Source organism: Schistosoma haematobium, chromosome 1 (assembly GCF_000699445.3).
Source record: "Schistosoma haematobium chromosome 1, whole genome shotgun sequence".
In the NCBI taxonomy this organism is placed as follows: Eukaryota; Metazoa; Platyhelminthes; class Trematoda; order Strigeidida; family Schistosomatidae; genus Schistosoma; species Schistosoma haematobium.
Window position 1 is genome coordinate 83,372,170 of NC_067196.1, and position 72,089 is coordinate 83,444,258.

Sequence of the window (72,089 nt, forward strand, 5' to 3'; positions counted from 1 at the left end):
AGAGAACACATTACGCCGAGAAATGGAGACAGATATGAGAAAAATGAACAAAAATTGGACAGAACTGTAAAGGAAGGCTCATGATAGAGTGGGTTGGAGAATGCTGGTCGGCGGCCTATGCTCTATTGGGAGTAACAGGCGTAAGTAAGATGGTTATTTGGTGGCTTATGTTAATCATGTGACATCAATTATACAAATCCGTATGGATAATCATAATACAGTTCAAACCATGACTATACCAAAGTATTCAACAACGGATATCCTAAATCTAATGAGGTATTTTGAGAAACAAAGTACATTTTCCAATTTAAAAGTAAAAGGAACACTATAGTACTTTACGCTACATTTTTTCCTCATGCATTTGAGCACATAGTAATTTAATTGGTCTGGGACATTTCTGAATCTAACCACTAAGGTTTCTTTTCTTCTGCATTGACCCCGGCAATTGATTATGAATATAAGTAGGCAACCATCCCGCAGATCGTATAATATACAGCTCGGTTGCATTAAGTTTAACTCATCTAAAACATATACCCAACCATTTCATTCCTAATTTTATGAAATTAAGACCATTTATCCCTGCATTTTATAGAGATGATCGTTTAGTGGATAAAACGTATTATGCAGAAACTGTCGACATTTGTAAATTCCAGCCATTTATACAATCTATCAATCATTTGTTTTGAAATCAGGATATCTCATAAAGCTTCATGAAATGAAATCGTTCTAATCTATGTGTAAATATTGCTACGACCTATGTCCGGCATGACATAAAATTAAATTCTGAGTTCTATTCTTTTTGAGCAAAGTAGTTGTCAACGGATAGGCTGGGGGGTTTGTAGTTCTCATTCTTTATGAATAGGCCAATTAAGAAGTTTACAATCAAATTGATTTTTTCAATACACGAAGAGTATAAATGCAAAATGAAGTTGTAAAGTGGTGGTAAGAGACAGTCGGCAGGAAACTCTAGACCCAGGTTTCGTGTTATTTGGGACTCGACAACAATATGTACTTGTAAACTTCAGGGAAATAATGCTCCCCGGCGGATTCGGTCTTCACACTTATGTTACTACTAAGTTATCTGAGCTTCCAACCACCACCTTAAATCTCAACATTGTGCACGCGATGTCGGGTCACCTAGACTAGTGGCCATATTGCAATATAATCGATGGAATTCGATGTGCACTAAGAAGGATATGAGATACTGGGCACTACCCACCGATCGATCGTTTGTAAACAAGAAGTTTTAAGTACGTCCGGATTTTAGCTCGCACAGGAATACGAGATGTGTTTCTTTTTATTTGGGACTCTATAAAATCGTCCAAGCGTTATTACTCATGGTGAGGATCCCAAATGAGGCAAAATAGACACTCTAATTGGGCTCTTTACACCCATTAGTCCGGTCTAAGCGTCAGACGTTCGCTCCTCATTCTCGTAAACAAAACTCTTGCTACGTGAAGACAATGAGTAGGACTTCCTTGGCAGAGGTTATGGAAGTAGGACCATTTAAGAGGATTTCAAGAGGGAGTGATGACTGTTTAAACCCTCAGTTGTATCAGAGCATTTAGCAACATGGTAGTACAACCTTCTTCCTAATGGCTTGAATAAACTCACCCGAAATGTTAAACATTCCAATATATGGGGATTACTTACTTTATATTTGAATTCATAAGACTTTATTTTGCTGTTATTATGGAGTTTCTTAACTTGAATTGATGCCTTGTGTCAAATCCCATAATCTGTTTGTCAGCCAGTAAGCAAACGCGTTCAATAAAAAAACATACTAGTTCATTAAAAGATTTATTCATATTGAATCTTATACAAAAGAAAATCAATTCTGATAAAGAGACCCAGAGCAAAGACAATAAACGCATATTTAGAATTTGTACACAGACCAATCGAGTAAACCAATAAACGCGATAGTTATTATAAAAAAGAAAATAATTTTTTCATTCTTAATCTAGTAAAGGTATAAATCTTACTGAAATAAACAGGCGAATTCGGAATTGACAAGAAATAATATGTTATTGGGTGTTTTGTATTGTTTGAGCTAGAGAACTTAATTGCGGAGCTTTCATTGCCGTCTCATATGGAGTAGGCGCTGATGTTGTCCATAGCAACAATGAAAGCATCCACCTGAGCTGCAACGCTCATCCATCATTTCACAGTCATATATGTCACTAAATGTAGTTGGAAAAACATGGTTTGTGAAAAAATAATGTATCATATAACTAATAAGAAACTGAACGTTAGATTCACCAGGAATCCTGGTTAGAAAAGAATATACCTAGATAAAAGGGTTTATCAAAAGTGTAAATAACATGTCACTTTTGCTCTACACAACCTGTACACCAGAGATTTCTGTTTGTATTCATTAAAGACTGCAGTGTATTTCGTAGCAAACGTAATTCAGTAAGAGTTGTAGGTAACAGTTTTACATCTTCTGTTAATTTCTTCATTATCTGAAGGCGTGATGCACAATTAGATGATGATAAACACGACGATACTGAATTATCGAATAATAAATTATTCGAAATAAAATTGTCATAAGGAAAAGCCAATAAGAAACTGGTTGTTAATAAGCAAAATCTTAGCCCAGGATCGGATAAGACTGTGAAAGGGCAATCATTAGTGGGTCTAGTCCAAGAATCTGGAGTTGAGATAGACAAACGGAAAGTACCATCGGAAGTCAACCACGTTAAGTATTCCTTGTTTATTTTTGACATGAAATCAGTAACTATATGACCCAGTGTTGATCCAACAAGATCACGTAATGTATCATGCGTAGAAAAGTTTACAAACTGATTATCAGTGTTGTTTAGTTGAGCATTTGATAATGAAGTCGTGAAAGGATGAATCACAAAAAAGAAACTAGTTGGTCTTAATTGGTCGATCTCATCAAACAGAAATGTCAGAGTTTCATACCAAAAGTGTGTTGAAAGTTCACTTGGAACTTCTGAAGCACATCTTAACCAATTAATCCATCGATCTACCAATAATTTCAACTTGTAACCAGTAGAATTTGGATCACGTAAGACAGATGGAGACGAATAAGCCTTTGGAAGAAAAATAAAGCAGGATAAAAATGCTGAAATATGTTAGTATTTTAAAACAACTTAACAATTATATGAATGAAGAATTTTTTGAACCAATGCTATCCCCCAAGTGTATTTGTTTCGAGAACTCGCTGTTTAACATGTAATATCTTATAACAAAAAGGAATACATTCTTAATAATCCTTGCAAGCGTGAAATTTGTTAGGAAGTCATAAAACCACCAATTTTGACAATGAAAAATATATTTTACTGAATATTATTATGATAATATAATAGATATATAGTATTAAGTCTATGGTTTTCACTCATTATATACACATGCATACCAATGAAACTTGTCCATTGCATTAGTTATATAAACACGGTTGTGAAGCTTTTGATAATGAAATCGTTCAAAAGAAAAGTCCTTGCTGGAATAATTGCTTTATTTCCGTTGACTAAGTATTTTTCAGTTCATACTAATATTTGCATAATTACTTCTCTACCTTTTCTCTCTTGGTGATTTATTTCTTCGAGCTTATTACGTCGGATAGGGAAATGCCCGACCGTTGTTGCTACCTTGACCTAGTGGTCGGGCTTACCTATCATGATGAACCAATCGAGCTATACTGGCTGGGACAATCGTTCCTCAGGATCCTACCATGCCAGACAGGTTGGTTGAAGAGCGATGAGACTAAAAGCAGCAAACCCAAGGTCCGACAGCAAAGTCGTACTGCTGACTGTACAGGGGTATGACGGCAGTAAGGTGTTTCCTTCAGACAACCAGCATAAAAGTGATGCTGCTTTCCCACAAGGAGGGGTGGGGTTAGAAAAGGTGGACCCTAAAAATGCACACCTCGTCTTATCTCACAGATATCCGTTTCCGACGGTAAGGTCTTAACAAGTACGGAGCTAAAGCGAAAGTTACTCATAAAAAAGTTGTGTTTGACCGGCCTCAAGCAGTTGTCTCTTGAGCACTACGGTCACGCTCTCAAGTCACTAAGACCACCTTTAATCCAATTTCCTTTTCAGGTACCTCCAGAAGAACCGGGAAGTGGTAACCGTCCTCATACCTCTAACAGCACTCAAGACCACTGTATTCATAATCAACCTCCCTCTTCAATTCTTAATATTCCTCCCATATCGACTTTCAACACTAAACCTCCTTCTCAAGTGTCACCATAGCCAATGATTCTAGTGCACAAAACACTGTCCCAGGTCTACTGAAACCTCGCTCCAAACTACACATTGGAGCCTTCAACGTACACACACTATGTCAAATCGGCCAGCAGGGTCTCTTTGGCTAAAACCTTAGAATCTCGTACCATTGATGTATGCTGTGTCTCCAAAACATGCATACAGCATCATAGTGTGGTCATTCACTTGACCTCACCTCGCCAAAACGGAGCTGACGAGATACACCCTTGGTGTATTTGGCGACCCGATGGCTAGTTCTCATAGACTGACAGATGTAGACATAGCACAAGGTACAAGGGCAGAGCAAGTACTTAGAGTGGATTCCCGTTAACAGTCGTCTATGTGCTGTTAGGCTAAACGGCTCCGTAAGAATAGGATAGGGACACACGTTGTTGCTTTTCGTCGTTTCTGCCTACGCTCCAAACGACTACAATCACAATCACTGATTGTTCCAATATATAAGAAAGGGTCAAAATCATTCTGTGATAACCACAGAGGGATTAGTTTGACTAATATAGCATCTAAAATACTAGCCTCAATAATTATCAGACGCTTAACTAAGACTCGTGAACTGCAAACACTAGAAAATCAGGCTGGCTGCAGACCTGGTCGCTGCTATATCGGACACATATTCACCATTCGTCAGGTTCTAGAACGCATGCATACTTATCGGCGTCCGACAATGGTGGTCTTTCTTGACTTAAAAGCAGCACTTGACTCTGTTGACCGAGAGGTTCTGTGGCAGTGTCTGTCATTCAAAGGTATACCTCAGAAGTACATAAACCTTATGAAGGCTCTTTACTCGAACACTACTAGTCGAGTCAGGGCTTATGGCGAACTGTCATCTACTTTTGCAGCCTCAAGTGGTGTCCGTCAAGGCTGTCCACTATCTCCATTTTTTTAAACTTCATCATAGACCTACTGATTGAAATAACATTCTCGTCGACTGAATTCTCGGGCATTGATCTCCTTCCAGGAAGTTTACTTATCGACTTAGAATACGCAGATGACATAGTCCTGTTTGATGAAGACGTCGATAAAATCCAGTCTTTTGATAGCACTGAGCAACAATTCCAGAATGTTTGGGATGCGCTTCTCCCCCTCTAAATGCAAGTTTTTGCTTCAGGACTGGTCTGCGTCAACACCTGAACTAAGGATAGGGAGTGAAGTAGTCAAATGCGTTGACAAATTTGCTTATCTTGGAAGTCTGAACAGCCCTAATAAGTTGATGTCTGATGAAATCTCTACACGGATTCAGAAAGCTCATTTCCTTTTTTCCAACTTTCGTCACCTATGGTGAAGTCGAGATATCCGTCTATCAATTAAGGGACGAGTATACTGCACATTAGTTCGTTCTGTTTTACTTTACGGCTGCGAAACGTGACCATTAAGAGTAGAAGATATCCGTGAGCTACTAGTATTTGAGCACAGATGCCTTAGAAATATTGTTCTCATCTGCTGGGATCACCGGGTAAGTAATAGTGAGGTTAGACGCAGGGTATTAGGGAATGAAGATGGTAAATCAGTTGATGAGGTTGTGAATCTTCATCGACTGAGGTGGTTGGGCCACGTGTTACGTATGCCTGAACACCGTTTACCACGACACGCAATGCTGACTAGTGTTGGGTATGGTTGGAAGAAAGATTAAAATCGCTTTATATCTTTCTTTTTTCTTGTACTATGTCCTTATATGCAATCTTTCTTTTATACATTACTACCAGCGAAGTAACTACTGCTATGAATCCAGTGTTCATCTTGTTGTGCTAATGAGGTATGACAACTTGGACCGATGCATATATGTTCCTAATCGTACGTTGTAGCTGACTGACTCAATGGGGAAATAGGAATTTATACCAGTATACTAGGGCAAAAGTTGATCATTCTATATCAGAGCTTAATTTTATTGACGTTTCAGCGACCCACAAAATCCTTATCTTCGAATTGCTTATACTTCAAATGACATTTAACAAAGCTTGTTTTAGTAACTAATATATAGTGTACACCACTATTTCACTGTAAAAAAAACTATAAAAACTTATTGTCATCTTATTTTATTAGTCCGGTCTCAAGACCAATTATCATTTGACCATATTGTATCAGTAAGCCCCATTAACCGATCGAGTTTGTTCATCCATCAAGTCCTAAACCAAAACATGCACATAAACACTTCTGTTCTACGTCGTTTTTGTGTATCAAGGTAACTGGAACTAGATTTATCTAGATTTTTACAGTGAACGATACAAGGTGTAAAAAGTTAAGAGATAAAATTGTGTGAGATCTAACGACAGACACTTGAAAAACATGAAAGCTTGTTTGATTATTTAATGGATGTATTCCATATAACTAACTAGAAATAGACAATGCAAGTTAACAAAAAGACAACTTTAGGCAACTAGACGTACTTGGTAAGCACTGTCAGAAATTCCAAATAAGCATAAACCAGATCCATTAACTAACTGATCTTCATGGTCATCATTTGTATCTTTGCTAAAACTTAGACGAAGTTCCTTTTGAGCTTTAACCAGCTGTTCTGTGGAAACTGGGATTGCGGCCTTCCGAAGGACAACAAAACCTCGGGGTAGTTGTGTGTCAGGATCCACCTGGTTCATGCTAAACCAAAGTTTTGTTAGAGAAACCCAATGAGGCGGGTATTTGAAACGAGCTGTATCAAATAAAAAGACAAGTTCTCTATCAGGATGATAACCACCTACTGGGGCGAAATGACCTGTACCCGTCTGGCCTAAAGCGCTGCGGCTATAGCAGACAACAAGATAACCTTCAGAGGACCCTGAAGTCATTTTGGTCACCACATCTCGAAAATAAGACAGTGAAGTATCAGGAGAAACGCGATGTAAATCCACCTAATTATAAGAATAAAAAGTAGAAGAATTTAGTCAGTACAATTCTAAATACGCCAAAGCTTCTCGATAACATGAAGGAAACCGACAAACACCATAAAAACTTGGGGCGAGACTATAATTTATGGACGAACCAATCAATTACGAGGTAAAAGGTCTTGGATTTTGCCGCGAAATTCATTTATCCATTTGGCTAAATAGGGTTTTGGCATTTCAGCCGATTTCAGTTCGTGATGAAAACTAAATCGAACTTCGAACTTCAACTGCCTATTTTAAATCATAATTCTAATTCCTTACATTGGTTTATGACCCTCATTTAGTCCTAGTTAGTAGATGGACATTCTGAAGGTCATTTTAGGATCGCTCAAAGGTCGTCCATAAATTATAGCCTCACCGAATTTCCTTACAAAACTAACTGGATACATAGGCCATGGTTTTATGTAGTGTATGACAATGGTACTACAACACAAACGATGCAGCCAAATTACCGATCACAATTTATTTGAAGGAATTGAGAGGTTTTTACCGGAGTTTATCTAAATCATCGGTAACAAAGTAACGTAAACAAGTTGGTCTGTTACACTTGGTAATATCCGAACCATCTAATTGTAAGTCCCATGATATAATTATGCTTAAGTTTGAATTAAATAATTATTGACTGAATACCATATATTCAAGCGTTAAGTTACTAAAAACCACTTACTTCATATTAGCTCACAAAACATTTGAGATTCGTCGACATACATCGACCAAACAAATGCTGGTTGTGTACACCACTAACTTTTTCAGATAGGTAAAACGCAATTGGAATGAAACTACTTATTATGGAAAATAGCTTTCAAGATATCTATATGAAAAAAGCATTTAGCCAAACAGATGGACTATGGTGGGCGACTTCGTTAAGTCAAATGACACACATTGAAAAAATCTGCTCAATTTTCCTGTACTTTCTTAACTATATTACTAATGATATTCATAAAGTTCCAGCGGTGAACAACAGATATTCAGGAAAAATTTTTGACATTGAATATGCTATCGATAAATCATCGTTCCGAGACATAAAAACTAACTAAATCTTTTGAAAACAACAGACTATCGCTCACAAGTACAATTTTTTTCATAAACTGTATGAAGTGTGCTCGATTGGCAAACTCCTTATTTATCCATGCAGTTCGTCACAATCGAATCTTGGAAACATCTAGGTAGTTTTATACTCACTTGAGTGGATATAAGGGACGAGACTAATCTTGAAAAAATCCAAGAGGTGCATGTGATACTTTCATGCCCCAAAGGCCACAATAAATTGCATCTGTCAATATACGAAATTGTGTTTACAGAGCTTTGATGTGCACTGAACTGCCATGCACCTGTAGCTTAATTTCTTACGTCTGTTACCCTTCGTGAAAAAGCATAGGCCACCCACCGGGATTTCTCATCGAACTGTCTTGGGCAATCCTTTCCAGTTGGTTCCACTTGCTATACATCCTTTTCATGTCTGCTTTCAATTCCCAACGCAGTGTGTTCTTTGGCCATCCTTTTTTCCGTTCCCCTACAGGATCCCATGTTAGCGCTTGCCTCGTGATGCAGTCTGATGATTTCCTTAATGTATGTCCTGTCCATCCCCAATGTCTCTTCCTAATTTTCTCCTCAGCTGGAACCTGGTTTATCCCCTCCCACAGTAGGTTGTTGCTGATGGCATTTGGCCAACGGACATTGAGTATCTTGAGTGGACAACTGTTTATAAATACTTGTACCTTATTGATGATGGCTATCGTAGCTCTACAAGTTCCAGCTCTGTACAGTAGAACTGAACTGGTGTTCGTATTGAAGATCCTCACTTTGATATTGGTTGACAGTTGTTTTGAGTTCCGTGCAGTTCTTCAACTGCAGGACTGCCGCCCTTACAGCAGTCTTTTCTGAGTCCGGTCCTCACTTTGAATGCGTCTGTGGTCTGTTGTCCGTGCACGACATTGCACTGTAGTCCGGCGTATATTACTGTTTCTCCAGTTGTCCTGTGCTTCTTAGCTTCAGTTTCATCTTGACAACCATTAGGTAGTGATTTGAATCTATGTCAGCTCTTCTCCTATTACTCACGTCTTGCATTGACCCACTGAATATTTTACTGATGCAAATATGTTCGATCTGGTTCCGCGTAGTGTGATCCAGTGAAACTCATATAGCTTTGTGTACGCTTGTGTGTGGGAATGTTGTGCCGCCTATGACCCTTTTGTTGAAAGCACATAAATTTGCAAAACTGTCACCATTCTTGTTGCTGAAAGTCGTTTCTAGTTCCATATTTTCCTCGATTATAGAAATGCTGCTCTTGCGTTGCCAATCCTTGCTTTCACATCTGCATTCGATCCTCCTTGTTCATCGATGATGCTGACCAGGTACGTGAAAGTTTCCACCTGTTCCACAGCTTCTTCATCAAGTGTGACTGGGCTGGTTTTTTCAGTACTGTACTTGAGGATCTTGCTTTTACCGTTGTGTAAACTGAGGTATACTGCTGCAGAGGATGACGCTACACTAGCTGTCTTCAACTGCAAAGTCCAAGTTGTCTAGTTTAATCCAAGCTGTTTATTGTAATGAACCTGTAAAATATCACCTTTTTCAACGTGAAGATGACAATCTGGTCGATGTACTTGTTTACTATTGAGCTAAAGCTGATTGCATACTATGGGGATTTTGAGTGAGTAGTGCTTTAGTCTAGTTGAGAGTATTTAAGTATAGACTATCATTAAATTCTCTACTCGTCATACAAGACAGATTTCAGTTGCTCACATACACATAAAGTACAGTGTCTGTAGTACTTATACCTTATATTGTTTATTGGGGAGAAAATTGACTGCGAAAAGTAAAAAATTAATGGAGTTATGATAAACTAGGGACGACGAAAGCTTCATTACATGAAATTGTTTTTGTATAATTACATTAGGTCTAATTTTTCTTTCATTTATTTCGCTATTATTTATTACTATTTTTATTTAAACACATAAACATTGGTACTAGGGAGGCACCAAACATATATGCATCACATAAATCATTCGGTTTGTGTAAGGGCTGGGATACTGCCCGGGAGCCCAGACCGAAGCGAGTGATCTTCTTAAAGAGCCACACCCCGAGCCCTTGACCTAGAGGTCTGATCCACAAGACAGTGGAGTAACGTAAGTAAATGCAGTCCCATGGTAGCCAGTGACCAACAATAGGTTCATACGCCATTTGTCTCATTAGGGCATTCGCTTTTCGTCCTCTCAATTTTATAAACGACACCCCCACTGCGATAAGGCAGTGAGTAGGACTTTCCTGGCAGCGGTTGTATGCCATGCGAGAGCATTTCGAGAGGGAGAGCTGACTCTTCCCACTCTCGGCCGTACCAGGGCACTTGGTTTACGTATTTCTGCATGTTATGATAACCAGTAATTTCAAAAAAAATGGATACACTTAAGTAGATAAAAATAAATTAAGCCAAACTGTATAAACATTTACTTACGTCTAAACCGTAACAACGAGCAATTTTAACAAAATCATCTAGGGTAATTCCTTTAGTCAGTACATCCCGTGGAAGACAACACGTTAGCATACTCTCGTGATACCAACGCCAAGGTCCTTTCCATACACGTCCAGGATCTAGTCCTAAGGCATTCAGAATCATAACTAAACTGGCTAGTCCACAGTAAGAAGGTTCTTCCTATTAATGGTAAAATGGGAGAGAAATACCATAGATCAAAACGTAAAATGTTGTATATGTTTGTGTGGAGAAACAATCACGTTTTTCAGTTAATGAGTATTGTTTTTTTACAGCCTTCTTGGAGAATACACGATTAGGTAGTGTATTCTGTAATAATCTAACTGTTAGCTTCTTTTCCATACTACTATAAACAAGGCATTTTTTCCATCTCTTTTTAGCAATAAGGTACAAAGTTTTGAAATTATTTCATTATGAAAATCACAAAGGTAGATTAGTTTAGACCTCTGAGTAGTATAAACGTGGTTTATAAAGTGTTTTGCTACACACGCTTAAAGTGATAAATATTGTTATGAATACAAATTAACGCATAATACATTCAACTGGAAAATACCTGCAATTAAACCCATACCTAAAACTAATGCTTAACGTATCAGGCACATAAATCAGTTGTTAAAATGTCAATTATTGATGGGTGAGTGGAAAGCACTGTGCATTCAATTATCAAAATACTACTGAGTCACAATCTGAACACTATTCACAAGTTACTAAATCTGAATCAATAATAGTTGAGATAATGGATTTTAATGAAGAATCAATACAGTGGTTCCTAGGCTATAATAGGACAAATTCAATGAAGTATCTTGAACTTATTAGAGATTTAAATTCAGCCATAACATGTGTCGGAATTTCGATAAAACTCGCCGGTTTTATGTCTAGGATGCTTATTTTTGGGTTGTGAACAACCAGCCAAGTGTACAGCACGCACACAGCTAATCAGCTTTAATATGCTACTCATCAAGCAAGTTCATGAAGAGTACTAATGCTCTGTCTTACAACACAAAAACATTTTGGCCGCTCGTATATCTACAGATTGTGTTGGGGATGCAGAATCCCCAAATACTATATTTATGGAAAATTAATTTTAGGATCCACACACTGAATTACAGTGGGCTTCGTTCAGTACGAAGTTCATTATTTTATTTATAGTCTAACTTCATAGTATTAATTAGTGCACGGTGATTTGAACTTGGTGACAATTACTTCGTTATTAGATGATATTCATTTTATTCGATATATAACTGATCAACTTTCCTTTCTGCCCCGAAATATATTTACTTTTTTCTCCAAGTCAATTGAAGTAGTGTCCAAGAATACTAGGCCATAAAAGACAATATGAAGTCATGTGGTGAGTGTTCAGGCTAAAGAAAAGAGAGGAAGTGAATGGAAAAGTTTATGGTGCCTTGAGAATCGGGTAATGATGGATAAGTGTCTTGCAACCTGAAGACGTAAGAGAACTGTTTCCCGAGAAAACTGAATATAGGGATTGAAAGTACTATAGTCTTACAAGTGTTATCACAAAAGCATCTCACATTGTTTCTTAAGGGAGGCGGTATGAGGGAGAAAGAATTAAGTCTTATAGTTAAACATTAATTTCAGTGTAGGGTGAATGAAACAATTTCATATCCTCTAGTCGTTTGCTTGTTAAAAGTCCTAATAATTTTTATTCATGTTCAAGGTTTTGTCAAAAAAACTCCAACATAGCGATTGTTTTGTCTGCTGATATTAATTCATTGAGGGCTTATGCCAATAATTCGGTCGTGTTTAGTCATTATTTGGCCACATAATATTATCGAATATTACAGTCGATTGGCACCGTATCCATCAATCTAACAATCCCTAAACGTTTTTTCGTTGCAAATCAACAAGCCCAATTCATAACAACCTAATAAATCGAACATGAAATCTAGCGATGATTACACTTATATAAAGACTGGTTTAACTTGCTGAATATTAGAATTTTTGAGAGATAAATATTGGAAGGCATATAACCTTGTCTAGTTAATCGTCACTGATTTTCAGGAAAATGAACCTGGAATTTCAAAGACTTATTGATTATATTAGGCTTGCATACAAAGTCATTTTTAAAGAAGTCTGTACCTATTAAGTTATGTGGCTTTTTAACATTTTTAAGGATCGGAAGATAATTAGGAATGAACATTATGTTAGCCAACAGATTCTCTTGATGAAGCGCACGCAAACCACGTACCCGTGAAATAAATGTCTATTGCAAAACGACACTATGAACCAAACGGTAGAAAAATAAAATCCTGAAGCGTGAAAGCCAAATATCAATACAAGAATAGTGAAATATAACTTGAAGTCCGTGATTCTATTAATTTACATATACTTATCGAATACTGTTATTCTAATGAAGATTAAGAGAACTTTATATGACCAAACTTATCTTGGCAGAACTAGTTTAGTATTGTTCAGAGCGTACTAAGCATTTAGGGATACACAACTACATATCTGGGACAAATGTGAAGGGGTTCAAACCATAACATCATCCAACTTTTAAATTCTCTAACCAACAATAAAATATTGGAATTTAACAAAGATGATAAGTGAAGGTGCTCAAATGCTTCAGATAATAGTGACTACTTTCCAATTAAACTTCTTTAAATACGTCCACATTTTTAACTATGAAAAATCAAGGTATAAAGTATAATGCAGAACTGAGTTGAACGATAGAAACGTTATTACTTGGTGAATATTCAGCTGACTGCGTGATTGAAGCAGTTAAAAAAGTTAAATATCAGTTAACCTCACATCTCCAGTACTAATTGAATCTTTTAACAGTTGCCCTCCTCGCTCATTAGATTCCTCATCATTCATATCACAAACACTTCCTTTCTAGCTTTATCTTTTTCTGCAAACGAAACTAGTTTCTTGAAAGTGCTCTCCTAACTACTGACTAGATCATTCACTGTATCGACCTTAAATGATGTTAGCTTTATTGACTAATATTCCAGATTTTTGTGGGGTAAATGTATGTTGTCAGAGTCCACAGATAGAACAAGAACGTGGTTACTTGCCTGACTCTGCCTAATCACTGAGAAAATCAAAACCATGAACGCGACGCCAAATAACATACTGGTGGCCACAGAACAAATCGATCTGTAAAGTCCGAATAGCGTTAATAATTAGAAAAACATGGCATTGGTTAGTACTTAATGATTAATTAGTGTATCTACACATAATCTATACATTAGCTGTAGGCTAATTACTACATAACCAGAGGAATACTGAAATCTAATCTACATTACGGTCCAAATCTACATGTGAAAAACTGTGTAATTAGGTTTATCTTACTTGTGTGCAAAATTGGGAAGCCAATGAGAAGTAGGCTTCCATTTGTCCAGACAATAAAGCCTCGCGAAATATGTGTTTTCCTTCAGGGGAACTAAAAGGAATACAATGACGAGGTAATGGTCGGCGGTAGAACTCTTGAACCTTTGGCATGACATTGGTCTGAAACTTGGGAGCATCACATACTGCAGACATACTTTGGGTTGAATTGCGCAAAAAAAAGTTGGTATTCCTTATTAATGAAAGCGAATTCCAGACCGAGTAGCTTTTACGGTGCAGTAGTTTGAAGGAACCAAAAACCTGTGGTTTTAGAAAAAACCCACACCTCGGCGAGAAAGTTTTAAGTGTTAGTGGTTTGGCCCATTCAGAAAGCGATAGTGTAGCATTCATGCATAGTAGCTACTACTGAATACGTGGATGAACGTGATTAAGTTCAGGTATAATAAGGACTGTATTCTGAAAAAAAATTAGGGTTAGGACATTAATCTAAATAATACAACGCAATTCAAGAAACATTCCATCGTGGCTCAAAAAAAGCCACGTTCATAAAAAAGAAACGGTGTAGGAGGAAATTAAGTTACTTAAAGAATCAGAAACAGTTGCGTCTTAACTCCAGGAAGATTCAAAAGTTAGCATGAAGCAAGGGATATTAGCGATTATAGAATGCCTGAAACCTTCGCTTCCGTACATGAACCGGACAGAGTGTTGTATTTTGGAAAGTCGTTATAACCAAAACAGAGTTCAGATTACCCCCAAAACTAGATGATGATGATGATCGTATATCATCGGTGGTGGACAATGTTACAATTTCTCTCATTACGACCCAGCTATTCCTATTGCTTAGTCTTCTTGGACACCAATTCACTCGACAAGTCCCCAAATCAGAACACGATTAAACAGGAACGAAATAATATTCCGAATGAAAATGGTAGATGGAAGTAGGAATTACAATAAGAAAAACGTTAGTATATTTATAGTCTTTACACGAGAAGAGTTTATGGTCTTCTGTAAGCATCCGCTAGCGCTGATTGGTTAAGAAATAGCCAACCAGCGTGCCTCAGCATAATCCTGCACGGGACGTGCTTTAATCAAATGTATACTCCGCTAACAGACAATGACTCAAAAAACGAGGTACTCTATAACGACCTTACTAAAGTACATTTAGCAGAGATGCCTTCCTTGAAGCGAGTCAAACTATAGTAGTCAAAACCTGAATACATTAACTATTTGACAATTCGTCTTTGGTCTACTAAGTGAACTTAATGTAGGGAAACTAACGAGACGAGTCAAAATGCATCCTAGAAAGCTTAAGGAATCCGCACCTTTTGTGGAAGAAACCATTGAAAGTTCTCTATTCAAAACAAGCACTCAGTATGCTCGTGAAAATTACTGTCCAGTCAAGGCAACAAGCGAAGCTTTTAAGCCCTTAAAGAATATTATTCGCAAAGAACCACCAAACTATCTGGATGAAAAATTGATGTCCATCGGCAAGTATTAGGCTTTAAAACAAATTAGTGGCACAGGAAAGCTGATGTTATCTGGACAACTACGAGGTACCTACAGATGAAGCCGTCAAAAGCAACAAGCTTTCTGACAAAGTCCTACACATAGCATTGTCGAAGTTGAGTGACATTGGAATCAAGGATAGTTGATTTTTGGTTAGACCTAAACGAAATGTACGAATCAACCTGAAGTTGTAGGAGGAAATAGTGTTTAGAGAAATCTCCTAAGGTAATCTTTGGACAACTATTATTACTATTAATAGCTTTATTCAACATTATATTTTGGTACAATATAGGATTCTCAGCACAGGGTATTTCAACAAGTTACTTACGCAAAAAACAGTAACAAATACAAAAAAAGGTTGAAAAAATCCCGAAAAACTGCTAATGGACCTGCAAGGTTTTTCGGGTCTACTGTTGTCAGTCTTGCTTTATGCCAATGATAGGTACAAAACGGAGAGGGCAGTGCAAAGCTTCAAGAAGAAGAATTAACTACTAGGATATGATGAATACTGAACAAGTCACAAATAAATACTAGTGAATAATGTTAAGGTACCCCTTGATCAGACAGTGATTTAGGGACCATTATCCACCAAGATTCGAACAGCTCTTGTATAATGTCCGGCAGAAGCTACTAAGAGTTTCGGAACCCTTTGGGAAAAACGTAAAGCTTTTAGGTACATAGATATCAGGACATTTATGGCATCTTGTATGTCAATCATTTAACCGAACCCCGAGGACTCGATACGATGAGCTACCTTTTATTTAAAGAAGTCAGATGTTGAAAAAAGTTCAAAATACTCCAACTCAGTTGATCATTTGAACCCCAAAGCTGTGGCATGCCTAAACCATACCTACTCTCTTTCAAATACGGAAGGACTGAAGGTGACTAGATCAGTCTTCAAATTGCCAGATAACTTTGGATTTGGCATGCCTTCACTTTTAATGTCTTTTAGAAGGGAATTTACTATAAAATAAATCACTAGCGGACAAACAAACACTTTTTGGTTGACTAATGACTTTATTAAACTGACAACCACTTCAACACTTGGTTGCACACACTATCAAATGAAAGACTCTTCATAGACAGGATTTACACAGGTCTTCCGCTCCCTGACTTTCCCAAACTAAAAGCTGAATATATTCCGGTCGGAAAATAATCCGCAATGTACTTAAACTGGTTATATCAATAAATGAGTAACCATAAGAATGAAACGTCCCATTTATACAGCTGTTAGCTGGTTATGATGTCATTTTCTGTAGATGCTTGCATTGTATATTCAAAGTATAAACAATACGGAGGGAAATGAATAATTATCCTAATACAATAGAGGCACTATCAGTTTTACTACACCTTAAGAAACTGTACACGCTTATATGATTAAGAATTGCACGTGAACACTATGTAGAGACTGAAAGAGCAAGTCATGAATATGACCATAATGAAACACAGCACTTTCGTAGATAAGTACTTAATTACATTGTATAATAACTCATGTTCCAAACTGACCTTTATTATGCGTAAAAAATTTATGTGGTCTCGGTGGAACTGAGCAGTTTGGATGTCAGACGATCTCAGTATGCACTGGTACAAACTACTGAAGTACTAGTCACGGTAATGGATTAACTTTGACATGAGCGCTAATGTCAAACAGCTGCTGAGTAGCTCATGCGTCAGTTTAAAAAGCACATACTTTTCAATAATCAACACGTTCAAATGGTTCAAATGGTTGTGGACGGAATAGACGAAGCTTTCGCTTAACAGGCTTCCGTGTCTAGTAGCAGGGGATCACCAAAACTTCCAGGCAGGAATCTAGGTATGTTAACAATAAAAGAGGAAAAGAAATTAGTAAATCATAGTGTGATACTATCCTTAGTCCTTAAGAATAGATCAAGTTGCCTCTTAAAGGACTCCTGAGAAGTCGCTTGGACTATTCGGCCGGCAGCGAACTCGAGCATTTGACAACTCTTAAGGAGTGGAAGTTGTGTCTACAGTCCGTTCTGTTATGTTGTGTCTGCAGTTTTTGGGTGTTACCCCTTAGGTTAGTGTTGGAACTAAGCTTAAGCAGGTGTTTGAGATGATGTCCAGAAGTGTTAAGGATACTGTAAGCCATCAGAAGGTCACCTCTAAGACGTCTATACTCTAATGGGTAGAGGGTAAGTGATTGGAGGCGCTTTTCGAACGGGAAGTTTAGTCCTAACGTGATTTGCATTTATCAAACTTTTGCTGTGTTCTTACACAACAAAAGTACCATTTCTGACCAAAAGAATCTATCCTGAGCTAAACCTTCGGTAGATTACTTTTTTTAGTTTCACCTAATTTAATAGTTAACTGTGGTTTTGCCTCAGTTTACTATTCGGTTTTTTTCACTTTTTCACGTAAAGACTAGTTCAGTTTATCTAATCCATTTTATCCATTTCTGTTCGTTTTCAGTGTGTTTTTTAGTGTATTTTTTACGGTCTTAGGCTTTTGCTAGCATCTACAACACAGTTTATGTCAATACAGTCATGAAAAATTCATGCAAACGACCTGGATGCCGTTTTGCTGCTACATCTGGCATGCAGTGCGACAACTGCAAAGGTTGGTTCCACGAAGCGTGCACAGATCTCACAGCAACTGCTTACAACGGACTCAGTAAGTTGGATCATAAGTGGGAATGTGTTACGTGCAGCACGGATGCTGCAGTCTTGCTGAGTAATATCATTGTCCTACTGACAGGTCTGCAGAGTAAGTTGTCTGCAAACTTGGGAAAAGACAGTCAAAAAATGGGTAGACAAACGAGAGAGCCCATTGAAAACGAGAACTGGAATGTCGACAGGTCTACCAACGACGGAGCATGCAACAGCTTTAATGATGACACGCTGAAACTTAGCATCATGAGTACGACGACAGTACTCGACTCCATCAGCAAACTTGGGTCTCACAGCTCAAGGTCCTTGAACGCGACAGTGGTTCCCAAAAAGTCTGTAGGTGATTGGACCCATGTCAAAAGAGCTAAAAAAGGCCAGGCGTCACAGTCTAAGTTGAACATCCCAGCTGTTGAACGGAAGTCAACTGGTGATCTGGTCGCACAGTCTACCCCCAAGATTGTCTGTCCGGTCATCAAAGAGCCAAGGATTCATAAACGTGCTTCGACCCCCAAACAACGAGGTGCTAAACCTGAACGCACCGGAAAACCTGGGACGACAATAACGGTTCGTGATGACTCTCTTATAGTCATGAACTTCAAAGACAACCCTGACCTTCCTCTCAGTTTGCAGGACAAAAATGATAGGATGCTCTGGGGAGAATTGAACGAGAAACTTGGACTTCCAATAATAGAGCCTTTGACAGTCACACGGCTCACTCGGGGAAAGGAATCTAAGCATCAAAATCAACCAAGGCTACTTCGTGTAACACTTAAGAATGCTACCGACATAAAGGATGTCTTACCAGCGAGTCGTTTACTGAAATCAGATGGGAATGTAAGAATACTGCCTGACATACCGTATTCTGAGCTCAATCTCATCCGGGACATCCCCAAAGAAACTCGCGATCAGTTTTTCCGCAGGAGGAATATAATTGAGCAAGGTGTACCGGAAAATACGGACCCTAATCAATCAAACTCTGACCTCAGGGAATGGAAATTCATCAAACAGTCCTTGAGGCTCAAACACATACTGACTCAGCATGTGACGAGACTAGCCAAGAAGGATGGTGATCCTAGAACCCGTCTAATGGAGATAACCTTCCCATCATCCCACATGGAGGCTGCAACTCTGAAAGCATTTCGTGCAGACAGACGTCGATTGCCACCTGGAATCCACATACACCCGGATAGGCCATACGAAGCTAGGACCAAACACAAAGGCAAGTTGGAGCTGATTATTCCACTTGTGGACTGTCTAGACGATAAAAAAACGTGCAAAGGACAGGGCCTACCACCTCGGCAAACTTCATATAGGTGGGCTACCTGTCCATTCACGTAAGGCTCATACAGACAAACAGGAAGAAGCTCACGTGTTCCGAATTGAAGGCATAAACTGCTTATATATAAACGCCGCAAGTCTACCAAACAAATTGGATGAATTACGTGAACTTAGCAATGCTAATAAGGCCCATCTGATAAGAATATCTGAAACCTGGATATCTTCTCAGTTCACGGACCATGAGTAAGCATTACCTGGGATGTCTTTGTTCCGCAATGACAGAAAATCAGGATTTGGGGGCGGAGTAGCTGTTTACATACGTTCTTGCTTGGAGGTGCATCAAGTCCATAACCTCGAGTTTAACAATCATGAGGAATCTATATGGTGCTCTGTAAGATTGTCTAGTACTTCGAGGTGTCTAGTCGGAGTCATTTACAGGAAGCCAACTGCCGACATCGAGTACGATAGTCGTATGCTGGAAGGACTATCCCACTCTACTCGTCTCGGTTTCACACACATCCTGATTCTAGGGGACTTTAATCTCCCTAGAGTCAACTTCGCGGGACACACGTATACTGGAGGCGACAACTCAATTGAAGCTCGGCTCTTCAACCTCATCGATGACGTGGAATTGTACGAACATGTGAGGTCGGCAACTCGTTGGAGAAACAGTCATATACCATCGCGCTTGAGCTGTGTATTCACAAACGAAGAATTTCTAGTTGACAACCTCTCAATCCTGGCTCCCCTGGGAAAAAGCGATCATGCCACCATAGCCTTCAGTTTTGTCAGCAAAACTAAGCTAATACACTCCACCAATAACTTGCGTTGGAATTTTAAACGGTTGAATGTGCCAGCTCTACACGACTATCTACAACAAGTAGATTGGGATGTTAACCCCAACTCGATGTGGACGGTCATTGGGACTTCTCACTGCACACGCTCTTATGTGCTACAAACCATTCAGTTCCTAAAACGGTTCCCAAAAGCTCCGGGGTGTCGTTATCCTTTTGGAGTGAGGGAGGAATTACTATGTTTCCGTACTCTAAATGGGACGAATAAAAGTATTGAAGATTATATGGAAAGTTCTTCCGTCAAACTGGCCAAAAATGCGCTTCAATGTTACAAGTGCAAGGTTTGCTCGGAAGGCATTTTTGTCACAGTTAGCGCAAGACTTTAAATCGTAGGGCACCAGGACTCCTAAATATTTTTCGACTTGGTATATTACTAGAGAGGAGTTACCTAAGTTATAGCTGTAGTCTGCGACATGTCGCAGATGGACTACTTTACACTTTGAAGTGTTGAAGGTAAGCCCATTATCGTCTGCCCAACTTCGAAGTCGAGTCAGATCCTCCTGAAGTGCCTGTATATCGTCTTGGTTGTGTATCTCTCTCCTAAGTTTCACGTCGTCGGCAAAAAGTAATAAGTCTGATGTTACCTGTTGAGGAAGATCATTTATGTAGATCAAGAAGAGAAGACGTCCTAGTACTGAGCCCTGGGGGATCCCACTAGGACATTCCATAGCCTGAGATAAAGTGAAATTAACCCTAACCTTAAAATGTCGATTTTTCAGGTATGAAGTGAGCCAATCGATTAGAGGTGGTCTGATACGCAATCGTTTGAGCTTATTGATAAGACATGTATGGTTAACTTTATCAAAAGCTTTTGAGAAATCTAGGTAGATAATATCAACCTTCTCCTTGTGATCGAGGATCCTTGTCCATCTGTCCACCGCAGTCAGCAGGTTGGTTATACAAGAGTAACATTTCCTGAAACCATGCTATTGGAGTGAGAAGAAATTTAAGGACAGTAAATAGTCATTTATACCATCGCATATCAGGGACTCCATGATTTTTGAAGGTATTGAGAGAAGAGCCACAGGCCGGTAACTTGAAGGTTCACTGCTTCGACCTCTTTGAAAATTAGTGTGATGTGAGCGAGCTTCCAATTTTCCAGTGGTTTACCTCAGCTTAGTGAGTGTGAGAACATCACGCTAAGCGGCGTTGCCAAGGTTGAGGCTGCTTCCCTCAGTATGGCGGAATGGACCACGTCTGGGCCAGGAGAAGTGTCTAATCTTAAGTGCTGCAGTTTCTGGAACACCAAGTCAGCGCTCAGGTTCACTTCGGAAAGTCCTTTGGAGTCGCAGATGAAGCTTTCGTCAGTATAGTTTATGTGGGTCGGTTGAAATGTCCGAGAGTATTGTCCAGCCAAAAGGTTAGCCGCGTCGCCGTCGTAGTTGGTCGGGCTGTTAAGACCTACCAGTTGGGAAACTCCAGTTTTCGCTTGACGAAGAGAGGCTGCATAACGGAATAAACTTTCCGAATTAGAGACAAATTTGTCCATAAGCTTTGTCTGGTACTGAAGCCTGTCATCTCTTATAGCCTTTGTGCATATGTTCCTTATATGTTTATATTGCTTGTATGCTCCATTGTTGTCAGTCCGTTTGTACTCTGCCCAACAGTGCCATTTGCAGTAGTTGTTGCAGTCATGTTGAGATCCTTCTAGTTTAGTACTGATTTGTAGCACTATTCAAACACTAAAAAAGAGTAAATAAACCCCGAGTAATTTTTTAAAGAAGTGTCAGACAGTTTCGATTCAATCGCTTTCTGCAGTAAATTACACAAGTAATACCTCAAGCTTCGAACCGTCTGAATGTATTTTGACCCTTTATTTGATATTCTCTCCTAAGCAGGTGCAATGACAGTAACGATAACGAACTTATAAAATCAATCGTAGAACAGTGAGGAATCAAAATATTAGGAACTAATTACTTAATCATGAAAATCCTAATGACCCAAAAGCAATATTCTGTTCAAAAAGATAAAGATTATCATCTATCAGGTGAATTGAAAGTGAATAATCATTATTATTGTTATTATTATTCACGAACATCTTATGGGTACATAACTGTTATGAAGAAATTATTTTGGGTTTCTTCAAAAATGCAATAATACACAAGTTTCAATAATGTTAGCATTATATCTGTCATATTTGAAAAAGAGAGTAATAATAATAGAACAATAATTATAAATCAGGTTCTGCGTAATTGAGAAGAAGGGAAGGAAGAAAATAAGGGAATAGAAATGTGTTTTCGGAGCTTCAGGCTTAACGTTAAGTCGGGATCGAAAAGAGAAGTGGTATAGGCGTATTTTTATTTCTAATGGCAAAATAGAACTTAAATCCCGAAAAAGCACTTTGTCTGATGAATGAGTGGAACTTGTCTTTCTAACGCCTATGGAGATCTTTATCTTTACTAGCACTTTGGAGAGTTGTGATTTACAGTAGAAACAGGGGATATTTAAATTTTTCGAACCACAGTAGGTATAATTATAGCAGATCTGTGCACCCGAATGCGAAATGAAGAGCTCGGTATCGGATCTGAGGTAGGCCTGGAAACTGAAGTATAGAAATTTTATATGGATGACCAGAACACACAAATGTATCAGTCTAGTGGTTTCAGGCTTTCAATGGTGGTTTAGCATTAATCGGTTCATGATTTCAACGAAGGTGAAAAATTTACACAACCCTATACTGAAAATTTTCATGCGCTCACTAATTGCTAGATTCAAGAGGAAATTTCCGGATTTCCAATGAGAAGCCGTGACTAGTAGAGTTCAAGCCCTACAGAATGTGAGATAGTTACCCACCCAAGATAATGAGATACGGTTACAGAACATTATAAATGGATTAAGGCTAGACATCAACACTGTCGGATGCCAACTCAGTGGTCAAGAGTTTAAATCCTTCCTTCCGATCCCAGTTGCAAAGAAGTGGATGCGTACTGTCAAGAAGTGTCATACTATTGCAAAACGGCAGTCCAGTGATTCCAGATATATAATATTGGTTTAAAATTGCCCGGTGGTTGATTTCAGTGAAAACATATGAAAACTAATAGTGGTGCAAACTGGATGTGGTGTACTTTAGAGTTGATTGAAGTTATACTTATTGAGAGGATTTAAAAGCTCACACACCAGTTATTTCTAATATAATGTTTAAACATCTAAGTTCCAAAGATACATCTCAAGATAATATTTGGAGACTAGACTGTGGAAGTGACTGTAAAAAATAAGCACTTCAAAAATCCCTCACATGTGTCTTAATAATAATATATTTCTGTATGAGCAGGTACACGCCATTTTTACAGACATGATCTATAAATTACAAGATTTGTTGGCGCACAGCATGCTTCCCAACTTATTAAGTTTATAGTTTTTATGAAGTAGACTCGTAGAGCGTTTGGTGTAAACCATGACCTTGAGGAGACGTGTTTGTTCCAGACGTCAGAAGTCCCATAGCTGTGCCCTCAGAGCAAGATTCTGAAGAAAAAAAGAAAGAAAAACAGAAGAGCAGCGAGGCACTTGGATATGAACGCCAAACGTTGCTTAACATTGTGTAGTAGAACAGACAGAGGTATAGTAAATTAGATTAAATTCACATTATCTCTTGTTAGAGTAAAATGAAGTCAGAAACTCCGTATAAGAGAATGTAGTAATAAAGAACAATGAGTTGTGATGTTTAACAAGCTCGATTAAGCTCACATGAAGGAAGGGAAGTCAAGCTTGGTACAAGAAAAGAGGTTTATCAGAAGGGAGTGTGCATATAGAGGGTGAAGTGTTAAGAATACTAACGACTATGTCTCTTATTACCTAATTTTTTCTTTGTTTTCTTTTTTTTGTCCATCCGACGCCAGCCGCAAAATCCTAGTGTAAAAGTCCGAGTTAGCATGTTATAGGTTGTCTTAGTGGAATAGCTAATCCAGCATAAAATTGGAAGCATAAGTTTGAGTTGTGATCGTAGGAAGACAATCTATATCACGGACTGATTGAATCGTTCCCAGTCATAAAGAGCCTGATACATACCAAATGTTCTGCCCCCACAAACACGGGCGGATTGAAGTCATTGTTCTCACCATCAATGCTTGCTGGTCAGCAACTCCACCTTCCCTTCTTTTGTGATTTTAGGCTCATTTAAGCTTATTTTTGGATACATGTCATACCTCACATAATCCTCTGTGTTTCACATCCTGTTGGAAAACACTGTTTCTATAAGTACCACTTTACAAGCTTATCAGGCAGTTACAAGTTATGGACTGAGGGTGAGGCATCGATTCAGTGCTTTAATTGACTATAGTATAAAGTATAGTTTGCCAATTTGAGTATAAGTATTGAGAAGGGTATAATGTAGGATAGTTCATAGCGACTCACGTGCAACTGAGTTTATCCTCATTTAGCTCAGTCAAGGTCTTTTGTTAATCTATTTAATGGAAAATTCATCCATGCTATAACAACTTGTTGTACTGTTATTATTATTGCGCCTGTATGAAATACGTATGCTTGAACATTGTTTAGCGCCTACGCATATATTCATTCCGCTAGCTTCATTGTTAGCTGCTTAATCTATTCGATGACTCATCCATTTATATATATATATATACATTTACACTACTACTACTACTGCTACTGCTACAATCGTAGTTCGCTTGCTTATCCATTTTGCCTCTCTGCTGTCTGGTCCGAATTATCTGCTAAATAAACTGTAGTATCTGCTTCTTTTTGCCTTCTGATTTCAAACACCGTCGAAGATTATATGGTAACGGTACGAGGGTGATTAGTTATCAAAGCGCAACCACTACAAGTTGTTTATTAAAGCAAGCGGAAAAGTATAGAACTATATATTGTAGATAAGGTAAGGAATGGAGAAATAACATTAATTGCTAGTCAACACAGTGTACGCAAGAGTAAAAAGTTAATAAAGAATAAACAGGAAGAAACTCACATTAACTTAGTGCTGATGTTATTTTATGTTGTCCTAACCAGTTGATGGGTAACAGGCTCCATAAATGCAAGACCATTGGTAGTAGGCAGTCGATTGCACAGTTCTCTTGACTTTTTAGGGTGATAGGGAGTGTCCCTTAGCGGCAGGTTAGGGTGGAAAAAGTAACTAATACAACGGCAAAGTAGGACCAATAAGGCAGCTGCCTATTGATTCTTATTTCTACTTAGCATATGCTAATCTTTATTCTGGACTTATGTAGCCATACTTTGTGTTTCCTAGTCGTTTTATAACAGACATTTATTATCTCATCTCGCCATTGCATGATTCCAGACCGTCGACAGCAAGGTCTAGTTTGAATGAATTCAAGGCTACAGCGTACAGTGGTTGATTATTAATGCTATTTGACTATCTGCTGTTAGCAAACTTTTTTGTTTTTATCGATTTTCTCATGCACACGTTTTATGCAACGTTAGAGCGGAATTTTCCTATTGATTCCCAGATACTTAGCTGTTATGACCAGCGATCATTTTTCACTGCATAGCATGTCATTTTATGATAATAGTAAATTCTTAAAGAACAATATGTCATGTGAGGCATGCCGGTTTACAGGCAAGGTCAAATTGTCACAAATGTTATAGACTTTACTGTAACAATTGTTTTCAAATTGGTTGATATGTTTTAAGACACACTGGTCATGGAAACAAGGGATAACTTTTCATACATTAGAATATTAATGCTGGTAAATAAATAAATAACTCAACAGATAAAAGTTGGCGCGCTTTGTGGAGGTTGCATCGTGGCAAGCAATCGGCGTTCGAGTAAAGTCCACAGCTGTTTATAACAAAAACAGTGCATTAGTTAAAACGTCAACTTTTGAGTATTATTTTTGCATCTTGATAGCGTTTTACGATAAATATTGGAGATATTAATAACGGTATGAAACGAAGTCTTATGTTCCATAAGTTTAGTCATTTATCATAGAATGATTGAGGTAAGACTACTTGGACTTGTTCTTTTTTGTTTGGTACGTTTTTAAGCAAGTATATTCCAACAGATTATGGCGTTGAATGTACAGAGGATTGTATAAATGGAAGTGGTTCAAAAAAGTTGGGAGGTCAGGATCATGTGTATTTTTTAGACTTGAGTAGGGAAAACAGTATCCGGATACAAAAAAGGCTTTTTTCGTCGACATTATTATTATTACTTACGCCTGTTACTCCTTGAGGAGGAGCATAAACCGCCCACCAGCATTCTTCATTCAACCCTGTCCTGGGCAATCCCTTTCAGCTCTTATCAGCTGTTATTCATCCTTTTCATATTTGCTTCTATTTCCCAACGTAATGTGTTTTTTGGCCTTATTCTTTTCCGTCCTATCCACTTAAAGCGTCTCTTCTCAATTTCCTCATCAGCTGGAAGTTGGTTCGTTCCCTCCCACAGTAGGCTGTTGCTGATGGTATCCGATCAGTGAATGTTGATTATCTTGAGTAGATAACTATATGTAAATACTTGTATCTTCTTGACGATACTCGTGATAGTTCTCCAACTTTCAGCTTCGTACAATAGAACTGACTGTCTCAGCGTTCGTATTAAACACTCTGAATTTGGTGTCGGCTTGCAGACAATTGTTCTGAGTCGCATATTTTGTTCAACTGCAGGAATTCTGCCCTTACTCTTCCGACCCTTGCCTTTACGTCTGCATCAGGTACGTGAAAGATTCCGCTCGTTTCAGGGTTTCTCCGACAAGTGTGATTGTGTTAGTGTTCTCCGTGTTATATTTGAGGATGTTGGTTTTCCCTTGCGTATGTTGAGGTCTACTGCTTCAGAGGCTGCTACTTCACTAGTCGTCTTCATCTATATTTGTTCGTGTGCATGGAATAGGAGGGCTAGGTCATCTGTGAAGTCCTAATAGTCTAATTGGTTCTGAGCTGTCCACGGTATTCTGTGTTTTCCCTCAGATCTGGAGTTTTCAATAATCCAGTCAACCACCATAAGAAAATGGACGGGGGAAAGTAAACAGTCTTATCTGACTCCGGTTCTTACTTGGAGTGCGTCTGTCAACTATCCTATGTACATGATTTGCATTGTGGTCCGTCGCATGAGTTCCAGATAATGTTAACAGTCTTCTAAGAAACTCCATAATGTCGAATAATGTTCCATAATGTTCTACCTTTCATATTATCAAACGCCTTATCATAGTCAATGAAGTTGATGTATAGTGACGAGCTCCACTCAACTGATGGCTCAATGATGACTTGTGGTGTCACGATTCGTTCTATGCGCGACTAATCCCTAAGGAATCCGATCTGTTGATCTCGAAGTTGCGCGTCTATAGAATCTTTAATCAGGTTCAGCAACACTGTTGGAAACTTTTCATAATATCGTTAGTAGTGTGATGCATCTGTAGTTACCACATTTTCTCAGATATCCCTTCTTTGGTATCTTAATGTGATATCCTTCTTCCCAATCTGTCGGCACTTGTTCTTCCTTCCAAATCTTCCTGAATAGTGTGGAGCGTATTTGCAGTTACTTCTATGTCTGAAGTTATTGCTTCGGCTGACATGTCAAACCGTTCTGCTTTCCCACAATTGATTTTTATGATTTCCGTCATGATTTTTTCGATCGTTGGTGGAGTGACATCTATAGGAAAGTCTGTATGTGCTGCTTCGATGTCTGGTGGATTCAGTGGAGCTTGTCTATTCGGGAGTTCCTTGAAGTACTCTACCATCAGTTCCAACGTTGTTGAGTTTCAGTGATTGGCCGGCCTTCTTTGTCCTTGACTCGTCTCTCTGGTTTACTATATTTCCCCACTGGTTTCTTTGTTGTGTCATATATCTGTCTCATATTTCCTTCTTTTGAAGCTTTTGCCACTGTCGCTACTACGTGTTCCACGTATTTCTGCTTGTCAGTTCTAACGTTCCTCCTCACTCTCTTGTTTGACTCTGTGTATTCAGCTTTTGCCTTGACCTTACCTGTTCTAGTTCGATTGTTGTTAATTGCTGTCTTCTTGTTCTTGCCTTCTTCAATTCAAAACAGGGTTTCGAGAGAGATCCATTCCTTATGATAATGCTTGTTGCCGCATCCTGGCACCTACTGACACGTTGAAGTTAGTGCATGTTTGTTCATTTTCCAATTCTACTTCATAGTAGTTTTCTCTTCTTTGAGTAGATCTGGTAAGGCTTGTCACCTGTTGTTGAGAGTTCTGTTGAATTGGTTGAGTTTGTGAGTACGTGGAAGGAAGGTTTTATTAAATCTTTGTAATCCTGTTTGTTCAGTTGTTCAGTGTTTCTCCGAATTCAGTTGTATCTTTGCAACAATCAGATAGATGGTGATCTCAAGATATGTATGCCCTTTTTCTGGCTGTCACGTCTTTAATTGACCTTATGAATATTTTACTGATGCAAATATGATCGATCTGACTCTGTGTAGTGCGATACGGTGAGATACATCCATGTAGTTTTGTGTATGTATTCGTGTGGAAATAGTGTGTCGTCTATAAACATTTTGTTGAATGCATATCCATTTGCAAATCTGTCACCATTCTCATTCCTTTCTCTCAGTCACTTCACATCTTCCCATGATATCTTCATATCCGGTGATGTCCAACTTGACTTCGGCGTTTAGGTCTCTCATCAGAATGTTGAAATACTTTCTTGAACCCCCCGCGATGATCGATTGCAGCCTCTCAAAGGGCTGATGTCTATCGTCGTCGTTGCTATCATTCGTGGGTGCACAACATTGGATAAAATTTATTGTGATTCCTTTTTTCATTGTTTTCAAGGATGCTTTGATGACGATTGTGGATCCATAAGATTTTCGTCGAATAAGTGATTTGAATGCCTCCTAAGACGGCATTCGAAAAAATTCCTGGGTGTGGAGAGAATTTTCTTCTTTATGGCCAGTGTACAGCAGCACCTCACCCGTACCTAACCTTTGCTGTCCAGCTTGGGTCCTATGGGTTTCTCTGGTTCCGAGAATGCCATGTTGTATCTCCTCATTTACGCGGCTATTTGACTGATCCTCTCGCTCGCCTACATTGCGCAGACATTCCGTGCGCCTGTATTTATTGTTGATCTGGTTGTTAGAAGGAGCATTGGCCTTGTGACTTTTGAAGGATCTTGGCTTTTCTCATGAGATATCACAATTCTTCTAAATGAAGATCCTTCAAGCCGGGGGACAGAGTTTATATGAAACAAACCGTTTAATCTGGTAATCCCAACCCTCCTTACTTACCCGGGCTTGAAACCTGCAGTAATCCCAGAAGAGCTACATGAGTTGTTGCTTTTTAATAATTGGTGTTAAATAAACAAAATTGATGAAAATAAAAGGCAGTGCATTCTTGCATATGCACCAGTGAATTGAAAATTGTGCTTATACGTTGGTGCTATACACTGAGTACTGTTTTTTCATCCGTTTCAAAAATTGCATCACATCCATGTTGTGACCTCATGAAACACACAGCAAGTCCATACTTTATATTTGTGTGTTAGAATTGTGGCGATTCTAAGTATTTATGCAGCACAACTTTTTAGGAAGTTTGTGGTTGTTATGAAGTAAGTGTGGAGGGCGCTTGGTATGAGCTGTGACTTTAAAAGATGCGTAAGAAGCTCCATGGCTGTACACTGAAAGCGTGGTGCTGAAAAAAGAGGAGCAAAGGAACAGCATTGTGTCTGAATGTAAACCCTCAACAATGCTTAATAGTTTGCGGTGGAATAAATTAAGGTAAGTTAAATAAGATGAAACTCTTACTACCTGCTGTTACTAGAATAAAATATGGATAGTCTTCAAATAATATAGTACAGCAATAAAGAAGATTGAGTTGTGATGTGTAGCAACGTGGCATGGGTTCAAATGATGAAAGGGTAGTCGAAGTTAACATCAGGAAGACTGCTCATTAGGGTCGAAATCACAACTAAAGATCCCTAAAATTGGATTGGTTATCTGTGCTATTTGTGCTAACTTATGATTCTTTTGTACTTGATTGCATGCTAATTACGACTTCCAAATATAATACCTTCAGTTGTGCTCCTTTAGTTTCGCCTGCCTTGAATTGCACTATTCCGGGAACTCTAAGCTGGAAAATCAGTTTAAACACTTCTAATTATCATATTATCTCTTTCATATTCATTCTCACACGTTATGTTGGGGTGATAATTTTTGAGATGATTGAGTGACCGAGAATCGTGTTCTGTACCATCACAGATGCTCAAAGTATCCTAAACATATTTGGGGTGGTGTGTTGTGTTCTGGATTTCGTATTTTAGTCCTACGTTAGCCATAAAGATATTGGCAGTGATAGACCCTAATGGCGATCCCTTAGTTTCCTCTAATGGTATGCTCGTAAATAATTTATTCACATCAAAGTATATTATAAAGTTGTTTGGTATACTCCACTCATCTATTTATTTGTAAGACTGAAATCAGTATTTCACGCAATTGGCCTCCAGTTTTCCATAAATTGGTCCTGATAATTGCTCTAACCACCGAGCCGACTGATGACATGATGAATTGACCACAGACATTGTAGGTTTTAAAGAGCTGCTGGATATTTGAACTTTAGGGTGACCATATACAAATGGCAGTCGTGATACTTTTGCATTCAGACTGTTGTAAGTTGAATAATTAAGGAGTTCCTTCCTCGTAAGTTCCATAAGATGTTTACTGACCGTATTCTTGATTGTTAACATGGTACCTTTCTTAGATTTACCGATTCGGAATCTTGACGAGTCGTTGACTTTAAAAATTGCTGAGGGTGTGTGGAATTACGGTCTGCTTCGTTATTGGTAGTGCTCTGATAATAGACTTAATCCTAAAGTGGTGGATTTGTTATGATGTAACTGCCTAATCTATAAGAGCTTACGTGGAGTTCACATCATTGTCTAAGCTGACTCATCGTATCGTAATAATTACCAATACATGATGGAGAATACATTCAGGCCGGAGATAGAACAATATATTTAATATGAGTAAAAGATATAAGGTAACATTCAACAGGGACCACGCCTGCAAGGTGGAGACATGCCATCCAGTCAATTCCTATTCATTCAACTCATTGTTCCCGCCTTATCCATCGTTGGGTTTTCTCCGCGTCAAGTGTTGAACATTATTTTTCCAGTTGTCTCGTGTTCAGCTTTGAGGATTGTGTGGTTATGGCCCAGTGCCACTACAGATGCATTGCCCCGTCGTGCGGGCATTGTCACTGCAAATTGTCATCAGTATGCTAAACATATTAGTTTGTTGGTAACCTCGTTTTTATTTTTGAGATGTTTTGTACCTTCATACAACATAAAATTCTCACGACGAAGTATTCCAAGAAGTTCCCTTGACAAAAAAGCGATAAAGAAAAAACCGATGACTGCATACATAAATGCTTAAACTAAGTAGATATGCTACCTGAAATTACGTGAAATGTTCTTCTATGATTTGAGTCTGAACAAATTTTTATTCAGGTCACTTCCAACAACCTATTCTTTACGTAATACATTCGCTAGATAAGGTACTGTAAAGCCTTTATATCTTTACCTGAGCACATTAATTCTGATGTCTTGGCGTCTCTTCCATCAAGAGATATACGAGGAGCAAGATATAAATGAAATAGATGGTTAGCATCTGATAAGATAAAACCTGACAAAAGTTTGCAAGATTTTAGATGTCAACCTACAACCATATTAATAATGAACCTAAACGACTCGCTACATACCCTGACAACTGCCTTTAACACTTTCGGAAATATAGCACAGTCTTCTCCCAAAAGCTCATGAAAGAATAATGACGAACAGTAAAGAATAATAGATAGTATGTAAAAATTAAAAAATTGTAAGAGGAAATGTCCAGTAATCCCAAAAGCACACAGCCTCTTTATGTAGTAAATTAGATGGAAAACTTTCTTCAGTGACATTAAAACATGAAAAGAACTAGAGAGATCAGAGGAAAAACTTACATCAAGGTAAATGATTTTCGACACCTAGAGTATTAAACATTCTCAAATAACAGCTTGTTACATGAGGCATGCCAGTTTACAGGCAAGATCAAATTGATACGAATGATACAATATCCACTGTAGTAAATTACATAGCTGGGTTGATATTTTATAAGATATGAATGTAGATGGTTTTAATCAGTACCACAGTTGGCGCGCTTCACGAAAGTTGCGTTGCGAATGTGCAACTGATGGTCAATGATAGGTCCATTGAAGGTGGGAGCTTCTAAATGTCGCAACCCTATGTCCCTTTGGAATGTCCACAGTCGTACAAGCTTTATAGAACCCCAAGAGGATGTTTAGGTGCTGTTCATATCTCACGCTAAGGTTGATATTTAGACGAGTTAAGTGTAAGACCAATAACATTAGACCATGTTCATTATGAGACAAGAACTCATTCGTTTCAAGGAGGTGTAAAAAAGTAAAAATCGGCATAGATGCAATCAGATCCTTCACATAATTCACAAAAGTGTTTTCTGTGGTATATGGCAGATCATGTGGAAAAAAGAGAAAAGAGGAGAAGGAAAGAACATCTCCTTTCTACTTTTTTTCAAAATAATAATATGTCCATAAGCGTACCGACTCCGCCTGGAGTCCCTCCGGGGGCTACTGCCGGTCCCAAGCCTGGATAAAGGAGGGTTGGGCATAGGTTAGCGACCCCATCCCGTAGAAAACTAACTCGCCAAAAGAACGCTTACCAGAAAAATTATTCAAACCTTTTAAACTCTGCCCCGGGAGTCAGGTTTTCATTTAGAAGAGTCATAACGCCTCATGATGAAAGCCGAGTTCTTCGGAAGTCACGAAACCGGTTTCCCCTTCCGACAACCAGAGCAACCATTTATTTAGGTACATGAAATACTCGTACGATATAGGACACCGGGAGAGCCTTTCAAGTTACTGCAGAAATGAGGAGACAACCTAGAGGTACTTGGGATCAGCGAAACACATTGGACGCAAGTTGGACAACAATGACTAGCTTCAGGAGAGCTTCTGCTATACTCCGGTCATGAGGAAGAAAATGCCGCACATACACAAGGAGTTGCATTGATGCTGTCCAAACAAGCACAAAATGCACCTATAGGATGGGAATTTCATGGACCAAGGATCACCAAAGCCTCCTTCAAAACAAAGAAAGAGGACATTTCAATGGACATCATCCAATGCTATGCGCCTACCAACGACTACAATGAAGACGCTAAAGATCAATTCTACAATAGGCTGCAGTCAATCGTCGAGAAGTGCTCAACAAAGGACCTGACTTTTCTGATGGGAGACCCACCTAAATGTCAAGGTTTGAATGAACAACACTGGATATGAAGACATCATGGGACGAAACGGATTGGGAGAAAGGAACGAAAATGGTGATAGATTTGCAAACCTATGTGTCTTCAATAAACTGGTCATAGGCGGCACTATATTCCCACATAAACGCATATACAAAACCACATGAATTTCTACAGATCACACTACACAGAATCAAATCGACCATATCTGCATCAACAAAACGTTCAGGAGGATGATGGAGGATGTGAGAACCAAGAGAGGATCTGATATAGCATCAGATCATCACTTGCTGGTCGCCAAAATGAAACTTAAACCCGAGAAGTACTGGACAATGGGGTGGACAGTATCACAAAAGTTCAATACGGCCTTTCTTCAGGATACTGACAAACTCAACAAATTCAAGATAGTCCTCAGCAATAAGTTCCAGGCTTTTCATGATCTACTCAATAGAGAGGGAACTACTATGGAGAGCAACTGGAAGGGGATCAAAGAGGCAATCACTTCAACATGTCATGAGGTCCTGGGTCACAAGAAGCACCATCACAAGGAATGGATCACTGTTGATACACTGGATAAGATTAAAGAAAGGAGGAACAAGAAGGCAGCAATCAATACCAGCCGAACCAGAGCGACCAGTGAAAAGCGAGGAAGGTGAGGTAACCACCAATATTGAAGAACAACGAAACAGGTGAGTAGAACACTTTAAAGGACTCTTGAATCAACCAGCTCCACTGAACCCATCCAACATCGAAGCAGCACCCACGGACCTTCCAATCGATGTTGGCCCACCAACAATTGAAGAAATCAGCATGACCACCAGGCAAATCAAGAATGGCAAAGCAGCAGGACCAGACAACATCCCAGCAGAGGCACTGAAAGCAGACGTAGCGGTAACTGCAAGGATACTCAATATTCTGTTCAATAAGATTTGGGATGAGGAACAAGTACCAACAGACTGGAAAGAAGGACTTCTGGTAAAAAATACCATAGAAACACGGTCCCAGAAACTGTGATAACTAAAAGGGAACCACTGTTCTCTCAATACCAGGAAAAGACCAAATCGCAACACAAAGGATCATTGTGGAACAATCAATTGAATGGAATTCACCACTATACATCAACTTCATTGACTATGAGAAAGCATTTGATAGCGTGGAAAAAACAACATTATGGAAGCTTCTTCGACACTATGGCGTGCCTCAAAAGATAGTCAATATAATACGGAATTCCTATGATGGATTAAAGTGTAAAATCATGCATGGAGGACAGCTGACAGACTCGTTCGAAGTATAGACCGGTGTCAGGCAAGGTTGCTTACTCTCACCCTTTCTCTTTCTCTTGGTGATCGACTGGATCATGAAGACGTCAACATCTGAAGGGAAACACAGGATACAATGAACATCTAGGATACAGTTGGACGATCTAGACTTCGCAGATGATCTGACCCTTCTATCGCAATCGCGACAACAAATGTAGGAGAAGACGAACAGTGTGGCAGCAGCCTCAGCAGCAGTAGGTCTCAATATACACAAAGGGAAAAGCAAGATTCTCCGATGCAACACAGCATGCACCAATCCAATCACAATCGACGGAGAAGATTTGGAAGATGTAAAAACCTTTACATATTTGGGCAGCATCATTGATGAACAGGGTGGATCTGATGGAAATGTGAAGGCGCGGATCGGCAAAACAAGAGCAGCATATTTACAACTGAGGAACATCTGGAACTCAAAACAACTGTCAACCAACACCAAGGTCAGGATTTTCAATACAAATGTCAAGACAGTTCTACTTTATGAGGCAGAAACCTGGAGGTTTACGGAAGCCATCATCCAGAAGATACGGGCGTTTATTAACAGTTGTCTACGCAAAATACTTCGGACCCGTTGGTGGAACACTATTAGCAACAACCGACTGTGAAAGAGAAAAAACCAGATCCCAGCGGAGGAAGAAGTCAGGAAGAAACGCTGGAAGTGGATAGGACATACATTAAAGAAAGCACCTAACTGCGTCACAAGACAAGCCCTCACATGGAATCCTGAAGGCCAAAGGAAAAGAGGAAGACCAAAGAACACATTACGCCGAGAAGTGGAAATAGACATTTGAAAAATGAACAAGAATTGGATGGAACTAGAAAAGAAGGCCCAGGACAGAGTGGGTTGGAGAATACTGGTCAGTGGCCTATGCTCTATTGGGAGTAACAGGCGTAAGTAAGTAACGTGAGCGTACCAAAAAGAGATCTTTTGCACTAGTTTCTTTTAAATGTAATAAAAATCTAAAATGTCAGCACCAAGCTGTCAAGAATGGGAGACAAGAGAGAAAAAGAGTAAGGATTCTGGGCTTCCGACACAGAGTGGTCGTTTGTGTGTTCCAGTGACTTCACACTTCTTCCAGAGCATGTGGTTTTAAGCCGGCTGTTTGATACCAAAGACCTTTTCGTGTAGTCGTCGGCTGTCGATGAAAACGAAGAAAAAGTCAGTGTAGAAGGCGTAAAATCCTATTACATTTGTTTACAAGAATATATGAGAAAATCCTTCAATATTCGTTCTTCCTGTGATTTATCCTTTGTTATTTCTTCATTTGTATCGTTTCTTCTGTTGTTGAATATAAATGCGGCACACATACAGTCAGATCCTTTACATATTTTACAAGAGTGTTTCTTGTGAAATATGGCAGATCATGCAGAAAAAAGAGAGAAGTGCAGGAAAGAATATCCCCTTGTGGCACACCTTCATGAGACAGTAGAGACATTGAAAACTTTCCTCCAATCATAGTGTACTGTTCTCTTCCAGAGAAGTAGGAAATCAGTCAGTTGGTTTTCCCAATGTCAGTGTTGACGATGATCGACTTGGTAACTAGTAGTTGTCTTGGAATGTGGTCATAGGCAGTCGAGGTCCTAGGCAAACAATAGAAACATTTCTGAGTAGTTTTTGACTCAAGCTAGCTGATATTCTGTGGAGAAACTGCAAACAAATGTACGTTATTGGTTATAGAATACCAGCACCAACTGGTTATACATGAACGCTGCGAGTCTACCAAGTTAAATGTATGAGTTGGGTGGACTAAACAATGCCATTAATACTCATCTGATGGAAACATCTGGGACAAAAGCATCTTTAAAACAGGCTGATCAGGAGCTGTTGACACCCTATGTGTTCCTATTTCCCAACGACAGAAACACTGGAGTGAGAGACAAGCAAGCCCTTTGCCTACGATCGCGTTTGGTAGTACATCATGTGTACATTCATACATATTCCAGTCTTGATGAATCTTTATGGTTCTCAGGGAGATCATTTAATATCTCTGGATGTCTCGTTAGAGTCATCTACAGGAGGCTCACGGGCGACACTGAGTACGATAGTCGTATGCTAGAGGAATCGTCCTACTCTATTAATCTCCGATACACTCACATACTAATTTTAAGGGACTTCAGTATCCCTAAAGACATCTCTGCTGAACACAAGTAGATTGGAGATGACAACGCTGCTGAAGCTCGGTCCTTCAACCTCAGTGAAGATCTGAAATTATTCCAAGATGTGAGGTTAACGAATTGGTAGAGAAACGGTCAGACGCCAACAGGATTAGACTGCGTAATTATGAACGAAGAATTTCTAGGTGGCAATCTCTCAACCCTGATTTCCCTGAACAAAAGCGATCATGCCATCATAGCCTTCATTTTTACCATCAAAACTCAGTTAAAACATCCTGCTAACAACAAGTGCTGGAATTTCAAACGGTTGAATGAATCAGTTTTACAAGTCAATATACAGTAGATGAACGTGAAAGCCCACCTTCAACGTAACGTGGATGCTCATTGTGATTTCTGACTACATACGATCTTATGTGATACAAAACAGTCTGTCCTGCAAGCTTCCACCAAATATTGAAAGCAACTTACAGTCGTAAAAAATCTCACGCTTTAAATGCTACTATGCAAAAGTTGTAGTGGCATTGGACAATAGCCACACAATCCACAAAGCTGTGAACACGAGACTACTCAGAAAATAGATATTCAATATTTAACGCGGAGAAATACCTAACAATGGTGAGCCCAACTAAAGAAACACAACCTATTATTGTTAATCCTTATTTCCACCTTAACCTTATCAATCGGTTTTTATTTGTGTAAACCCATTATTCTAATAGTCCTTTGATTAATGGTCACATATATTATCGTAATGTTATATCAATTAGTTCTCATAACTTACTAGCTCAATCAATAATAAAAGTTGATCGTCTATATCAACTAATTAGCTTTGATGGTTCGTTAACAAGCTTTAATAGCATTTACATGCTTCAGCGACATAGACTTGTTCAAACATCAAGCTCTAGCAAATATGACCTGTAAATAGCGTAAATATACATTGACTAACAATACAATCAAGGACTAAATACTTATCTGGATGTAATTATCAGTGTTCCTTCACTTAACACCTCATCCTGCTTTAAACTATGCACTATCCTGTAATATCTTTTCTTCCGACCACTGCCTGCCTAATTTCAAATTCTCGAGTTCCATTGCCAAACAACAAGGATGACACTTCTCTAAAAACATACGGTGAGTTTCAGCTATAAGTTTCCTGCAATCATAAGGTCATTTTAGATGGCTCATTCAATGGCGACTACACAATTATCTGAATTCATTCGATTGTTCTGATCCGAGAAAGTGGCAAAACCGTCAACAGCACTGAGCACCCTGGAATTAATTGCCATACTGCATGTTTTATTCTGGATGGTTTTGGATCATTACTACTCACGAATGGCGTTATATATGTCGTCCACTGAATAATCTAATTTTCAAAAATAACCCAGGCGAGTTCAACTATTTTACTTAATGATTTTTTTGTACTTAACGTGTATATGTTTTCCAGTTGCTTTTGCCATATATTTGTAAGTGTCCCTAGGCTGAAAGCAGTAACTTCTTATGAAATGTTTATAACGCGTCATATTCCTGCCTGAAGTTTCACAAGCATTCTTAACTTTGAATTTATTTATCTGGTCGTGTTCATTATTTTTAAATTGTCATATACGTCAACAACCTGCTTGTTAACCTGACCCGTACATACGTTACACTATATCTTCATGTCTTCTAAATTTAGAAATCATCTGAATCGCCTTTAACATTTATCAATAAACCCATCATAGTCGTTGTTGCTAATCGTATTTGGGTTTATGGATTAGCCTAAAATGCGAACAGTTTAGATAATAAGATTAAAAATTTAGGTACTATCAACTGCACTAGTAAAATAACTAAATCCTCAGGTAGCTGTTGGCTAAACAAACGTTTAAAATCAAAACTCCGTAGCCTACTAGAATTAACACTAAACGAACCTTTCTGAATTAAAATTTATAATTAAATTAGGCGTCTCGGATTCTTCAACGTTATAAATTTCTGATAATTTCGAATCACCTAAAGCAAAAATACCTATTTTTCCACTGACTAATCCTCAATCAACACTATAACTAGTTAAATTTAATAGTTTCAGGATATCGTCATAAAGCATTGTCACGACTTGACAATCACGTTATATGATTGATAATATTAATGAAACTATTGAAATAATCGGTCAGCAAATTGACTTATAATTATCACTAGTGTTGTTTTTCTTTTATCTTCATTCACTACAGATGATTACAGTATGTTTCTCTATCAGTTGCTCATTAAGTAAATATCTCAAAACCTTGTCAGTCTAATTGATGGTTTAGCGACACAACCATGCATGCAAATAATCAGTATAAGCAGTCGAGCAAATCTCCTGCAAACTGAAAACATCAATGTCGAATTTACCCCAACACTGACTAAGGTTCAAGCTATTATCATAGACATGAGTTGGGAGTGTACTCCCCTCGGTTACAACTTATGTTCTCCCTGATAATCACATGAGCATCATTCACTAATCATCTTGTAAAAACTTATTTAGCTAAATACATCTTGCAGCACCACATCACTTCGTAATATGACACAGGCCTAACTGATTTCAATAACTTATAACCACTATATCTCAATTAAATCGTATTCCGCCTTATGATAAACTGCATACTTGCAACTAACTTGTATGCCCAATCAGCCAGCAAGTATAAATATAAATAAATAGTCTGCCGCAGATCAGAACATTGAGTCTAGAGCATGTCTCTTACGAATATACTCATGTTTAACGATTTGTTCCTAGCTATCTGTCCAAAATTCATATAATTATCACTCATGTATTTAAATTTTGTTTTGATAACCATTCATGTGTATTAGTAGTATTACTAAATTCTATCACGGTCAAATAAAAATGAGGTTGAGAAAATCTCCCCGTAACTAAATAAACCGTATCAAACTAACAGGAACACTAGTTGGAATTCTTCTCCACGGTATACTTTTGTTCCTTCAGTTAGCCTACTAATACAGATGCAATTGGAATTCAACTCATATGGACAACTTACCGGCATAATCGTTATTTGATTTCATAATTTAAACCAAAACTAATACCAATATTAACATTTCTACAATATTCATCACTTTAATATTTCTAAACACAAAATACTTACTACCTATACGTTAAGTTATTAACCAACGGCTGTTAGCACGCATCGTTTTATTATTATTATTATTGTTATGCCATTCTTTATAGTTCAAATAATCTTCACCCAAATTCTCATGTCAAGCGTTTTAAGCATGAAGGCAGATATTTTAAAATTATTATATGTATTTCCCGACCAGATGCTGCCGCCTTCTTTTTGATTTATCTTTCAGCTTACCAATACCCGGAGGATTCTTATTATCCTTGGTAACCTCCGGCGCGCGACGATCCCATCCAATTTGGTATCGAACCAACATCACGTTGATTCTGGTGGGAGAGTAGTGTAGTGGCATTGGACAATGGCCACACAATCCACAAAGCTGTGAACACGAGACTACTAAGAAAATAGATATTCAATATTTAACGCGGAGAAATACCTAGCAATGGAGAAGGCGCGAACAATGAGTTGAATGAACTGGAGTTGATCGAGTGGCATGGCTCGGCCATGCAGGCGTGGTCCATCTGAATGTTACCTTATGTCTTCTATTCATATTAAATATATTGTTCTTTCACTAGCCTAACCGTGTTCTACATCATGTATTGGTAATTGATACGATACAGTGAGTTGGTGTAGTCGATGGTGTGACTTCCACGTAAGATCTTATAGATTAGGGAGTTATATCATGACAAATCTACAAATTTAGGATTAGGTCTATTATTAGAGCAGTACTAATATCATAGTAGACCATAGTTCTACAAAGTCACTACTGGGCGCAATACGAACGGATCAGTGATGACAGTACATATAGACAGTTCAAATAAGGAAGAAGCCAGTGCACCAAGGCTGTAAGTGAAGATAAGTTTCAAAATCAGGTAAAGCTGATCGATATATTTGTCTCTGATCGAGAGAGATCACTCCGTCATGCAACCTCTCTTCGATGAACCAAATCCGGAGTTTCTCAGTTGTTAGGTCATAGTGGCCTAATGGACAACGATGGTGATTCTTCACTGCTCCTGGGAAAGCAGTATTTTTGAACATTTCAACTTTCACGTATAACTTACATCGATTAGGTATTCACATATAAACTAAGAGGAGTCTTAGTAGTAGATCTATACATTGGACTGATATATCAAAACCAGTATCTAAACAAGAACACTTCTCCTAATCTGGATATGGTTCCTTCAGAGAGCAGCGGCTACATGTTTGGCAACGCGAACAAGTGTGATGATCTCACACCCGTTAAGCCGTGTCAGTTGACCATAAAATTAAAAGCTGGAGCACGTGAAACCAATTTTCAAAAACATTAAAAGCAATAAGTCTTCGAGATAATTGTCGAAAGCACTTCTCTTAATACTCTCAAAACAAATGGATGTATGTCTCTCCAGTAAGCTCAAAATGTTAGGTATCAGGTCACCGTTGATAACCTAAATAATCGACTTTTTAGGGTCAGGGTGCACTTTGCTTTATTCCAAGCCACATAATATCCTAGTGGGGTTAATAAGGGTTCAGTAACAATAATACTTACAGTCTTAATCTATATAAACCATCTCCTTCAGCAAATATCGTCTGCTTTATCACTTTTCGCTGACGATGCAAAACGACAGGGAGACGTTTTCAACCAAGATGATAAGTTGGCACTTCAGAAGGGTCTAACTCCACTTCAAAGTTGGGAGGATAAAAATAGACTCACTTTCAACACTTCGAAGTGTAAATTAGTCTATCTGAGACATGTTGTACACTACGTATACAACTTAGGTAACTCCTCTCTAGTGGTACGACAAATTGATAAAGATCTAGGAGTGTTGGTACTCCACGACTTGAATTCTTGCGCCAACCGTGGCTCCATTTAGAGTATGGAAATATGATGTTCCCTTCCTCGCTAAACGGGCGAGCCACGAAACCAGTTCGGGTCACAAATTCAGACCAATTCGAGTATAGAAGCCTGAGAGATGACCTCCTAGTGCCTCCTGGCACCGTAAACACTCACGGCTACCCTTTTAAGTACTCGCTTAGGCTCATTTCCAAAACAAACATTGAGATTAACACCCAGAAGTTATAGACACAGCAAAGCAGGATGGACTGTAAGTATTTCTACACTTTACGAGTTGTCAAATCCTAGAGTTTGCTACTGACTGAGGTAGGTCGGGTGACCTCTCGTGAATTCACCAGGAGAAAACTTGTCATATTTTTAAGGACCCAGGACATCATCTGAAGATATATATATATATTCAAACATACCGAGCGATGACCTTGAAGCATCTAATTGTATTTTGCTAATATCTTTCTTTACATCAATAAATATACCTACGTTTCTACCTGGAGGTGTCGGTGATCTACCGCTGCTAGATATGGAAGCCCATCATGGGAAAGCTTCTTCAAACCATTTGTACTCCCACCATTAACTGTTTTAGGGCCAGTGAAATGTCAATACGTTAGTTTGTCACACCATTCACGTCTAACTCGAGTAGGCCTCTAATCATTTCGACATGGTTAATCCAAGTTGGTGATCTACACTGTTTTTGTCTTTTAGATCCTGGTAGCATAAAAACATATGTACCTTTCCGATCAAGAATCGTCTCCGATTAACAAAGTACATCCTAGAAAACAAATGGTTTACTGATTTCTATTCATGATACATTGTAGACTTTGGCTCTTGCTTGTAGCGTTTTTTCAAGCTCAACGGTACTCAGCTGCTTTTCCAGATGAAATGAGTCTACAGGATAATTGCGGTGTTCATGAGGTAAGAACCTCACATCGTGGAGACTGTTTCTTACTCCTCCCATCTGGAGAACGCGTTTTGATTAAGTATATGAATGGACTGCAAATATTAGGATTTAGTTTTGCTTTTTTCGGCCTTGCCAGTGCATTCTTAGGTAGTTTACACTTATATCTGACAATCACAGGACTATTGGATAGTGTTCTTATCCCATCGTTATCTCCAAATGATTCCAATAATTATCCTGTTGAATTTAGCCTAGCTGGTGGTTATGGACTTCCTATTTATACCGGCGTGCTGGTAAGTATTCTATCTCAAAAAATAATTTGTAGGTCTTATCCACTGGAGCGATGGCCTTACGCACAATTATTAGCTTGCGTTACACTTCTGTGAGTATTATCTAGTTTCCAAGTTAAAACTTGTCAACATATTGTTACATGTTATAATCAGGCTGATTTCGTTAGACCTTTTACGATTTACATTCGTAAACTTATGTTTAATATTCTTTCAGGAAGATAAATCGGACCTCATGTGACCAGCTGGTAAAGTAGTTGGTTCAACTAAATACCCTAAGATAAAATCTAATTAAAGTACAGTGATTACTTTTGTAGCAAATTCTGTTATCGGACTCCTACATGATTTACTCGAACTCCTAGATAGATAAATCAGTATTTTTCAGTAGTTGTGTACACATATATTTACCCTTGTCAAGTATTCCCTGATATTCTTGAGCGTTTTAATGTGTTTGCCTGCGTGTGTTTGTTCATCAACTACTCCACTCGTCACATGCCTTTAGCCTGTCTTTTTCTGAGATGGTGGAGAAGATTTGTAGCTCAGGTGGATGATTTTGGTGGAGTTTTGTTCTCTGAGCTGGATGGTTTGGTCGTGGAGCTTTCATCGTTCTTCTGAACGACATCATCAGCACAAACTTCTGTCTGATTATAAATATTGAGCCACGTTTAATAAAAGTTAGTTGGCTATTTCTCCTGCATTATCAACCGTTTGAAGTATACGGTCTTGAATTACTTCCGTATTCGACTGCATTATCTACGTTGGTGGAATGTTTCGAAAAAAATATATACGAATTCAATTAGGTCAGTTAGTTACAACGTACGACCAGGCACATATCTGCATCGGTCCAAGTTACCATACCTCATTAGCACAACAAGGTGAACACCGGATTCATAGAAGTGCTTAATTCAGTGTTGGTAATATATAACAGAAGGATTGCATATGAGGACATAGTACGGGAAGAAAAAATCAAGTTCGACATATATTTTATTCAGATCAACGTCGTTTGATCGTCCTGTAGTCAAAGATGGGTACAAAAATCCACTTTATTTTTTGTTAGACAAACTGAAAATTTTAACTGGAGGCACAATATTACCATAGCCTAAAGACTCAATAAGATCAACATAAGGACAAATGACATGAAGGAGTTAAATGGACAATAAATGGCAATTGGTTAATGAAATGTTCACAAATTGAAGCTAAGTGAAGAGTCGCCAAGCATGTCACTGCTGTTTATTTCGATCCACTCCACTTGACATCTACCATGTATTTCCGCCTTCTGACAGGTTTCGGTAAAACGAAATATTCCAAAACAACGTACCAATATTGAATGTCGGTGTAAGGTGTTAGCTTAATTTCACCTGACTATAATTCTGAGCAGAGGTAGTTGTTTAGTCGGTTTCGGGATATTTGCTCAACATTTTCCTGATAAAAACTGACATTTTAGTCTGATTTTGGTTTCAGCTACGGAGATTTTACATATCATTATGGTTGATACTGTTGTTAAACGTTGTTTATTGGTGTTGTTTAATAGCTGCTATATCCTATGGAAATTTCGCACCAGATCCGTCATCAAATAAGGTAGGTTGTTTGTTTCAATGTTATTATTTTTTCCGTATACATGGACCTGCTTAGTGGTTATCCTGCTACATCGTAGCTGTGATTGTAGAGTTAGATTATCACAAAGGCTTAGGTATCATGACATTGTTTACTGTCCAGTAGACTTCTTAGTTCACAGTATGGGCTACAAAACTTAGATTGGCAGTTTTAGATATTGAGTAATGTTAATATCTCAATCGTGTCACGTAAAGAAATGTACCTCGACACGATAATTGTAGTTATAACACGAGATACATTAATACTAATTAGTGGCCTAATTGAGTAGAATTATACAAGAACTTAAGTAGTCAAGAATTATTTAAAAATGTATATAGGATATATGCATATCAATATTATCGTTTTTTTGGAATTACAATACCCCATACAATATAGACCTGTTTCATTTTGTACCTTATCTTAGATGAGTTTTTCTATGATGTATGACTGAGACGTTCAGAACTTGTGGTTAGTGTTTCACGAATGTAAGTTTTCAACGTCTACCCGTTTCATAAAACTGTAGAAAACCTATATCAACTTATTCATGACTCAAGTGATATTTTCTGGATTATTGGGTTTAAAAAAGTGCTTTATCTTATCTAATCTTTTTGATCCGATAGCTAACTATTGAAGTGCATATTGTTAGCAATGATTCATCATGAAAGTATAACATTTGAAAAAGTAGTTTTTCACGACCAAATAATGTTCATCGAGTAACCACTGGAAATCTTTGGCCAGTAAATAATTATTTCATTCTGAACAAGATCCATGACTAAATTTAGGGTTGCTAGATCAATCACTAACCATATTACGATTGATACGGATGGTCAAAATTTAGTGGCTAACATTCATCAACTAAAAACATGTCGATTGTTTAACTAAACTCACTTAGCATAGCTTCACGTATTTTACTTCGTGCTACATTTATTGCACAAAAGATAGGTATAATACCCGAATTGTCCGATGAAAATAATTGCAGTGATATTTGAATTCATGTTACAATAATCACAGACTGGGTTTTCGAAATCACCCAGTCTCTGTTACTCAAAAACCATACGTTTCAGTAGTTCTTCCGCTTATATCAACTCAAGATTTCTAAGAAAATAACTTTTATGTAACCAAACCCCTGAAATTAATCACTTTGAAACTTCTTCCTCTTCTACTTAATTTTTAGATTTCCAACTCACATACCGTAACAAGAGTTTTTACAGCTGTAAATTCTGGCCTTTCTTTAATTCCGTGTTTCACAGGCTTAATACTGTACAGTCGTCCCATTCTTAGTAGAAATCAAAATATCTTGTGTTGTTATTCACTGATTCAACAATTTAGTTACTCTTCATCTTATAGACGCCTTTCCGAGGGCCAAAACCGAAATGATAGCACTAGTTCTATTAGCGAATGATTCTTTTTATCACGTGTTTTATAATCTCGTTTTAAATAGATCAGACATTATATTTTGTACTTTCATCAACATTTTTGTCGAAATTAATCGTTTATATTCTATCTTTTATGTACATGGCTATGAAAAATACCTTGAAAAATTCATTGTGATTTCTAATGAGATCTCTAGGTGTTCATTTATGTGTTACTTTTACCGATCATGTTCTGAACAAGAAGATGCAGTATATATGCCAAACATGTTCGAAATTAGAGGTGCAAAACTACAGTGTCGCAAGTATTTTCTAACATACTCTTGTCTTTTTGCAATCTATGTACTTTTCTAGGAAACTGACTTAATTGTTTCAAGGTTTTGTTCTTTATAACTCGATATTTGCTCAATTTTCTCGTTCGTATTTTAGTTTTTTGTAATTTGTGTTTTCCGTGATCAACAGTTGGATAAATATATCATTTGTTGAAATTATTATTATTATTATTATATGGTGTAAATTCTCACACTAGTTAGTGCAAACCTATTGAATCACTAAGCTTGTTATCTATCGGATTAGTAGTAAGTCGTTTGACATATATTATTTTCGATTTAGTGTGTTCCTATAGTATATCTTACTATGATTAATTATTTTGGGATGATGTCTACTTGTGTAACCGATGTAAAGGCTTGTTCTATTGCGCTCTCTTGTTAGGTTTTTTGTTGTGTAAACAGCAGTTAAATAGTTGTTGAAAACGATGTGATTGATCATTATTAACAATACTGTTTATTGTGGCGTATCTAGGGGAAGACGTTCCAGCATCTTAAAAGAATTCTATGGATGATGTTTTTCGGTGCAAGAATCTTGATATTGACGTAATATTTATGGATCATATTTTCACTTGACAAAGTTTTCATATCGAATGGACAAGATATATCACTCAAAGGTCTCGCTTTAATCAGAAGAATGGTAGAAATTTGAAAAGTACTAACAACGTATTTCTTATTGTAATTTATGTCCAACCTAGTTGGATTGGTGCTGCACTCAGCACTACAGACAAAGCAACACCAATTGAAAGGGTCCTCAGAAAAAAGTTTCATATGACTCTGAGCTATCAAGTTCATTTAAAATGAAAAGTAATTGGCAAAGAATACAGTGGTATACATATGTCTTCTCATATTGCACTAAAATCCAACTAAAGAAGTGTTCTTCCATGAATTCGATAGCTTTAACAAAACGCGCTGAACAGATTGCATGAGACTAGCTAAAGACGCAAATATACGTGATAAAGTGAGAACAGAGAAAACTGTTTCGACCAATATTTCTGTGGTAGATTAAATGCTAGAAATAAGCTTGTATAGAGTTGCGGAAATGCTAAAATATTTTCAAAAAAAAAAACGCCAAATTCGTAGACAGCTGTCGTTGGCATGTTACTTGGTGTTCTATTTCTTAAACTCAAATAGATCATATCGCTATTAGTTATCGATGGTGCTTGTAAGTAGAGATCTTCCACACTCCTAACTCCCTGTCAGGATTCTGATCACGCGTTCATATAACTCATCTGGTGGTCAAAAATTCATCACTATCAACCAATTGTTTTAAGTAAATTAGACCCATGGATTGTCGTGTCCAAGTAGTAAATCGTATTGGTTGGATTAACCTGTCCCAACTCATTGAGATTTTGTGATTAGGGTCTTAAGGATCATGCAATTTAGTGGCTGCAGACATAAATGAGGAAGGAAGGCATTTATAGTCATGATACAGTTCCTAGTAGTGTTCTTAAATAAAATGTAATTTTAACTGGACGGAATTTATCTTGGCCAGGGAATTCAATGAATATTTGTCGTTCTGCATTGACTGTTGTTGATGTATTCATAAAATAAGTTATGTAAAAGTGAAACATGTTTATTTTTGGGTTATATTGTGAAGACCATTTAGAGCCCGAGTACCTCACAAACTTACTTACGCCTGTTACTCCTCATAGAGGAGCATAAGCCCCCACCATCACTCTCCATTCAACCCTGTCTTGGGCAATCCTTTCCAGTTATTATTCATCCTTTCCGTATTTACTTCTATTTCTCGACGTAATGTGTTCTTTGGCCTTCCTCTTTTCCGTTTCTCTTCAGGATTCCAAGTTAGGGTTTGCCTCACAAAGGATTGCTCAAAATTAATTATTCTAAAGATTTATACTTTGGGAAATGAACTTGATGTATTACGAAGGCAAATTAAATTGACCATAACTAGTGCAGCAAATGTGAACACAAAATAATCAATTTATCAGAGTTAGTTATTTTCGAGATATATAGTCTGAATCTAACGAATATCCGATATCCTTCCTAATTACGAAATTTTAACGCTTATGAAATTCCTTAAAACTATGGAGCCAACATGAAATAAACTCTAATTTTACCGACACCAGAGGAAGTGCTATGATTCTTAAAAAATCTTAGCAAGACTGTATGAACCATGGTATTTATTTCAAAGCAACACTGGGTATCCTAATTAATCATGAAAAACTAAGTATAAAGCTTTTTCATTTAGACCTTTTATACTGTGTGTTGGTATATATTATGAATAATTATGGGAAGTTTATAAAACAGTTTTCAATTTATGAATTACTCTGTCAGTGAGACCACTTAGTAACATCGAGTAGCTGTTCATTACTTTATCTCGTCGTACTTTATAACTGCGCTCGCACTTTGGACTTTCGTAAACTTAATGCTTCAGTTAGCTTTAGAGTTCTTTAAATTTACTTCTATTAAGGATGGTGTTGTATTCCGATGTTCCGAGAATCATTTGCATGAGGATGATTTTCATGAAATACTGGTATCTGGTGATGAACGACTAACAATTGGAAAATTGTACATTTTAGACATGTCTCCTATGAAAGCTCGTTAATCTATTTTAGTTCATACAATTTATGCTACTAAATTAATACCAGTAGTATAAAACTGACTTTAGAGTGATGAGGTTTTTTTATTCACCTATGGTAGACCTCAAAAGGATTTTATTAAGTTGTCAAAATAATCTAGGGTATGGGTATTTAGGCACTTTATTAATCTCAAAAAACTAGCGTGTCGGCCGCTTCACTTATCTTGGAAGTCTCGTCAGCCCTTGTGGTCTGGTGTGTGACGAAGTCTCAGCGCGGATACAAAAGGTTCGACTAGCTTTTACCAACTTGCGTCATTTATGGCGTAGGCGAGATATCCGTCTATCAACCAAAGTATGTGTTTACTGTGCAGCAGTTCGTTCCGTCCTACTTTATGGCAGTGAAACATGGCCGGTAAGAGTAGAGGATATTCGTAGGTTACTAGTAATTGATCATAGGTGTCTTCGAAACATTGCTCGTATATCCTGGGACCATCGAGTAAGTAATGCAGTTGTTAGGAAACGGGTACTAGGTAAGGATGGCAAATCAATTGATGAAGTAGTGAAACTTCATCAGTTGAGATGGCTTGGACACGTGTTACGTATGCCCAACTACCGACTGCCTCGACGTGCGATGTTTTATGGTGTAGGAGTAGGTTGGAAGAAAGCTAGTGGCGGCCAGACCAAAACATGGCACAAGTCCATGAAGTCACTGACAAGTGGACTGAGTTATGTTGGTAGGTGTAAACTACCTGGTTGGGGACCGCGAGGTGATAGCAACCGATGGTTAGAGACCCTGAATGACATGGCTCAAAATCGTTTGCAATGGCGCGGGTGCATCCACTCTTTGTGTCCTCCCACATTCTAATCTTCTGAATTCCTATGTCCCTTTCTTTTTCCTCTTTCCGGATTTATTTCACTGGGTTATGCTCTTTAAATAACATCTTCAAACCCCAATCTTTCCGATTACTGCTTATACTCTTACTACCTCCACCACTACGGGATTTGAATCGACCACTGCATCTCTGTGCTAATGTGGTGTGGCAATTCGAACTGATGTACGTACGTACTTACGAAGTTCCACGTTGTTACTGACTGACTGATAACTGCTTATGGTAAGATCTCTGTCAGGCTTTTATATGTGTAACCAAAATATTACTGGATCTGTTGCTACCATGAGGACTTGATAAGATTCAGACAGCATCGAATTTCAATAAAATATCTATTTTTAATGTCACAAACTCTAAATCTAAGGAATTTTTAGTCCGCTTGCTCTAAAACAGGGAGATCAAAGTTTTCTAACCTATCATCGATGAAAATTCATCTGTTTTTTTTTTAATGTGCTGAGGATTAATATTAAAAATAACATTTTTACATTTTCTCAATAGTTGCTGAAAGTCTAAGTTTGTTAAACTTTAGTTAAAATGTATGTGAACAATATTTGATAAACATTATTTTGGGACACTAAAAAAGACTTTCACTGATATATGCTTCTGTTTACTAGTAATCCTAAGTTTGTTATTATCCACGTTCACAGACACTGCTGACAAAAGACATAATTATGGACTCATATACGTACGACAGTATTTTTCTCGAAATGTTTGAGGCAATACTAGCAGGAAATGTGGATAAACAGGCGGAAAAACCTTGGTGACGGTTTCTCAACAGGTGTTGCGTCCAAAATGAATAATTATTTGAAAGGGATCTCTAATAACTAATTAACTAGTGAATTTTCTGTGTGTGTTATCTTTAAGTCTCAACTTGTGATTTACTTACCCTTACATACACCTTTTTAAGGGAAATCATCACCAGTTTGTCACATACATTAACGCTTATCATAACGCTTTGTTGTATTTTATCAGAAATCTTTATTTCCTTTTGTCATGTCCTTAGCTGTAGAATTATCACGAAATACTATTGCCGATTTAAATACGCTGACTTATACGCCCAAACTAATGACGCATACACCAGTACGGGCAGCCTAGAGTTCCGACTGGTCCTTTTTCCACCTAGCCCTGCCTGTTAGGTCTAGAACGCCAATCTCAGCCTCCGCGATACGAATCATATGTTTCAAATCACACAAGAAAATAGAAAATAACATTTGCACAAGAACAAGCCAGAAGAGGCTGTGATTGTGAGGAACTGTGACTAACAGACTGAGAATAACTTGTGAATAGTAAATCATATAACAATATGCAATAAGTCAAATGAAAAGAATATGTATATAGTTACTTAATAGTCATATGATAAGAATATCCGTATATTATTAGTTCATACGTAATTCCTAACGGTAACCTTTTATTTATTCTCGTCCGGACATAGTACAATGTATAGAATAGTACGTGTTAATAAACTATTAGTTGATGAAAGGATAAAGATTGTTCATTGAAGAGAATCTTTCATTAACGATATCATTTACACAGGCTATACAGTCGTATTTATCATTAATTTAATCTATATAGTAGTCTATTAGGATATAGACTGTGTTAACATCATAAATCATTTGGAAATATCTTTATCTATCGGTGTCCTATTTTTTTTGTAATATGTAATCTGAGGCTGGAATTTCTTATGGTCTGACATACCTATCTTCATTATCTATTACAGGCTCTTATCCAATCTAATTACTATACAGACTTCTAACACTTGATCAACTAATTTATGCAGAACGATGATATAAAAACTGTGTAGTACACTTGATGGCCAAAAAAATAAGTAATAATGATTATCGTTAAAATAAAATAATATTTGTAAAACACTCTATAACTTTAATTTCACACTTAAACTATAATGTTAAGCAAGATGATGAATTTACCAAATTTCAATCATGAAAAGATTTTATGAATATCATCTTATTTTTAATCGCGTCTACAAACTACGTGCTCAATTCAAGCTAAACTATTCATTCAAATCATGACGAATGTGAATGTGAGATAAAACTCCATGTTGCTGACCTATTCAGTTTCATCAAAATGACAGTCTGGATTCTAGTTGACCTGGTTCTGAGTTATATATATACCTGTTACCCCTCGTCGAGGAGCATAGGGCGCCCACCAGCATTCTTCATTCAACTCTGTCCTAGACAATCCTTCCATGTTGTTCCAGTTGCTATTCACCCTTTTTTGTCTGCTTCCAATTCCCGACTCAGTGTGTTCTTTGGTCTTCCTCCTTCCCTTTTACCTTCACGATTCCAAGTTAGCGCTCACCTCGTGATGCACGTCGAAGGTTTCCTTAACGCGTGTCCTATTCAACTCCAACATATGTTCCTAATTTCTTATCCAACTGGTAGTTGGTTTGTTCTCACCCATAGTAGGTTGTTGCTGATGGTATCCTGTCAACGGACATTGAGTATTTGAGGTGGAAAATTGTTGAGGAATAATTGTACATTTTCGATTATGATTGTGGTAGTTCTAGAAATTGTTAGTGTTAGTGTTCCGTGTGTTATATTTGAGGATGTTGGTTTTTCTTTGTGTATGTTGAGGTCAACTGCTGCAGAGGCTGCTACTATACTGACTGTCTTCATCTGCATCTGTTGATGTGTATGGGATAGAAGAGCTAGATCATCTGCGAAGTCCAAATCGTCTAGTTGCATCCAAGCTGTTCATCGTGTTCCATGCTTCACCTCAGATATGGAGTTCTTCATAATCTAGTCAACCACCAGAAGAAAGAGAGAGGGGGATAGTAAGCAGTCTTATCTGACTCCCGTCCTCAATTGGAATTCATCTGTCAGATGTCCTTCACTCACGACTTTGCAATGTAGTCCGTCGTATGAATTCCGTATGATGATGACGATCTCAAATATTCACTCCATAGTGTCGAAGAGGATTCCATTAGGTTCTCATGTCCATGCTGTCAAACGCTTCCTCATAGTGAAGAAGGTTGATGTATAGTGACGAGTTCCATTCAATTAATTGTTCAACGATGATCCGTCTTGTCGCGATTTGGTCTATGCATGACCGATCCTTATGGAATCCAGCTTGCTGATCTCAACGCTGGTCGTCTACTTAATCTTTCATCCTGCTTAGCAACACTGTTGGAAACTTTCCCTGATGCCTTTAGTAGTATGATACATCTGTAGTTCCTAAATTTGCTTAGATGTCCTTTGTTTGGTGTCTTGATGAGATATTCTTCTTTCCGGTCTGTCGGCGGCACTTGTTCTTCCTTCCAAATCTTCCGGAAAAGAGTGTGGAGCATGTTTGCAGTTACTTCTATGTCTGACGTACAGTACTACAAAATGTATACAGTAAACTTCCTGATAGTATTTATGTTACTATTAACCTATGTAACCCGTTTATGGCTTATCTGTATAGTGATAGTTTAGCTTCGTATACCACCGAATATTTAACTGAACTGTGGAAGGACGTATACTTGTTTGTATGTTTGTTAGTTGAACATGTACAAACTTCCTGATTAGAAAGTTACGATGTCTATTCTATCTCGTGTTCTTCGGTTTAGGTCAGATACATTTCTTCATAAATACACGTGAATGGTTTTTCATTTTGTACTATTTGATGATGCATAATTCGGCGGCATTCAATTTTCTTTAAACAATAAGAGTTAATTCTCTACGTTTTCACTTTGAAGTCAAATCTTGTCAAAAGATTCCACCGAACAAGGTTTATAAAGGTGAAAACTAGCTTGTCCTATAATTTGTGTGGAAATATACAGTAACGGAATTACTAGGTTTAATATTTACGCTATTGAAAACATAATATGAACAGCATAACACATACTATATCTATCCTAAACGTTAACAAAGTGAATATGGGAGCAGAAGATGGAATAGTTGAACGAAACACAGTTTATGTTTTTAAGTCAATTTACGTTTTTATTTATTTTAACTTCTTAACAAATACCCTTTTCACATACTTTATCTGACTTCAAAGCCATTAAAAAAAAAGTTATTTTGCCTTTCATATTTCATTGTAAAGGATATAACGAAATAATCAAAAACTTGTAGTTTGTAGTAATTTACCACAATATTCAATTTATCATTCACAATGATATTTGCTTTAGAGAGAAATAAAGATGATAGAGAGGGAGAGACCAATACTTTAAGACTACTTGTTCTCGTACGCTGTTATACACAAAAGTAATGATCTATGTAGTAAAAAAAGAATCTTACTCATATAAGGACAGTGATAGTTTGATTAATAAAATATTCTGGTTTGTATGGCCAAATTATCCTCTTTTTTTGTTCCTATTACTCGGAATACAATGGGTGTGACAATCGTCTAGATTGAAAGGATAAATTTTCAATCACGAAGGTCATGCTCCCAAAATGAGAACTATTGATTTCGTCAATCTTCTCGATAATATCCATCTAGTCAGTATGGAAACACGACCATAACAGCAATTACCATCTTTATCCCTCCTTTAATCATGTCCGTTGTTTCATCTCTAAAAATCAGACAAAAAGTTGTAAACTAGTCGTTTTTCCTTGTTGGATAACTTTTTATTTGGAAAAACATTATCTGTTAAATTATGGCTAATTTATATTAAAAAAAAACAAACAAAATAAAGCAAACTAGACTGTTTTGATTTCAATGTTAAAAAGATTAGAAAAACGATTGTTTCTTTCTAACTATTGTATGACTCTTATTTACGTCGTAAAACTGTTCCATTTTGTAACTTGTCTATGTTTTTTGTTGTATTTGCGTATGTTATAGAACTGTTTTGTTTTGTAGTGTTTATGTTTATTTCATTAGACAGATTATTATATAATGCAATAGACGAAGGCATTTTTACTTATATTAAAAGCAAATAGGTTGTTGATAATAATAATGGTAATAATTGATGATAATAACACTAAGCTGCAAAACGTCAGAAATTTAAAACACGAAGTTCAGCCAAGGGATCTCTTTTCAACGAATTTATTGTCAAGCTGTTAGAGTCCTAGTTCTGTGAGGAAATGTGAACACGAATAACCAAGATGATGTAATAGAAAGTTGATCATACTAAATTACACAATACGAATAATAACAATAGACTTAGTAAATTAATAACGAATTATCACGTGAATGTCGTGAGATGACTAAAATGGTTTTCTTATTATTTTAATATGAATACAACAACGTCATTTTGTAATACCGATTCATTGTTGAATATCAACAAAATAAGAGTACAAATGCTTATGAATTGACAAGGTAATGGATAGCACGTAAATGTTTTAATTCTAAGTAAAAACAAGATGCATTTTTCAAAAAAAAGATTTCATTTTAACCTACTATTTTGGAAGTAATTCCAATATATCAGAAGGGGTTTTGTGGATATTATAGTAAGTTCAATGATTGAGATTATGAGTCAATTGAAGCTAGACCACCATAGAAAACCTGGAAGCACTGGACGGCCGTTTCATCCTATTGTGGGACTCCTCAGTAGTGCGCATCCACGATCCCGCACCCCACGGGATTCGAACCCAGAACCTACTGGTTTAATTGAGAAGTTAACATTGTCATTTTCAATAACAGTATAAACGACTACGTAATGCAGAAATGAGTTATTCCACAAGCATTCAATCAATCCATTCTGATGACCTTGTTCTTGATTGGTTATCTTTGTTGGTTATATTATCTTTATTTAATAGTATTCATCTATACAACAAATATTCTACATCATTTCATATTCCCAGAACTTTATATGAAGAACAGTATTTAGGCATAGTTATATACCGATTGTATTTAAGCATTGTTCTTTACTATTATCATCTATTTTTTTTTGTTTGTTTGTTAATAAAACTTGTTTCTTCTATATAGAAAAAGGGATTGAATAAAGAAAGAAAACAACTGGAGCAGAACAGAATGAATTCATTTTGTTTTGGTAAAAGTTTTTCTTTATCAATTTGCAACCATATAGTTTTTGCTTTTTTTTTTTGTTTGTTTTTCTATACTTTCAAAGGATAAATTGAAAAGGAAAGTAACAATGAATAGCAAAAGGATCAAAATAAATAAAAATAAATTAGAGAAAAGTCAATATTATCATCAATAAACGTTGTTTACTTTTCTAATATAAGTTGGCAAATACTTTTATTAGAGGATTGCATGAACTCATTTATTATCAGGTTGGATGTTGATATAAAATGCCAAAATGTTTTTTTCTAATCAAGTTACTAAAACCCATCATTGATTAATGTAACTAATATATGTACGTAATCAATATTGTCGGAAATGGTATATTATCCATTATCAGAAAGGGTTTTTTGGGGATATTATAGTAATTTCAATAGTTGAGATCATGAGTCAGTTGAAGCTAGACCATCATGGAAAACCTGAAAGCACTGGACGGCCGTTTCGTTCTATTGTGGGACTTCTTAGCAGTGCTCATCCATGATCCCGCCTCGCGAGATTCGAACCCAGGACCTATCAGTCTCGTGCGCGAACACTTAACCTCTAGACACTGAGTCGGCATCCAACAGTGTTAATGTCTAACTTCAACCAATCCATGAAATTGATAAATAGAACTGTGTACAGTTTTTCATTCGCTATATGTCGTATTGCATAATGCTGACTCGAAATTTACATCTATGGGTTGAAATCTGCATTTGAGTGTACTGAATCTCATAGATTGATCGTAAATATAAGTTGATTTTTTAAAAGAAGTGAACATTTTAGATGAGAAATTTCCTTAATTAAGATTCGAGCACTATTAATGAAGGAAGAAAATCAGTAAAAATTTCATAGTTTCAGTGTCAATTCAGGCTGTCGTTAGCTTTCAGGTGTAGTGGTAATTATTAGTTACCTCAATGTTTAAATAAAATTGAGCAGCTAAACAACTTAGTTGTAGTCCAAACAGTTTAAATGCTTTGGAGTGTTGTGAAAATCCATTATTGAGTGGTGAAATCGGTCGACTATATTTCTGAGTAGATCCCAGTTAGGCCAATTTAGTTCAGTTCATCAAATTTTCTGGACATTGAATTAAACTTGATTTTGAGTTCTATTTCCTAAGATCCTAACATAATATTCATGTTTGTTTTAAGTACATTTAAATTATCTTTTGGTTGGCTTAACACATTTATAAATGATATAAAGGATCGAATTTGGTCTGACTGTAGTTTAACCACCTTTAACTTATGAAATCATTAAAGAAGCTCAATAAAGAGGAAGTTCAAGAAATAAATACCTGAAGTTGTAGGTTATGCAAGGACTAGAAGATGTCTAAGCTTATTCATTTCGCTTAAAAAAGTGAACGGAAGTGATACTAGGAAACATTTAAAATTTCTTATGGTGTAGTATTGGAGACAGGATTATTCTACCCATGAATAGACAATTTTCTTACTGACCTCGTGTCACTATAATCTTTATTTGTAGATGATATCAAAAAATAGGGAGTGGTGGAAAGTAAAGAAGATATTAAAGGACTTTAAAAAGACATAAACCTAAAAAGTGAATGATATCAAGCTTGGTACATATGTAGAATTATGATCTAGTTCGGTATTAATGCTAACTTAATAATAGACCTAATCCTAAAATTGTAGACTTATCATGATGAGACTATCTAATCTATGAGATCTTACGTGAAATTCACATCATTGTCTATTCTGACTAGTCATATCGTAGGAATTAACAATATAACGTCTAATATTTCTGAAGAACACATTTGGGCTGGAGATAGAATAATATATATCATTTGAATAAAGGCAAGTTATACAAAATGAGCACGTCTACAAAGCTTAGCCATGTCACCGATTGATGGTTCCTGCGTTCACTATTGCTGACCTCTCAGTGTTAAATATTGAATATACATCTTTTCAGTAATTATACACTCGGCTTCAAAGATCGTTTGGTTAAGAACCAATGCCACTACAAATACTGACCATTCCCACTACGTAAAGGATGATTCATATAATTTATGAATGCCTGTCTAGTCACCTTATTACAAGTTGATCAATAGGATTCTGTTATCATCAAGAATTAAACAATAGTCACTACTTGGTAACTGACTCAGATGATTGTTTTCATCCATATCCCATGTGTATGTGCATAGGATTACCTAGTCCTTTTACGATATCCTATATAGTCAATGAACAGCTAAATACAACATTATCCTTCATAATCAATCTTAAACTTTACACTTATTATTGTACTTTAATTCATCAAGTAATAAAAGAATTAGTTTAACATAACCTTTCCAAGAACATTATTCAAAGATAAAGAAAACGGAAAACATTTCATTGTTTATATGAAGGGAAATATAGAACTTAACATTCAATTAAATGTAAGCTTTTAAAAGTGAATATAATTAAAGATAGTATTAACATCAAAGCTAGTTTTTAATTATCTTAAAGGTTCAATGAAAATAATAATAATTTACATGTAAACATATAATTCGATAAAATGAAATAAGAAATCAGTAATGGATATTGTGTTTTAAACTATAGGGGAAAGATTCACTTGGTATTGTTTGGCTTGTATCTTCCCATTGAGGTTTAAGACTGCAATTGATAAGTCTCTTATTGGTATATGTGCATACTGTGCGTATGCCTCGATATTGCCTTAATTCACAAGCTTTTTGTAAGCAATGATGGATAGTGGCTAGAAGTGAAATCCAGGACGCGCGTTTCGTCATATTTGGGACTCGTCAGCTGGATGTACCTGCATCTCAGAGTTGATGTTCACCTTGGGACTCGAACCCAAAGAGTTTATTACGATTATTGATTGGTTAAAAATGATCTAGTTTAGATTCAACTACTCAAAGTAACTAACTGAGGTGTTTTTATTTTTATTTTTAAACAGAATCACAGTACAGAAATAATTTGCAGATTAAATCTTTCCTTCGAAATCGGTGATATCAAGTTGTCTAGTCGAGAATTTAAATAGTTTATGACTAGATGTAAGAAATGAACAAACCTCAAAAAGTCGACAAAAAGTTTTGTGACTTTATGGCCCGTTAGTTATCACGTAATCTATTCGCCAATCAAAATACGACTTATACTGTACTAAACCAATGACGTTCATCCGGTCTGATAAGCCCAGCGTCCTCTCGGTCCTTTACTCGCCTAGCCCGTCCAACTGAGTCCAGAATGCAAATAACAGACTCCACTTTACGAATTATTTATTTCAGATATACTGGGTTTATATACAAACCAAACAAACTATATCGTACCATAAAATAGAAAATAACATTTGTACAAGATTTAGCCAAAAGTAGCTGTGAATGTGAGAGATAGTAGTTGATAGACTAGGCCTAAGACAAGAATGGTAAATCGTATAATAATAATCTATGGGTCAAAATAAAGCTTATAATAAGAGGAACACGAATATGAATAGTTTAGTTACTTAACAACTATACGATGAAAATATACAGATAGTATTAATCCAGAAATAGATCCCAACAGTTATCATTCATTATTCTCATCGAGATATAACAATAACAAGTTTACTTTTAAACATGTAATAAATTTGTACACTGGCAATCCTATTTAAAGTCTTTGCATAGACAAATAACAAAGAATACACTATATTCTATGGATATTTAACATAATCACTAAGTATCAATACTTTCATCAATCGTTCAACTGTAATCATACTTAATATAGAATCATATTAGAATGATAATAATTCTATTTATACTCGTGATCAACTTGATTCAAATGTTTATACACGTAATGATCTCGTGCTAAATTTAATTGTGAATGTTTATATTTTCCTATTATAAACAATCACTTACATGAACTATTATGACATTTAAATAAAAATAATTGTTATTTCGATTATGTTTCGTAATTGAGGTTGTGTTTCTCCTTTTTGGAGGAAAAGTTGTCATTTAAAGGTTTATCATTTGGGGGGTTGTTTGAATATGTTGGTATATCGAATTTGTTGATTTTTTTTCTTTTAGTCTAAATACAATCTCTACTTACTTTAATGTGAAAACTTTTATTTTGTGAACCAATCTTCGTTCTTGCTCTGTGTAAGATAATAAAGGAAACTATGTGTATGAAATAACTTTAACAAATATATAAGAACTTTTGTGTAAATTTGATCGAATAGTTTCACAGGATTTGGGCACCTAGTTGATGTGACACATTAAAAAGGAAAAATGTATTTTATAGCAGAAGGGGATTTTGTGGATATTATTAGTAATTTCAGTGGTTGACCAAAGGAGTTAGACCGGGTATGTTGTGAGATATTAACTCACTGAAGACAATGGTGGACGGTGGCGCAACTTCGTGGATTGGTTGAAGCTAGACATTGACACCGTTAGATGCTGGCTCATTGGTCTAGAGGTTAAGCGCTCGAGCGAGAAACTTATAGGTCCTGGGTTCGAATCTCGCGAGGCGGGATCGTGGGTGCGCACTGCTGAGGAGTCCCACAATAGAACGAAACGGCCTTCCAGTGCTTTCAGGTTTTTCATGATGGTCTAGCTTCAGTTAGCTCATGATCTCAACCATTGAAAGAACGTATTTTTAAAATCCCAGTGAATGAATTTGAAGTAAATCCAATGTTTTACTTGGTAATTTTAACAAATGAATATAAAAAGGTTTTTACAATACAATTTATTTAATTTAAGGGTGTTATAACCGTAAAAAATCCGATACTTGCAATAGTGAAACACTGTGATTTATATGTAAAAGAAGACAAAACCAATGGTAAATGAAGACTTATGTCACCTTCCAACCACGCAACAGCAACCAAACTAACCATATATATAGATTTTACTCACATTTGATCATTAGTTAACAAATACCAAAATAGTGAAAATACAAAACTAGGTTTTATGCAGAATAAATGTGTGTTGTTTGTTGTGTTGAAAGAAATTTATATTAAATTAATACATAAATGTTGGATAATGCAATCAGAAATTGAAGATTATCAGGGCTATATGATATATAAACTCACTAAACCTACAGATAACGGATTCAAGTATTTTGGTATGGGGCTGTGGAGATGCTTGAATCTTATTGAGATTGCCAACCGATCTAAGTATAACAACCATTGGGAACTTTTAAGTAGTGGGCCGTCGTTTCATTCAGGTATGGAGCTCCTCAGCAGTACGGGGAAGTACAGTTGAGCAGAGCTCCTGATAACACTACAGTTACTTATTGAGGAATGAAGCAGAAAATCCTTCCATGCCAAACCACATACGCATTCTAGATTCCGGCTTACAACATTTATGGTTGGTGGTGATGCTAGAAGGATATATGTTCTCTTGTAGTAGCTCCATTATATGAATTACTGGACTCGCTCTTGAATTCTTAATAATCGTACATTTTCAGTTTGTTTGTATGTATCAGGCATGTGTGATGATATTCCACACACTTGATTTAACTACCGAATACTCTTCGCGAACAATTCATGTTCATTTGCCCGTGTTGGACTGTTGAAATACAAATCTCATTTATCTCATGTCTTTCGATTTTGATAACTGCAACTTCAGTTGTGTCTGCTGTCTTGTGATCAAACTTACGTGAACGTCTATAAGAAGATGGTGCAGTATATTTCAAGGAGTTGGATATTACTAGCACAACAATATTCTGCCTCAATAATTTGACTGATGTGACTGTCTGTTATATCTAGAGCTTAGATTCTTGGTATACCGAGTATGGCTTGAGCACTCGAACGCTTGAACCCTCCAAGTAGCAAATAAGAAGACAGAAGAAGACTGGAGAAAGTGTTTGTTAAGCCAGAATCAAAATGTGCAGAAAATCATGGGTATTTATAGATATTAGCGTTTGCTGAATCAATATTATAATTCAACCGATCCGCAAAGAGGCATTTTATGCTACTGACTAATAGTAGCATGCCACGTTGATATTCTAGAAAGCCCCATTGCGTTCTGATTGGATGGAACTCTTCGGCTCTTCTAGGGCCTTTGGGGGCTCCGTCATAGTTCTCAGAAGCTGTCCCAACACTATCATATCGAGAAATGAGCGTATCATATGTTAACCCGAAGATTTAAGTAGAGCGCGACTCATAAAGTTGGAAGTTATTTGAAGTTGAAGGTTATAATTATTAGGTTTAACATGTAGCATAAATGCGAAGGAAATTCCACGACGAAACAATTTTAAAAACTTTCATTTATCATAGTTAAGTTATTCGCATCTATCTTACATAATATTATATATCACGGTCACGGTTAACTCTCTTGAGTCACCCGATCAGCTGTAAACTACGTGAGACCTGGCAAAAATATTCACTGGTCGTTTGCTGTTAATATTATATCAGTATAGAAGGAATTAACAAGATAAAGGTCAAATGGGTCGAAATAATAATAGTTTTAAAGATGACAAGAAAAAGGATACAGAGTATATTTCACAAAGAACATATAAAATCAAGGGATTAGAGGTATGGAATTAGATGGGGTTTTATTTTAGTTCAGGGAGGGGTTTTTCGGGTGATTATTTCGGCATGTAGGATGATTATCGTCATAACTCTAAATGACATCAGCAGGAACGTCTTGAATTTTGAAGCTCAACATCTTTTAATGGTATGAAACAATTTTAGAATTCTAGATCTAGAGAAAGAGAACGAATGAAGGTATCTTACGGTAGTGTATTGACTCCATTATGAATGATAATAAATAAACCATGAAATGTAAATAACTAAGCTAATCCCGTTGAGAAACAGTGGTAATAAAAGCCAAATACGAAACGAGATGGAAGAATTCCTTTCAGACATTTGTTTACTCAAAAAAAACTGGAAGAGGTGAAACAGGGCGAAACTCTTCCCAACCTACTCATTTTTATCAAACGCAACTGAACATTTAGAGTCAGACAGAAAGAGACAGACTAAAGACATGTGATCGATAGAGTGAGTAATAAATAAACATACTGATGCATGAACTCATGTGAAAACAATCAATGTCACTAGTTATTATTATTATTAATAATAATGATAATAATAGTGAACAAATTGAAGATAGCAACTGTGTGTACATAATGACTCAAAAAGACTAAATTAATTTATTTGTCCCGAAGTTAGAATAAATCCCATAGTCATGTACTTATAGAGAAGCTAGAAAAACGTTGGTTACTGTGACTGATTTCGTTCCATATTATCTTTGATCTTAAATCGTATATTATGATTATCTCACAAACTCATAGTGTAGTGCGTGCTACTTATACTGATGTAAGTGGTATATGATGCGAGTTAAAAAAGTAATGTCTGGCAGCAGAAGATGGGAGAAGATCAAGAAAGGAAGAGCGGGAACACAATGCAATTTCTAAGAAAACTCATGAACAATGAAATCTGGGACAATGGATTGATGTTAGCAACAGAAACAGTCCAGGTTGATATGATGGATTGATATTTTGCAAATTGACGATTTGCTATATGGTTTTTCTATTTTGCCGAGTAACTCTGTAATTTCGTGCTATTAATAATTCCGTTGTCCCCGCCCGTGTTCTGTTCACTACCGTAGTAGGAATTCTCCGCTTATCAATACAATTCAATCCAGAAAGTTAGCAACTTCATAAACAATTAATGAAGATTCTTGATCTCATCAAATGACATTTATATGGTTATTAATTCAAAATGATGTGAAGTAAATTGATAAACATCTTATCTAATATCAGCTTCTGTTATTGATCATTTACCGGTTCTCTTTATGTACTAAGTTATATAGATTTTTTGATTTGATCAATAACAATAACAACAACAAAAAATCAATAAAGTTTTTGAACTTTTATACAATTTTTCCTATTTATAAAATTTTTTTTTATTTATTCAATCCTTTGAACTTTAATTCTTATCTTCTTATATATTTAGATGTTCAAAATCATTTATTGATCCCAATCTATATATAAATGTACTAATAATGACCTTACACTTTTCGCCTAATTCCTTAATTATAATGTCTATCTTCATTCATTCCTTTTTTTAATCTGACTTAGTAACAATTGTTGTACTATTTGTTTGTTTTTTTCTTTTAAAAAAAAAGTATTCCTATATTTACTTAATCAATAATCGATTCTTTCTTTATTATTTTTTTCTCTTTGTGAATATTAATTATTTCATCATATATAAACATTTTTGAGAAATGACTTCTGTCACGCGTTTAATAATATTGATCATAGTTACAAAATCATATGATTAGTTGATGATATGAATGTAGACACATGTTGACAATATAAAGGGTTAATTAATATAAGCTCTATCACAATTATATATGTATATATTACTGGTCTGTTGAATTACTTAAAGTACATGGTTAATAGCCTAATAAATTGGTATCCATTTTTTTAAACACTTCTATATATATATATATATATATATATATATATATATATATATATGTACATAGTCATATGATTTGTTTCCAGAATTATTTTATGAAAGTACATTACATAAATATATAAGAAGAGAGATAGGTTAAGATTTACTGATTGACATTATTTCAAATATTCATAAAATACACTTGAAATGATAAAATAAAGTATCCAGTCTAAATTAATCATATAGATGATGTATGATTATCAATAAAGTTTCTATCGTCAATTTTATAAATAACTTTAACTAATAATAGTGATACACAAAACTTTTTTTAAAGAGGTAGAGAGGTAATTATCAATATGGGGTTGTGGAGATTCTTGAGATCGTGAATCGATGAATGTTAGACCACGATTGAAAACTCAACAATCTTCACAACTTCATACTGATAATTACTATGTGTTCACTAATGACTAACTTCGAGAGGTAATTCTCAGAGTTCTAGTGAGGAGCTGTGTCTAGTGGAGCTAATCCGTATCAGCTAGAGATAAGTATCTACCTCAGACAATAGAAGATGGAAGCATAATTTCGTGGATTGGTTGGAGTTAGATATTAACAACATAGGATGTCGGCTCAGTGGTCTAGAGGTTAAGCGTTCGCTCTTGAAACCGAAGGTCCTAGGTCCGCATCTCGCGTGCGAAATCATGGATGCGTACTATTGAGGAGTCCCATACTAGGACGAAACGGCCGTCCAGTGCTTCCAGATTTTCAATAGTGGTCTAGAATTCATAGATTCATGATCTCAACCAAAGGATAGATAACAATACCCATTGCTCATAACAAACCCTATTTCTCTAGATTAAGTTATCATTAAAACAAGTGGTTGGAACTTAGTTTTGCGAAATCAGAAATTTGAAGATATCTGTCTAAAAAATAAAATGTCCTATTTTGTTACACTTCTTTATAATTGTTACGCACATAAGACCGTTTATGCACAGAAAAAATTAACAAGCAATACATTGCTTTTAAACATAATAAGTTAATAAATAATAACCATTAGTATCTGTGATATTTTTATGGGTTTTTAATTCATTTATACACGTTTACGCAGATGGTCTAAATTACAAATACAATACGACTGATTGTGCTCAAGAAGCTATATTTGACTTGTATACTGGTTTATACATAACTGTTAGGGTACGAATTGGATAGTCCTGGGAATTTCTAGTTAGAATAATGAATTCAGTTACTTTTGATTATCACAGTGTCTCAGTGGATACTCAGAAGTGAGATGGGTTGGTTAGTTTTGTAAGTAAAATAAGTATTATTGATTTGGTATCTGATGTTCCGATTTCGACTTAAAATATGTCGTCACAACACGCTTCCTAAGTAAAACAAGTTTTATTTAATTCAATCAATTTCCTTATCATGATAAGATTAAATTGGACCGATTTTTTCCAGTGGAAATTTAGTTACCAGATGAATCGTTTCTGTTATTATTCAGTACAAATCTTTTCATCTAGTTGTTAGACAGTTCTTCTTGTCCTCACTCTCTTTTCTCATCGATGCATGAACTGTAAGATTTATTTTACCTGATGGTATCTTTTTCCAGCACGTTATATAATATTGTTGAACACAGAGTTTGGAAGTAACAGTTATAGTTAAAAGATGTAAAACTTGGTCTTAAATACTTTATACTTCGGAAACATAAACTTTAATCCGCACAAATATGGAGTAAATATAGTCGGTCAGAAAATGATAACAACCAGTAGTGAGAAGTGAAAACAAATTGATAATCAGGAAAAATAACCATACTTGTAAAAATGGTGCAATTTTTATCCATTACTAGCTAAAGGATGACCAAATCAAGGTCAGGCCGAGTCAAAGTGATGAGCGTTTAAAGTGAAACAGTATTGGTCAATTTATATGTGGATCATAATTAGTAAGGAATTGATTCAATATAGAAACCTACTAGGTTGAGTTTATCTTTGTCGTTTTTCGTATTTAATAATTGTGAAGCATCCATCACTTTTGGTCATTTTTCTGTTCATTTAGTAGATGTGTACGCATTACGTCTGTGTTATTCATCTGCCATATTGATCTAGGCTACAATGATACGTTTATTACACGCAGTTAACTATACATTCAGAATCATAAAATGAAACCTTCGGGGAAAATTACAATCCAACATCTAGCACCTACATATTCAATGGACAGAAAAACACTTGCTGAACACTGTAAGCATTGTGAATGGTCTCAACCTATTTTTGTTCACAATGTTCTCCCTTAAAGTGTCTCAAGTCCAAGTCCCTAAAGTTTATCCTCTCGATTCATGTTATTGGATTTTAACTGTTTATTGATATCCATGATCGATATTTTGATTTTCTAGTTCATTTACCATTTAGAAAATTTCAACTATCTAATTCAATTTCTCGACAACATAAAACATAAAATAAATGACAATTACATAATTATACTAAAATCGACCAAATTAAAACTGGTCAACGAAAAACCATAATCAGTAATATGCCAAACTTGGAGGAAATTACGAAGCTCTAAAGTTAAAGTAATGTAAACTTTTGATATCTTAACAACTGTCAAGGGTAAAGAGATAAGCTAATCAGAATCCAAACAAATTCGGAATTTTTGTACAAAATTCAAAAGTGAGTGACTTTTATCTTAGATCAAGAAATAAGTTCATGTAGTGGGTTCAATGGGTTTCACTGGTTCCGTACACAGTCAAATTGTATCTCCTCATTTCTGTAGCTATTTGATTAGGCTTCCCAGTCTCCCACTTTGTGCAGACATTCCGTGTAACTATGTTAATTGTTGTTCTGATTGGTTTCGTGACTTCCTAAGAATTTCGGTTTTTACTATGAGCCATCATAATTGTTCTGAATGAAGATCCTTCAACTCGGAGGACAAAGTTGAAATGGTTTAATTTTTTGTTCTGGTTAGTGTTTTTTTAAGTTTATTTTCTACAGGATGGGGTTACTGACCTCATGCTCAACCCTCCTCCTTTGTGGGGGCTTGAATCTGGCAATAACTCTAGAACAGTTATAATATGAAGTTTTTATGATCACAGAGTAAAAAATAATAGCTTTATACGTATCGAATGTTCAAGTTTTTCTACGTAAACTGTATATAACATACAAATCAACCCTAATCCTAAAGCCTTACCAGGAATAATTTTGTGATTCGTAACATCTCTACATTTTAATGAGGTTATGAAACAATGGATGATAGATAAATTGAAAAAGTGATTAGGAATAAATATTCTTGATAAAAAGTAATTATCTTTCTCTTTATATCAATTGTATAAAAAGATTTTATTCTTCAACAAGAGTTTGATTAGTTTATGACAAATATTACAATTTTACTGATTGAACTCATGAGTCAATTGAAGCTAGACCACCATGGAAAACCTGGAAGCACTGGACGGCCGTTTCGTCCTAGTATGGGACTCCTCAGTAGTGCGCATCCACGATCCCGCACTCCACGAGATTCGAACCCAGGACCTTTCAGTCTCGCGCCAGGCGCTTAACCTCTAGACCACTGAGTCGGCATCCAACGGTGTTAATGTCTAACTTCAGTCAATCCACGAAGTTGCACCACCGTACACCATTATCATCAGTGAGTTAATATCTCACAACAGACCTGGTTAACGGAATGTTTGTAATATGTGTAATTAAAAACTGTTTTAGGTTTCTGAGAAAGGACAACAATAGATCCATGGATTAAATAAAAAGTTTTGTTCCTGAACTTTGAATAAATAAACCTTTTGTGATTTACATAAAAAAAAACAAATATAAACCCATACTAAGGTATTGACTAATTTCTTAAATGTTATCACAATATATGAATAAGTTTTGTCTTAATGATAACCATCTTATTATAACTCAACAAAAACTGACACGTTTAGATGCAACAGGAAAGCAGAGATAATAAATGAAAACTTATTCTACATTAAAAATTGATCAATAATGTTTTTCTTTAAATAGACTCATCTTTCATTGATACTGATTGATAGTTGGATTTTAAATCAATTAAACAGAGTACAATTTGTTACTAATTAATGAATAACTAAGAAAATCAACACAATACATACATCGTAAGATTAAACTATTATAACTAACAAATGTAATTGATTCACGGAGTAGAATAATTGCACCTTCTTAAGATATATATATATATATATATATATATATATATATATATTTTAAAATAGATGTTAGTACATTTACATTGCATTATGACTAAAACACACTGACACGTAATTGTAAACGTGATAGAAATTTCTTTATTAAATACACTACATTATGTAGAGTGTCAAAACTACATTTACTCATATATCCATTCGAGATGGATCAGTTGTTGTTTATAAAGTTCTGTGGTTCATAGAGTGATATCACATTATATGTTTCTTAGGTATTTATTGGTACTATTATAATGAATGAAAACATAGGTGGGGACGACCAAATTTATTATTTTTTTGAAAAATTACAAAGTTGTTTGCTAAAATTTAAAAATCACACATTCAATCATTCATTTGTAAAATGTCCATTAATTGTCTCAGACTTTATTGTCTGTTCATTTCCAAACACATTCATATCTGTTCCCATTCTATTCTATTCAATCTTCTCAACATTCTGCTGCCAGATTTTTCACTTTCGATTGGTGTTACATATACCTATTTATATCTGTCGGCATAAGTAGCACACACCACACTATCACCTGTAAACATTAGAAATGTGAAAAATGTTTACTTGGACAGTGCCTTTTATTTTAATTGTTGTGTTATTGTGTTACGCCTGTTACTCCTCGTGGAGGAGCATAGGCCGCTCACCAGCATTCTCCATCCAACCCTGTCCTGGGCAATCCTTTCTAGCTCCTCCAAGTTGTTATTCATTTACATTTAAATGTGATTACATTAAGTTGACTTCAATATTGATAAAAATCAAATAATCATGAATTTCAAGTTAATCTCATTATTCAGAAGATATTTTAAAATACACATTAGCAACTCTTTGTCTATACAAAATAATCGTAAATAGTGTCCTGTATAGTCGACATGACAACATCATGAAGAGATCGTTATTTGATTCACCACTGTTTGCTTTCTTTTTTTATTTCGATACCATATTTACTGTTGATTATTGATTTACAAATGGATAAAGAAAAATAAAAATTGATTATATTTTATTATTTTTCTTCTCTCACCAGCTATAAACTTCTTAAATAAGGATGGAAACAATATAATAATTAAGCAATGAAATAGTAACTTGGGTGTAAACAAAAAAAGATTAAAAAAGGTTAGAAACCATGATAAAGTTTCAAATGAAATAATGAGTACAATTATTTAATTGATACAGAGTAAAAACCATATAGAAATAACAATAATGAATACTGTATGAAGTAGTACAAGAAAATAACTAGGAATTATAAACAATAAACTTATGATTTCTAATTGGAAAATACAACTCCATACAAATAAATTCATTCCAGTTGAAAATGTTATTGGATATTTGAATTCAGTAGCTCAGGGAATAACGCAAAAGTATTTCAAGTGAAGGATATTGGCTTTGAATTTTAATGTAAATAACTGTACTTACTTACTTACGCCTATTACTCCCAATGGAGCATAGGCCGCCGACCAGCATTCTCCAACCCACTCTGTCCTGGGCCTTCTTTTCTAGTTCCATCCAATTCTTGTTCATTTTTCTCATGTCTATCTCCATTTCTCGGCGTAACGTATTCTTTGGTCTTCCTCTTTTTCTTTGGCCTTCGGGATTCCATGTGAGGACTTGTCTTGTAACGCAGTTGGGTGCTTTCCTCAATGTGTGTCCTATCCACTTCCAGCGCTTCTTCCTGATTTCATCCTCCGCTGGGATCTGGTTTGTTCTCTCCCACAGTACGTTGTTGCTAATAGTGTTCGGCCAATGGATCTGAAGTATTTTGCGTAGACAACTGTTAATAAACACCTGTATTTCCTGGATGATGGCTTTCGTAGTTCTCCAGGTTTCTGCCCCATACAATAGAACTGTCTTGACATTTGTATTGAAAATCCTGACCTTGGTGTTGGTTGATAGTTATTTTGAGCTCCAGATGTTCCTCAGTTGTAAATATGCTGCTCTTGCTTTGCCGATCCGCGCCTTCACATCTGCATCAGATCCACCCTGTTCATTAATGATGCTGTCCAAATATGTAAATGTTTTCACATCTTCCAAATCTTCTCCGTCAATTGTGATTGGATTGGTGCATTCTGTGTTGTATCGGAGAATCTTGCTTTTCCCTTTGTGTATATTGAGACCTACTGCTGCTGAGGCTGCTGCCACACTGTTCGTCTTCTCCTGCATCTGTTGTTGCGTTTGGGATAGAAGGGCCAGATCATCTGCGAAGTCTAGATCGTCCAACTGCATCTTAGATGTCCATTGTATCCCGTGTTTCCCTTCAGATGTTGACGTCTTCATGATCCAGTCGATCACCAGAAGAAAGAGAAAGGGTGAGAGTAAGCAACCTTGCCTGACACCGGTCTTTATTTCGAACGACTTTGTCAACAGTCCTCCATGCATAATTTTGCAGTGTAATCCATCATATGAACTCTGTATGATATTGACTATCTTCTCAGGTACGCCGTAGTGTCGAAGAAGTTTCCATAGTGTTGTTCTGTCCACGCTATCAAGTGCTTTTTCGTAGTCAATGAAGTTGATGTAGAGTGATGAATTCCATTCAACTGATTGTCCCACAATGATCCGTAGAGTTGCGGTTTGGTCTATACATGACCTATCCTTACGGAATCCAGCCTGTTGGTCACGGAGTTGGGCGTCTACGGAGTCCTTCATTCTGTTTAACATTACCCTGTTGAAGACTTTTCCCGGTATTGAGAGAAGAGTGATGCTTTGAATTTCAATGTAAATAACTGCACTTGGATATACATAAACTCAGCCAATTAATTTCGAATGGGAGGAGATATGAGTCCTTGATTCCACTACTTTAATAAAATAATGATTTCCGATAATTGTAGAAGTTTTTCTTCACAAACTGATGTAAACATGGAATAATTCTTTTAATCGCATGGATGATCAGTTTCGTACTCTGCTAAATGACATTTTTTAGAGTATCAAAATATTTTAATGTGGATTTAATGAACGAATGATGATTTGATAAATATTTCACTAATTCTTACTGCCGGTTATTGTGATGAAATATTTAAACGACATTTTTATTTTAACAATCGAATTCACGAGTCACTCTAAGCTAGACCAACATTAGAAACCTGGGATCACTGGATGGCCCTTCCATTCTAGTGTGGAACTCCTCAGCAATGCGATCCACGATTCCGTATACGGAACTCAAACCTAGACCGCAAAGCCATCAACCTTGTACCGTTCAAAATATTTCCCATTTATAGCAAACATCCCATCTCAGTTTCTATCGCTCGAAACGCTCCTGGAAACCCTCAGAAGGAACGTTCTGTTGATACGCTGTCATTTCATATTTTCTCATCTCTACATCTCATTTGTACTGTTCTTGTAGAACCATTTTATATCTGTGCAACAAAGAAAATCCTAGAGCTAAGTTTGACCAGTAACCAGGCCGATTCGGTGTAGTGACTGAATTACGGGTCAGAAACAAGCGGACAATTACTGCTGAATATGTATGGTAAAGTAAGACAGAAATTCGGTTGCACATGACCCTTTAGACCATTGGGACCCTTGCCAACTGATCGTTTGTTCAGTCATGTAATCTCAGTAATTGAACGTGTATATTCATTGTGTATATCAATTTTCATTTATAATACTATTCACAAACTAATTATATCGCTTGAATTATCAATAAAAGGACAAATTGGTTGACATATAAATTTGCAAATAAATCCTTACTTAAAGTCATTATTGATATCACAAACCAAATCAGGTTAGATATCCTTTGAAAATCCGAATTACTGGACAACCATTTTGTCCTACCATGAGAATCCTCAGGAGTGCGCATTCCCAACCCTACACATGGAATCCAATCCAAGACCTTTAGTCCAGTAAGAGAACATCTGACTGCTAGTCCACAGAGCCGGAATATAGTGGCATTTATGCCTAAATTCACTCGATTCACGATACTGTGCGATATCTTCCATTATCCCTGTGAGTAACCGCCTCATACCTGACCTTGTTGAACTGTACCAATCATGGGCTCTCACCAAAATTCTAGATTGACTACTTGAAATCAGTCA

The 72,089-nt window shown here is 36.6% G+C and overlaps 2 protein-coding genes across 3 annotated transcripts; one reads left to right on the forward strand and one right to left on the reverse strand.

Annotated features, from left to right (window-relative positions):
* Positions 1-1,685: 1,685 nt before the first annotated feature.
* PCS3 (Glutathione gamma-glutamylcysteinyltransferase 3) lies at positions 1,686-17,118 on the reverse strand. Its single transcript, XM_012938931.3, has 5 exons — positions 16,941-17,118; positions 13,932-14,384; positions 10,581-10,778; positions 6,635-7,093; positions 1,686-3,056 (listed from the first exon to the last, which is right to left on the reverse strand). The coding sequence occupies exons 2-5, from the start codon at positions 14,316-14,318 to the stop codon at positions 2,325-2,327; spliced, it is 1,776 nt and encodes a 591-aa protein (XP_012794385.1). The 5' UTR covers positions 14,319-14,384; positions 16,941-17,118; the 3' UTR covers positions 1,686-2,324.
* A 25,419-nt stretch (positions 17,119-42,537) lies between these two features.
* MS3_00002297 (uncharacterized protein) lies at positions 42,538-47,939 on the forward strand. 2 transcript variants are annotated; one of them, XM_051209872.1, is made up of 5 exons: positions 42,538-42,754; positions 42,785-42,897; positions 42,930-42,986; positions 44,353-44,469; positions 45,659-47,939. In XM_051209872.1, the coding sequence occupies exons 1-5, from the start codon at positions 42,589-42,591 to the stop codon at positions 45,884-45,886; spliced, it is 681 nt and encodes a 226-aa protein (XP_051075343.1). In that variant the 5' UTR covers positions 42,538-42,588; the 3' UTR covers positions 45,887-47,939. The 2 variants fall into 2 exon arrangements, with proteins under 2 accessions (XP_051075343.1, XP_051075342.1); XM_051209871.1 differs by having other exon boundaries at positions 42,930-47,939.
* The last annotated feature ends 24,150 nt before the right edge of the window (positions 47,940-72,089 follow it).

Excerpts from the sequence above, each read along its gene's own strand:
- PCS3 (XM_012938931.3), bottom strand. The coding sequence starts at position 14,318 with ATGAATGCTACACTATCGCTTTCTGAATGGGCCAAACCACTAACACTT. Across the intron at positions 7,094-10,580 it reads CTCGTTGTTACGGTTTAGAC|GTGGATTTACATCGCGTTTC; the intron begins GTAAGTAAATGT and ends TCTTATAATTAG. Across the intron at positions 3,057-6,634 it reads TTTCTGACAGTGCTTACCAA|GCTTATTCGTCTCCATCTGT; the intron begins GTACGTCTAGTT and ends TTTCTTCCAAAG.
- MS3_00002297 (XM_051209872.1), top strand. The coding sequence starts at position 42,589 with ATGAGTCTACAGGATAATTGCGGTGTTCATGAGGTAAGAACCTCACAT. Across the intron at positions 42,755-42,784 it reads CCTTGCCAGTGCATTCTTAG|GACTATTGGATAGTGTTCTT; the intron begins GTAGTTTACACT and ends TGACAATCACAG. Across the intron at positions 42,898-42,929 it reads CTATTTATACCGGCGTGCTG|GTCTTATCCACTGGAGCGAT; the intron begins GTAAGTATTCTA and ends AATAATTTGTAG.